At 41.1% G+C, this 72089-nt stretch overlaps 1 protein-coding gene across 1 annotated transcript; it reads right to left on the bottom strand.

Annotated features, from left to right (window-relative positions):
* Positions 1-16078: 16078 nt before the first annotated feature.
* ADAMTS5 (ADAM metallopeptidase with thrombospondin type 1 motif 5) lies at positions 16079-65650 on the bottom strand. Its single transcript, XM_068977678.1, has 8 exons — positions 64535-65650; positions 52370-52502; positions 39832-39999; positions 30000-30283; positions 27789-27972; positions 27034-27209; positions 24671-24846; positions 16079-16997 (listed from the first exon to the last, which is right to left on the bottom strand). The coding sequence occupies exons 1-8, from the start codon at positions 65648-65650 to the stop codon at positions 16430-16432; spliced, it is 2805 nt and encodes a 934-aa protein (XP_068833779.1). The 3' UTR covers positions 16079-16429.
* Between the last annotated feature and the right edge of the window lie 6439 nt (positions 65651-72089).

The following is a 72089-nucleotide window of genomic DNA, read 5'->3' as shown; positions in this document are numbered from 1 at the left end:
AGAGCTAGAACAAATAATTTCACAATTTGTATGGAAATACAAAAAACCTCGAATAGCCAAAGCAATCTTGAGAAAGAAGAATGGAACTGGAGGAATCAATCTGCCTGACTTCAGGCTCTACTACAAAGCCACAGTCATCAAGACAGTATGGTACTGGCACAAAGACAGAAATATAGATCAATGGAACAAAATAGAAATCCCAGAGATAAATCCATGCACCTATGGACATCTTATCTTCGACAAAGGAGGCAAGAATATACAATGGATTAAAGACAATCTCTAACAAGTGGAGCTGGGAAAACTGGTCAACCACTTGTAAAAGAATGAAACTAGAACACTGTTTAACACCATTCACAAAAATAAACTCAAAATGGATTAAGGATCTAAACATAAGACCAGAAACTATAAAACTCCTAGAGGAGAACATAGGCAAAACACTCTCTGACATAAATCACAGCAGGATCCTCTATGATCCACCCCCCAGAATACTGGAAATAAAAACAAAAATAAACAAATGGGACCTAATTAAATTTAAAAGCTTCTGCACAACAAAGGAAACTATAAACAAGGTGAAAAGACAGCCTTCTGAATGGGAGAAAACAATAGAAAATGAAGCAACTGACAAACAACTAATCTCAAAAATATATGAGCAACTTATGCAGCTCAATTCCAGAAAAATAAACGACCCAATCAATAAATGAACCAAAGAACTAAATAGATATTTCTCCAAAGAAGATATACGGATGGCTAACAAACACATGAAAAGATGCGCAACATCACTCATTATCAGAGAAATGCAAATCAAAACCACAATGAGGTACCATTTCACGCCAGTCAGAATGGCTGTGATCCAAAAGTCTACAAGCAATAAATGCTGGAGAGGGTGTGGAGAAAAGGGAACCCTCTTACACTGTTGGTGGGAATGCAAACTAGTACAGCCACTATGGAGAACAGTGTGGAGAGTCCTTAAAAAATTGCAAATAGAACTGCCTTATGACCCAGCAATCCCACTGCTGGGCATACACACTGAGGAAACCAGAATTGAAAGAGACACGTGTACCCCAATGTTCATTGCAGCACTGTTTATAATAGCCAGGACATGGAAGCAACCTAGATGTCCATCAGCAGATGAATAGATAAGAAAGCTGTGGTACATATACACAATGGAGTATTACTCAGCCATTAAAAAGAATACCTTTGAATCCATTCTAACGAGATGGATGAAACTGGAGCCTATTATACAGAGTGAAGTAAGCCAGAAAGAAAAACACCAATACAGTATACTAACACATATATATGGAATTTAGAAAGATGGTAATGATAACCCTGTATGCGAGACAGCAAAAGAGACACAGATGTAAAGAACAGACTTTTGGACTCTGTGGGAGAGGGAGAGGGTGAGATGATTTGGGAGAATGGCATTGAAACATGTATACCATCATGTAAGAAACGAATCACTAGTCTAGGTTAGATACAGGATACAGGATGCTTGGGGCTGGTGCACTGGGATGACCCAGAGTGATGATATGGGGAGGGTGATGGGAGGGCGGTTCAGGGTTGGGAACTCATGTACACCTGTGGTGGATTCAAGTCAATGTATGAACCAATACAGTATTGTAAAGTAAAAAAATAAAATTAAAAAAAATAAAGTTTTACACTTGCAAAAAGTTGTTTATTAGAGGATTTCCATTTAGAACATTTATTTTTCTTTCTATTGCGTTATAATTTTTTGTTTAGCTTCGAAGTTCCATGAATTCTCTAGTAATTGTGTATAACATTTGTATTCACGTCCCCTTACAAGCAAACCACAGTTTTAATTAGGTTCTTAAAGTGATATTTGGCTTAAGAAGTTTAAACTTCTTATACAATATAGACTTTTTAAAAGATGAGAAATTAAAAGAAAATTTCTCTGAGAGAATTATTTCTAAGAAAATGAAAACAACCAGAAAGGGCCTATTTTGGAGAGATCTCTGTCTTCCTATGACTCTGAAGTAGTACCAGAAGAAGAAAAAACAGACAGAAAAAGAGAAAGAGAAGGAAAAAAAATAGCATCTTCTATGACAGTTCTGGATTTCATGTCAAACTCTGTCTCTTGAGATCATATACTGGTGTATTGCCAGTGTCAAAATCCAAAGAAGTTTCAGGACTCTAGTGGATTATAAAAACAAAAACAGTGGGCTCCAGAAATACTCCACAAGTACTGAAACAGTTTTATTATTTCACTAGGAGAAAAATGCAACAGACAAGTTGTCCTTTCTACAAATCCCTGCCCATTTTCAGAAGTAGATGACTTTAAAAGTCTGTGTTGATAGATTTATATTAATTCAACCATAGTCTCTGACTTCCCTGGTGGCTCAGAAGGTAAAGAATCCCTCTGCAATGTGGGAGACCCCAGTTCGATCCCCCAGTTGGGAAGATCCTCTGGAGAGTGGCATGGCAATCCACTCCAGTATTCTTGCCTGGAAATTTCCATGGACAGAGGAACTTGGTGGGCTACCATCCAGGGGATGGCAAAGAGTCAGACACAACTGAGTGATTAACACACACTAACTTCTTGCAGGACCAATGACATGAGAACTAATAAAATTAGGAGGGAGGACTATCACTGTAAAGGAACTAAAACTTGATGTTGTCTGTACTAAATAGAGACAAATTAAGGTGCTATTCACATTTCCTAAACAGCCCATTTTCTAAGTCTTCATCCTTGTAATTAGAGGGGCTTTCCTAGTGGCTCAAATGGTAAAGAATCTGTCTGCCATGCAGGAGACCTGGCATCACTCCCTGATATGGGAAGATTCCCTGGAGAAGTGAATAGCTTATTCACTCCAGTATTCCTGCCTGGAGAGTTTCATGGACTGAGGAGCCTGCAGGCTCTGGTCCATGGGGTCACTTTACTTGCTTATGAAATGAACTGCAGATGATTGAACAATTTTATTGTATACATCTGGCTTAATATATTTTAGAAAATAAATATTTGTTTATTATTTGCTTAATTCCACATGTACAGCTGATACTCTAAACTTTCTTTGCAATATTAAGTTTAAGACCTGCTTAAGTCAGACACTCCTGGTCCACAGAGCTTCAACAACTTTTCAGACACATTGAAATGTTTTTTCAGGGAAAAGCATGCATAGTGGGAAAACTACAATAACAAAACCGAAACAGAGCAAAACAATAAAAATCAATTCATGTTTCCCACCCAACCAGAAAGATTCCCTAGACTCTGGGCTGGTATACCAAGTTAATTACAAGACTGTGTGACTTCTTGTCTGTAGCCCACTGGTTTTGTACTCACACGAATATGAAGGGTAATGATTTCCACTCAATTGTTAACTATTATGTCTTTGTAATTCTAAGCATTGTTTTTTTCTTAAATGGAAGCCTCCATTTATTTGTGTGGAAATGACATGGTTGCAAAGAAAAGTTAACTTTAAAAGGTTGATAACTACGAGGAATAGCGTATCGTATAATCTTTCAACGTTAGAAGAATCAAGGAAAGATCTACGAATGTTGTTGATTCCTGTATTGTGAAATTTTTAATTAGTTGTGCTAAAAAAGAGTGTTCTGGGACTTCAGAGTCTTGGCCTCAAGAACCAGGTAGGTTCTACTTGGTTCTCTAGAAACATCTACTTTTGGCCTTCTGAGCCACCTTGTAAGAAGACTGACCACAACCTGCTGAAAAGATCCTTCCTCAGGGGAAGCCCTGAGACTACATGAAAACGGAGGGCTCCAGCTGAACCCGACCTTCTTGTTGTCCTTGTCAAGATGCCAGACTTGTGAGTGAACCTGTCTTGGACCCTCCAGTCCAGCTACAGATGAATCTCATCGAATAACTCCAGTTGTTATGTGAGGCAGGCATATCACTTAACTGAGGCCTGACTCACCGTATCATGAGGTTCAATACACTGTAGTCTTAAACCACAAAAATGTGGGGATGGTTCGTTAGTAGCAATTTATACTCAGAACATCCTTATTAAAACTTTGACTTATTTGATTAAAACTTTTATTCACTGATTTATTGCCAACAAAAGATTTACTAGCTGCATTTTGGAGAACAAGGTTCCAGGCAATAGATTTCTCTATTTCATGAATTCCTATCCCTTCTGCCCCTGTTTTCAACCTGTTTTCACTTGTTCTAATCTGTAGCTACAGATTCTCACTTCCCGTCAAGTTTTTAGCTCATCCTGTATTTGAGTCAAGGTGTATATATGGACCACTTTTCCAGCAGCCCAAGTGACTCCATGTCAAAGAGCTTAGATAAGGGTCTCATCTTAAGCCTTTGTACCTGCTTCAGCAAGTCAGAGTCTGTGTTTTTCTGTGTTCCCCCTTCTTATACTATAGTCCCAAGAACTAGTTCCTAACCTTGTTCATTGTTCATTCTGCTTAATGGTCTAAACCGTTTCAGTTCAGTTCAGTTCAGTCGCTCACTCGTGTCCAGCTCTTTGTGACCCCAAGAACTGCAGCACGCCAGGCCTCCCTGTCCATCACCAACTCCTGATTTCCACCCAGCCTTGTCCATTGGTTTGGTGATGCCATCCAACTATCTCATCCTCTGTCGTTCCATTCTCCTCCTGCTTTCAATCTTTCCCAGAATCAGGATCTTTTCAAATGGGTCAACTCTTCATATCAGGTGGCCAAAGTATTGGAGTTTCAGCTTCAGCATCAGTCCTACCAATGAACACCCAGTACTGATCTCCTTTATGATGGACTGTTTGGATCCCCCTGCAGTCCAAGGGCCTCTCAAGCGTCTTCTCCAACACCACAGTTCCAAAGCATCAATTCGTCAATGCTCAGCTTTCTTTTTAGTTCAACTCCCACATCCGTACATGATCACTGGAAAAACCATAGCCTTGACTAGATGGACCTTTGTTGACAAAGTAATGTCTCTGCTTTTTAATATGCTATCTAGGTTGGTCATAACTTTCCTTCCAAGGAGAAAGCATCTTTTAATTTCATGGCTGAAATCACCATCTGCTGTGATTTTGGAGCCAAAGAAAATAAAAGTCTGTCACTGTTTCCCTGTTTCCCCACCTATTTGCCATGAAGTGATGGGACCAGATGCCATGATCTTCGTTTTCTGAATGTTGAGCTTTAAGCCAACTTTTTCACTCTCCTCTTTCACTTTCATCAAGAGGCTCTTTAATTCTTCTTCACTTTCTGCCATAAAGGTGGTGTCATCTGCATATCTGAGGTTATTGATATTTCTCCCAGCAATCTTCACTCCAGCTTGTGTTTCCTCCAGCCCAGTGTTTCTCATGATGTACTCTGCATAGAAGTTAAATAAGCAGGGTGACAATATACAGCCTTGACAAACTCCTTTTCCTATGTGGAACCAGTCTGTTATTCCATGTCCAGTTCTAACTGTTGCTTCTTGACCTACATACAGGTTTCTCAAGAGGCATGTCACGTGGTCTGGGATTCCTATCTTTTCCAGAATTTTCCACAGTTTATTGTGATCCACATAGTCAAAGGCTTCGGCATAGTCAATAAAGCAGAAACAGATGTTTTTCTGGAACTCTCTTGCTTTTTCCATGATCCAGTAGATGTTGTCAAATTAATCTCTGTTTCCTCTGCCTTTTCTAAAACCAACTTGAACATCTGGAAGTTCATGGTTGACATATTGCTGAAGCCTAGCTTGGAGAATTTTGAGCATTACTTTACTAGCGTGTGAGATGAGGGCAATTGTGCAGTAGTTTGAGCATTCTTCGGCATTGCCTTTCTTTGGGATATGAATGAACACTGACCTTTTCCAGTCCTGTGGCCATGGCTGAGTTTTCCAAATTTGCTGGCATATTGTGTGCAACACTTTCACAGCATTGTCTTCCATGATTTGAAATAGTTCAATGGAATTCCATCACCTCCACTAGCTTTGTTTGTAGTGATGCTTCCTAAGGCCCACTTGACTTCACATTCCAGGATGAGTGGCTGTAGGTGAGTGATCACACCATCATGATTATCTGGGTTGTGAAGATCATTTTGTACAGTTCTGTGTATTCTTGCTACCTCTTCTTAATAGCTTCTACTCTTGTTAGGTCCATACCATTTCTGTCCTTTATTTGGCCCATCTTTGCATGAAATTTTCCCTTGGTATCTCCAATTATCTTGAAGAGACCTCTAGTCTTTCCCATTCTATTTTCCTCTATTTCTTTGCATTGATCACGGAGGAAGGCTTTCTTATCTCTCCTTGGTTTTCTTTGGAGCTCTGCATTCAAAAAGGTATATCTTTCCTTTTCTCTTTTGCTTTCACTTCCTTTCTTTTCACAGCTATTTGTAAGGCCTCCTCAGACAGCCATTTTGCTTTTTTGCATTTCTTTTTCTTGGGGATGGTCTTGATTCTTGTCTCTTGTACAATGTCATGAACCTCCATCCATAGTTCATCAGGCACTCTGTCTGTCAGATCTAGTCCCTTAAATCTATTTCTCACTTCCACTGTATACTCATAAGGGATTTGATTTAGGTCATACTTGAATGGTGTAGTGGTTGTCTCCACTTTCTTCAATTTCAGTCTGAATTTGGCAATAAAGAGTTCATGATCAGAGCCACAGTCGGCTCCTGGTCTTGTTTTTGCTGACTGTATAGAGCTTCTTCATCTTTGGCTGCAAAGAATATAATCAATCTGATTTCAGTGTTGACCATCTGGTGATGTCCATGTGTAGAGTTTTCTCATGTGTTGTTGGAAGAGGGTATTTGCTATGACCAGTGCATTTTCTTGGCAAAACTCTATTAGTCTTTGCCCTGCTTCATTCTGTACTCCAAGGCCGAATTTGCCTGTTAATCCAGGAGTTTCTTGACTTCCTACTTTTGCATTCCAGTCACGTATAATGAAAGGGACATCTTTTTTGGGTGTTAGTTCTAGAAGGTCTTGTAGGTCTTCATAGAACTGTCTAAGCTGGTCTAAACCGATAGATTTTCCAATACTCCACACTATATTTCTATAAGTGCCATATCAAATTGCTATACACTTGGCAGCCTAAAACACCACCAGTTTATTATCTCACAGTTCTATGGTGAGATAATGATAGATGTTTAGACTTAGAGCTGGACTGTAAACAAGGCTGAGAGCTGAAAAATTGATACTATTGAACTGTGATGCTGGGGAAGACTCTTGAGAGTCCTTTGGACAGCAAGGCAACCAAACTAGTCAATCCTAAAGGATATCAACCCTGAATGTTCATCTGAAGGACTGATGCTGGAGCTGAAGTTCCAATACTTTAGCCACCTGATGCCAAGAGGCAACTTATTGAAAAGACCCTGATGCTGAGAAGGATTGAGGGCAAGACGAGAAGCGAGCGACAGAGAATGAGAGGGTTTGATGCCATGCATCACCAACTCAATGGACATGAGTTTGAGCAAACTCAGGGAGATAGTGAAGGACAAGGAAGCCTGGTGTGGTGCAGTCCATGGGATCACAAAGAGCCAGACATAACTTACCGACTGAAAAACATGAGGCTCAGCTTGGCTCAGTTGGATCTCTGGTTTCAGTGTAACCAGGCTGAAATCAAGGTGTCAACAGAGTTGCCTTCCTTTCTGGAGGCTCTGAGGATGACTCTGATTCTGAACTTTATGCCGTTGCCAGTGTCTTGTAGGTGTAGAGCTGAGGTCCCTGTTTTCTTTCTGGCTGTCACCTGGGGGGTCGTTCTCAGCTTGTAGACTCTTTCTACATTCCTTGGCCTCTGACTCCCTCTCTCCATCTTCAGAGTCAGCAGTCATGCATGGAATCCTTCTCATTCTTGGAATTTCTTTGACTTGCCCTTCTGCCTTTCTTTCCTGCCTTTAAGAGTTCATATGATTGCTTTGAACCCTCACCCCACCCCCAGTTAACCCAAGATAACCTTCTTCTCTTGAGTTAGAGAGGGTAGTAGCATTAATTACATCTGCAAAATGCCTTTACAGCAGTATCTGGATTAGTGTTTGATTGAATGATCAAGGGATGGGAATTATGGAGGGACATCTTCAGACTTCTTTTACAACATGTCATCCTAGGAACTAAAGATCTGTCTTGGAGCTAAGGAGCTACCATCCATCCGCGTTGGTTTCCTTACATCCTTGTCCTTTTGTCTAAAATGTCAGAACTCCCTGTTTAAAATATTTTCATTACCTGTTTTTCCCCACTTGCTAAGATATCTTTCACCATTTTCTGAATCCTTTTAGTGACGATTATCTACTTGGTTGCTATCCATTTCTTCCTTCTTTTCTTCATTTGGCAAGTACTTATTGAGTATTTATTTTTGCCAGGTAATTTCAGGGTAGCTGAGGAAATGGCAGTGAAGAAACAAACAAAAAGGCTGTGCTCTCAAGATATGTTTTGAGTTGGCCAAAAAGATCTTGCAGAAAAACCTGAAAGAACTTTTTGGCCAGCCAAATGTATAAAGAAAGACCCCAGAGAATCTAGGAATTAAAGATGGTTTGGACTTTTCACATGCCTATAGTTCCATTTTGAACCATCTTCTTTGTTCATTTTACTCCTAATCTAAAAAGTACCCTCCAGACCACTTTTACACTTTCTACTTTGCCTGTACCAGCTCAATATTAACGTGAAGGAGTTTGTAAGATTAAATACCAAGGTGCTTTTTCCCCTTCCAGCCATTTACTGGTTTTCTAAATCAAATTCTCTCTCCTTAAACAACAGTTCTTTGTACACTCTAAGGTCTTGTCTCTATTCTCACTGTTTGCCCAATTCTCCACAGTTTCCATGCCATTTTAATTGGAATTTTAGGATCGCTCTTGTTTTTACTCAAAGGCCCACACATTAGGTCATTTATATTCTTCCCTTCACCCCCCCAATTTAACGCATTCTTCCATGCACCCTGCAACCCCTCCCTCAGACTCCTAGTACTTTAAGAAGCCAATAACTGATGACAAATATCTAAGGTTATTATACTAGTGCTTGGTCCTTGGCGGCAGCTAGACGACCACAACAATTGTTATGATTTGAGGGCCATCTGCAGTGTTGGTATCTTAAGACCAATGTCCTAAGGCTCATGGGGTGGAAAATCTGGGAGACAGTTTGTGAGATATTTACTATTGGGCCTGACACAAAGAGGTGTTCAATAATCTTAAATTACAATATACCAGACTTTTAAATGTTTAAGTGTTTTAAATTATTTCTTTCAACACTATACATCCTACCAAGAAGAAAATTTAAAGTACAATTCTGAAATACTATTTGATAAGAGAGAGAAATTCAGTGTTTGCAATGTACACTAACTAGTAATGATTTCAGTTTTAGAAGGAATTCATGTCCTTCAGAATCTTAATGCTATAAATTTGATACCAAATAAATAGCCTTTTGTTGCTGCTGCCAAGTCATTTCAGTCGTGTCCGACTCTGTGCGACCCCATAGACGGCAGCCCACCACGCTCCCCCGTCCCTGGGATTCTCCAGGCAAGAACACTGGAGTGGGTTGCCATTTCCTTCTCCAATGCATGAAAGTGAAAAGTGAAAGTGGTGCATGGGGATGACCCACTGAGATGTTATGGGGAGGGAGGTGGGAGGGGGGTTCATGTTTGGGAACACATGTAAGAATTAAAGATTTTAAAATTTAAAAAAAAAATTAAAAAAAAAAGTGAAAGTGAAGTCGCTCAGTTGTGTCTGACTATTAGCGATCCCATGTTAATGCCTTTTAAATTTCCATGCATCCATTATTATTTTGGCTCTTTAATTTTATAGCTAGAACACATTTATCTTTGTAAAAGTAAGGCTGAAGTAGGTAGGTTATGTTGCTTGTGGTTCCAATTTAACATCAGAAGTTTGATACCAGACAGATGTAGGGGCTGATGCTCTAGTAAGAAGAACTTGAAGCAAAAGTTCATTATAGTTTAAGATAGACAAAGTATTAAAGGCCTGTGCCAAAGTGAATGGGAGATGGTAGAAATTATAGAGAACCTGGGGCTTCATTAAGACCTAGCTTGGTCCTATTCCTGTTATGAGAAAATTAAGCATAAATAGACAGTAGTTTCTACCTCTAAAACATATTATATGCCATACATACTTTAACCTATTTTACAGTTTACATTTATTATGCCCACTGAAACCACAAAACCAATGTTTACTTTTACAGTTTAAAGTCACACATAAGGAAATGCTTTACAAAACAGGATATTGTTCCTTAATGAAAACTATTACAGTAAAGGTCCCAAACATCTTATTTCAAGTGGTTTACCTGAATAACAGAGCTGTTGTGGAAGGTAGGCTACAAAACACAGTAATGCTTCCAATAGTCGTTTCAGGTTTGAAATATGCCAAAGCTGAAGAGACATTGTAAACAAGACCCGTCTTAGTTTTCCAAGATCTTTTTTTTTTTTTTTTTTTGATTTTCCAACAGCATTGCATTCACTGAAACAATGCCATCACTTCTGGAAAATCGAGAGTAAAAAGCAGCTTACATTTTGCTGCTTGTATACAGCATGTAAATCTTCAATATTTTACTCTGCCTTGAAAGCATCTTTCAAGACTTAAAAATATCAGTTCTACACCTATTTTGGTTTATTACCTGACTTGACTCACAGACATTAATATAGAAATCGAATATCTGTGGCTACTGCCCATATCAAATCCAACATATTCCTGCAATCTGTTTAGTTATTCGCAGTCTGTTTACAAAGCACATGCATGATTTCCTCTGATGAACAATCTTATTAAAATGTAAGCAGCATCTGTCAACTCCTACATTTATGTTACGCTGGAGTGTGTAATGCAAAAATACCATCCAGAGACAATATAAATTTCTTAATCCAAAGTCTAGTTTCACAAAGTCACACAGTATGACACTCTACCTTAGATATGCTCAGCATGGGGTGAAATGTTTCTAATATGTTGTGAATTGTTACAGAAAAGATGGAGATAGAGTAGCCAAGTGTACAGACATAAAATACTGCAAAACTTGAAGTCCAGCCAAACATACACAAACGTTTTTTTTGTGTATAAGAAACTTGAAACAAGTTTGTTTGAAAGGAATGCTGATGGCTTAGTACATGATGGAATGTGACTCATCTAAAACTGGGCTATGGTGACCTGATGCTTTTCAAGTGTGGATGTCACCTTAAATATCCTCAATGTACATGGAGCTTCTGTCACTAAACCCTGCCATTCTGAATGACCATTAAGTACAATTTCCCAAACTTTGATTATCAAGTTGTGCCCAGCCTTGACAAAAAGACTTAAAGAGCTCTTTCTTTCTTGTAAACCAAGAAATCATGTAGAATAAAATAGTAACTCAGAAATACTGCATTTGGCAGTTGGGTCACTGAAAGTGCTAGCACCTTGACAAAGATTGCAATTGTTCACTGGATGAGCCAAAGGAAAAGTAAAAAAAAAAAAAAAAAAAAATCCCTGTTTTATTTATAAATCACAGTTGTCCTCACAGTGTTAGACTTGGATCATTCTGCTGTGGCAGTGCCTTATAGGAAGATGTGTGTGGGTGTGCTCAGTCATGTCAGACTCTGGCAACCCCATGGACTGCAGCCCACTAGGCTGCTTTGCCCATGGGATTTTCCAGGCAAGAATACTGGAGTGGGTTGCCATTTTCCTACTCCAGGCGATCTTCCCAACCCAAGGATCGAACCCGCAATAGGATGATGGGCCATTATTTATTTTTTTCACTTGACCTATGGCAGTGCACGTGGACCAGTTGGTGGAGATGTGAGATATGCACCACAGACAGCAAACTTACTTTTAGTGTGAGAACATTAAGAGAGTGTAAGTTAATATATATATATATATTTCAGTCCTATTCCATTTTAAAACCAACATTTTCTAACAAGACATTCCTGTATCTTTTCTACAAAATCTGCATTGACAACTATGATATCATGGCGATAGGATACCCAGATGGAATACTTTCCTGATCTGAACACAATGTATATTTTCACTTTCTGAATCACTGATACATGGGTTGGTGTTTCAATATGTTTGCATATATTAATTGAATAGAACATTCAGTATGCAGTATAGATTGATGTGTTTAAGAGCTGTAACTTAAAAAGTCATTTCTGTAGTTCATGCTAGTGAAAGTGAAAGTGAAACTCACTCAGTCGTGTCCGACTCTTTGTGACTCCATGGATTATTCAGTCTATGGAATTCTCCAGTCCAGAATACTGGACTAGGTATTTCCCTTCTCCAGGGGATCTTCCTATCCTTGGGATCAAAACCCAGATCTCCAGCATTGCAGGCAGATTCTTTACCAGCTGAGCTACAAAGAAAGCCCTGTAGTTCATGCTAACAGGGAGCTATTAGAAAGATTGTATTTTTCAGTGGGCTAGTTGATTTACCCACTTAGTTGGTCTACCTGTTTGATAACCTAAAACTACAGGTTGTTGTCAAATTAGAAAAATAATAGATAAAACATAAAAGTTCCTTTTCTGTGTGTCTATATGATAGATCACCTTGACCCTGCACTTGAATGGCCATTTCTGTTGTCAAGGTCATTCATGTAGAATAAAATAGTAACTCAGAGGTTACTTTGTAACTTTGAAATGTTAAAAAATATATATAAGGTGTTTCTATGACTTCAAGTGTGACTATTAATAGATTAATAATAGTCACTGATCATGCAGATAAGATTTCATACTCAGCCATAAACTATTAGCAAAATCCAGCGGTTGTTAAGTTCGATCTTATTTCACAGTGAACTCTAAGTTATAGCACAAGTCCTGAACTTCTTTGGATCTGGCTGCTGTCCTCTCCTAAACCATTAAAATGACCTTGTTAATAAAGGAGCCAAGGGGAGAAACATCAGAACCAAAGACTGATCTGATCAACTGTGTGTCCAAAGGTGCTTTCCCAAATCCTATTATCCCTCCAAAAGATTAACTTGTAATAGTAAAACATCATATCATATCAATGGAGATCCAGAAACAGTTGTGACTACAGAAACAGTTATGCAGAAAAGTTATGACTATGAACATCTAAATCATTTAAATCTGATTTGTTTACTCTCATTTATAAATTCCTAAAGATGCTGAAAGGAAATGATATTAATGTTAAGAAGGGTTTCTAAAGCAGCAGAAGGCATTATTTTGCTTTATTATCATTGATATTATTTGGAGGTTGTGATATATCAACTGCTCCTTGTCCAAGTTTGTCACTGAAAGTGTATGGACCTGATTCTGAATTGTCTTAGATTCTACTTGAAGCTTCCATGCTACCTATATACTCTAGTTTTAAACTTAGACATTAGTTCCTTGAATAAATGTGTTCCTTAGCTGAGGTTTGGGAAGATTAGGAACCCAAAGACCTGTTAACATAACTACAAGTGATGAACACTACTAGCCACGGAAGATTAAACTTAAAATGTCCTTAGAAAGGAAAGGGACAGTATCAGAATAAGAATACATGAGGAATATACACATATATACCTGTTTCACACAGAAAGCTTTCAGTTAAAAAAAAAATACAAAAGCAACCAGTGCCATATATCATGTAAACTCACAAAGTGTACTTTATACACAAACATGAAGCATAAATTAAAAAGTAGGACAACAGCAGAACATCTTAAATATAGAAGAATTTGCACATATTTTTGTTAAATAAGAATAAATAATTTTATCACACAAATTCACATACCAGTTGCAAAAACAATAAATTACTCTTTTTTTCAGTGCTGCAACGTTTTTTGTCTGTGATTAACCCCTTCATTCTTAATGTGCTAAAACTGTTTCCACAGGAAGGCAGAGGAAATTGAATTGGTTGAACAAATTAAAACAACGTCCTTAAACCTCTAAACAACAAGGTAGGGCTTCATTTGACATTTTCTGTTCCAGAAGAAATAAATGTTTTATTGTTCAGGGCTCCCTTTTAGCTACTGAAACAATCTGGAGTGTTTAGTTTTGTGAGTGTGATTAGATTCTTACTAACCTGAGCATTTTCAGACAAACTCTTTTAAACTCTTTTTTCTTAGGAAGTGGCTTCTAGCATCCTGAATTTTATACTCTTAATTCAAGATGCAACTACGGAAAAAATAAAGGCATAACACAACTTGGAACTGAACTAAATTACTTTGCATATAGTGAGGATTTTCCCTTTGCTCATCATTCTCTGTGTCTACCCAACACTCCATTTCTCTAAATTTCAGTTTCCAGTTTATATTTTCTCAGGAGTTTAGACATACATTCCTTAGTCAATCTACTGATGCCCATGCAAGGAAAAAAAAAAAAAAAACTAAAAAAGCCCCTTAGATAGAAGCATGGAATAGTGGTTTATTTATTTTAAAGTCTCTAGGATTGCTCCTACGAGAAGTGTAAAACTTCGGTATTTGGGGAAAATTGGAATCATTGATAAATCATATTTTAAAATCTATGAATACAGTATGGAGAAGCAGAATAGGAGACAATCACGTTTGCTCTTCAATTATTTTTTAATGTTACTGCCAATACAACCACAAAAGATTAAAAAATTGCCATAGCTGAATTACTTGATTCAAGTTATTTTGAATATTGGAAAAAGTAAAGCTGGTCTGTTAATTCTCTCGGCATAGTCAAATGTTCAGTGTTATTTTTATTTTTTTCTACTGATGTGAACAGCTTTGCTCTCAGTGCCTCATATCTGGTACCTTCATCAAATGGAGGTTACCAGTCTTGTACAGGCCTCCATTATCTCACTGTTTCTTGATTATGAAAAAGGACCATGTCTATGTCTAAAGCAAAGTCAGCCTACAAAAACCCAAAAGATGATTAACACTTTTGATTTCTTGAGAAAATACTTGAAAACACAGAGACATTCATTTTCTTGGTCTACTGAAATGATGGTGCTATAGTAAGATCAATTACATAATTCTTTTATATTAAAAATATGACAAAAATAAACTCTCATGAGCTTAAGAAAACTCAAATAGTAGTTCCCTAATATCCTTATAAGCAAATCTCTAATAATAGGGCACATTTGGAAGGATTATTAGAAAATTTCATAAAAGCAAATTGTTTGTGCTATTTCACAAAGAAAAACCAAATAAAATAAAATATTTCAGTTTTTCTGAACCATGGCATAGAGGGATGTGGTTTATTGCCTATGAAGTTTCTATGCAGGTGACTGGAAAAATTTTTCATGTCTAACTATTCCAACTCACAATCTACCTAAACAGGCTATGGAAATAAGAGCAAACTTTGCAAAGGCCATCACATTTCATCACTCACTGGTACAACCAAATGCTTTCTAACTGGGAACAATCTTAACAGTATCAGTATACTTGGATTTAAAAAATAATGCAAAGAATTATTGCCCATGGTGTGGAAACAGTCTTGTTAATATTAACCTTTTTTTGTTTTTTTTTGCACTAGCCACATTAATGATAACCACTTCTACATGTGGCTGACTATGAAGTCAACAAGTCCAAAACATCATAGGTTCAGAACCCTTGAACAAAGCAAACAAATGAGCGAAAACAAAACGTACTATAAAGGCTTGCTGGTAAGAGGTATACCAGTGTTGTACGTGATTGAAAACTTTGCTGAGTGTTCTGTATGGATACGACATATTGTGAGATATCAGATAGGAGCCACAGAGAGAGAAAGCAGTTGTGAAAATATAACTTGAAAATATGGTGAAGCAGGTATTTTCTGTTTGTTTTTACTTTTAAATTCTAACAGGAGGAAATTAATTTTCAGACCTTTGAATACTGATGCACACAACAAACACTTCTTCTACCTCTTCATGATACATTAATTTGTCTGGCTGCCTGAAAAAATACAGGCAGTTAGTGATTTAAATAAATGGACCCCTGCGTATATTTAAATGACTAGATACACTGAGACCTTTTTTTCTTTTTAGAATTTCTCAGAAGATGCTTGCTGTCAAAATGGTTTTTGACAAAAATTATATCTCCCGTAGTCTGAACGTATAACTAACTCTTTTTAAAACAGCAGCAAGTTCTTAATTTCCAGTAAAACATCCACAGCTCTTTCTGGAAACTGGAAAGAGTGGAAATAGCTGCAGACCTACTTTGGTCAAATACTTTTTTTTTATAGAAATATATATATATATATTTTAATAGAACCAAGTGATATAAAGTGACATATCAAGGAAGAATGTATTTACAAACAATAAAAATAAGCTGCTGTGTAAATAATATGCATGAAAATGATTATGATGCCTTTGAAGACATTCTATAAGAGGTAGGTGACGAGGGAGAGACTGCTCTGCCATCTTCGAATGTCCCCTGATTCTACATTCATCCGTGTTTCTGCAATCTCCTCGGCCCAGGGGATGTTCAAGAACTCGCAAGTGTTTCCACGTTCCAAGGTCACCACTGTCCCACGAAGCAGTGCACACCTTCATTTTGGTCGCTGAGGGCAGATTCTGCCCATAATTGGATTCCTCGTTGACAATGACACCGCAGGGTGCGACTTTCTGCGCTTTAGGTGGACCCTGTGTTCGCCACGCCAGCATCCACGAGCCATCCTTTCAGTCGTCCCGGCAGACGGTCGTAACCACAGGGCTAACACTTCTTCAGCAAACACTGCTTAAAGGCGGAAGGCCTCTGCGAGAGGAGACATCCCTTCGCCAGCTTCCGATTCCCGTCCTGGCACTGCACCGTCCTGGTGTGCCAGCCCGTGTCACAGGTTCGTGAACAGGCAAGCCAGGGGCCTGTCACCCACTGCAGCTGCGGGGTGGGCGAGCCCACTTTATTGCTGCCCTGGCTGGTGACAGAGTTTGCTTTTGGAGCGGACTTGTTGGGAACGAAGAAGCTGTAGCGGACATCAAGGGCTTTCGTGGGGTCTGTGGCAAGAATCTGCACAATGAGAATTTCCTTGGTGGCCGAGTAGCCCATCCCGTGCAAGAAGTCGTCCCTATGGCTCCAACCGCTGTAGTTCATAACGGTCCCGTTGATGTCGATGATGGTTTCCGAAGTGGAGATCATGTACTTGCCGTTGATCAGGTACTCACCGTTTTTCTTCTTCAGGGCTAAGTAGGCAGTGAATCTGGTCTGGTCTTTAGCCTTGAACTGGCGGACTTTTATGTGAGTCGCCCCTTCGGGGATCCTCACGACATCAGTGTAACCCTTACTGGAAGCAGGGATTTCGGGCACGGGAGAGAGAAGGAAAGGGGCCGGGCCGGGGGCGGGTGGGGGGGGGGAGGAGGGGGAGGGGGCAGGAGGGGGAGGCGGGGGGGGGTATGGGGAGGGGGGAGGAAGGAAAAAAAAAATAAGTAAGAGACTTAACAAATAGATGCACAAACAGAATTTCTCTAAAAGTGTGGAAGACCCGGGTTTCATCCCTGGGTGGGTATCGAAGGGAATGGAGAGAAGGGAACGGATACACACTCCAATATTCTTGCCTGGAGAATTCCATGGACAGAGGAGCCTGGTGGGTTACAGTCCATGGTGTGACAAAGAGTCAGACACTAACTGAATGATTAACACTTGCACATCACCTTATCTTAGTGCAGTTTTAGTGTATTAAAATTTAAAATTTTCAATTTATTAAAGCTTAAAATTGGTTTCAAACGTTGGTTTTCTTGTAACAAGATAAAATTATACTTAGACTATTATATGGTATACATTTCTTTAAACAACAGGATTTTTTTTTATTTTTAAAATTTTCTCATTATTTTTGGCCACACCATGAGTCATGAGGGATTGTAGTTCCCTGATCAGGGATTGAACCTATGCCCCCTGCAGTGACAGCGCAGTCTTAACCACTAAACCACGAAGGGATGTCCTGTATACATTTTTATTATGATGTTCGAAATTTACAAAGCTATTCTATGTTCTTTTTGACACAAAATGGGATACAGGTAAACAGAAACCAACAAAAATCTACCCTCAATTAATCTCACAGAAATCTTTCAATTAACATTCCTCAAGCTTGTATACACATTAAGATCGCAGGGGGAATCTTTGAAAAAGTTCAAAGCCTGCAAATATGAATCCAGGGCAGTTAAATCCTCATCTTTGGGTCAGAAGGAGCAGTACTTTTGGAGTTTCCCCCACTGTTTTAATGTGCATTCTAGTTGAGAAACCATGGGCTTAATTATTTGTTAGACCAGAGGCAGCATAGGGGCTCTGATTCTGTTTCTACCTAACACTCTGGATTTGCTGTGGCAGGACAGAAAATAAAACATAAAATTCTGTAACTGAGTAACCACAGCTTACTGGTATCAAAAGGGGGGAAAGAAAGAAACATTAATGCCTTAGCAAATTTCCCAGAATTACTAGGGTTTGCAAAACTTTATGGTGGACTGACTGAGGCTTTTATGATGAGCAATAAATGAGATAGATTTCTAATGATCCATCTTCTGCTCAGGAAAGTGGGCAAAGGTATAAGTATCTCTGATACCCATAAGTTTGCAGAAAAGGCTAGGATGAAAGTTAGCTGAGCACCAAGGCATTACACCAGTGCAGAGGAGGCATCTTTTGCCAAAATCTTTGTCTCTCTAAGTAATTATACTAGTGTCTCCATATGTTTTAGGTTCCTAGCTATTTAAATATAAACAAATACTTTGCGTGTGCAGTTTGACTAATGTGTATGAAATTTACTTATTTACTTTCAAATTCTTACTCAAGTTTAGAGGATATGGGGCAACTGATCCATATATGGAAAATGCAAGTGTGTTTCCCACTCAAGCATTTCCTCTGAGTTGGAGAGAAGGCTTAGTCCCAGGGAAGGCCCCTTTGTACTGGGCATCTGATCTATAGTGATGGCCAGGCAGGTGGCAGAACTTCTTACTGTCTTGAAGAGAGGAGATGCAATGCTGATGATATGGCTTACCTATTCAATTTGGTTTATTAACTTTATTTACGTAGTACATTTTGGATTAGATTCTGTTACAGGATCCTTTTTTTTTTTTTAAGTGTCTAATAGTAAGAGATGAGATGTTTCTACAATGGCTTTAAACAAAGCCAGGAGAAAAATATTCCATCTTACCTAAAAAGCCTTGATGAGGGTGAAAGAGGAGAGTGAAAAAGCTGGCTTAAAACTCAACATTAAAAAAATGAAGATCATGGCATCTGGTCTCATAATTTCATGGAAAATAGAAGGGGAAAAAGTGGAAGCAGTGACAGAATTTATTTGGGGGGCACCAAAATCACTGTCGACAGTGACTGCAGCCATGAAATTAAAAGATGTTTGCTCCTTGGAAGAAAAGCTATGACAAACCTAGACAGTATATTAAAAAGCAGAGACATCAGTTTGCCGACAAAGGTCCATCTAGTCAAAGCTATGGTTTTTCCAGTAGTCATGTATGGATGTGAGGGTTGGACCATAAAGAAGGCTGAACGCCAAAGAACTGATGCTTTCAAACTGCAGTGCTGAAGAAGACTGTTGAGTCCCTTGGACTGAAAGCAGATCTAACCAGTCATTCTGAAAGGAAATCAATCCTTAATGTTCATTGGAAGGACAAATGGTGAAGCTGAAGCTCCAATACTTTGGCCGCCTGATGAGAAGAGCTGACTCATTGGAAAAGACTCTGATGCTGAGAAAGACTGAAGGCAAAAGGAGAAGGGGGCGGCAGAGGATGAGATGGTTAGAATCACCAACTCAGTGGGCATGAATCTGAGCAAACTTCGGGAGATAACGAAGGAAAGGGGAGCCTGGTGTGCTACAGTCCATGGGGTCGCAAACAGTTGGACATGACTTAGTGACTGAACAACAACAACAACAAAATCATATATTACCATGTGTAAAATAGCTAGTCAATGGGAATTTGCTGTATGACTCAGGGAACTCCAACTGGGGCTCTGTAACAACCTAGACGGGTGGGATGGTGAGGAAGGTTCAAGAGGGAGGGGACATATGTCTACTCATGGCTGATTCATGTTGATATTTGGCAGAAACCAACATAATACTATAAAGCAAGTATCCTTCAATTAAAAACAAATAAATTTTAAAAAAGGGAAAGCAGAAAAATTCAATGTGTAAATGAATCACACTGCTAAATCTAAACAAAACTCAAATACATGTTTGGAAAAAAAAAAAAGCCTATCATTGGGGAAGATGTATTAAAGTAATTTGCCCAAGTTCTCTAGAGTTAACCAGTGGCAGTGCTAGGACATTGGACTCCCAATTTCTGCGCCTTTCACCACGTCTCTGTGCATGGAACCCTTAGCTCAATCAGCTGAACTTACTAACAGTTAAATGAAAATATGTTCTGGTGATGTTCAGAGTTTAAGTGATACCAAACAGAGTGTCAAGAAAGTAAAGAATGTCAGTTGAGAGAAACAGACAGCACAGACTTTTTTTTTAATCCTTGTTCTTGGAGTCTGACTCATACTCATGAGAATCACTGGGAACTCAGCCTCGTGCAGGTCTCCAGACTGAGTAGCTCAAGGCACTGGGCAGTATGAAGATTCGTGTGCTGATTTCTTGATGCTTCAGTAAAATAGGATTTCCTTTTATTCCTTATTTGTTTTCCTTCACCCTGATTGGTGTCATTTAAACTCTGGGCATGAACCAGTTTCCTTGGTCACCATGACTGAATGCAGCTGTTTTCATGTAAGTATGAAGTATGAAGTGTGGATGGCAGGGCAAGGAATCTTCTTTCTTCTTTATACAAATATCCCCTCTTTTTTGGATTTCCTTCCTATTTAGGACATGGGAGCAACCTAAATGTCCAGAGGAATGAATCAAGAAGATGTGGTAGCTATATATAAAGGAATATTACTCAGCCATATAAAGGGACAAAATTGTGCCCTCTGCAGAGACGTGGATGGACCTAGTGAGTCTATACAGAATGGAGTCAGAAAAACAAATATTATATTAACACATATATGTGGAATCTAGAAAAATGGTACAGATGAACCTATCTGCAAAGGGAATCTTCTTGTGTCCAGGGCTTTCTCCATAGTACTAGGAAGAGCACCTGCCATGAAGGAATACACGCATTCTTACATACTACACATGCTGTCATGGAAGTGACATTCTAGCAGGAGCAGGGGAGTTAGATCCCCAAACACAATTATGTGACTATATCTGATGATAAGAGCTGTGGAGAAGAGAGGAGAGTAAGAAGACAGCGGAACAAGGAGGAAGGGGGAGAGACTCTCCAATTCATTTAAGGAAGTCACTGCCTGGGGGCGATGGGGGTTACATTTAGCAGACATTTAAAGGAATTCTAGAGGAAGCATCGGTTATATTGTCAAAAGCTGTTCCAGGCAGAGGAAATAGTGCCCATGCTCCTGCCTGCCTTGTTTGAAGAGCGTTGGGAAGTTGGAAAGTCCAGGATGTTAGAGCAGAACAAGAGAAGAGGCCAGGGAAGAAGAGACTCAGAGCAGGGCAAGGACCAAAGCTTGTGGCATCACCCAGGTTACAAAACAGCCTTGTACACTGACTCTAAGTGAGCTGGCAGCCACTGAAGAGTTGAGCCCAGGAAGGCCACCATCTGACTCAGGTAAGAAGAGACCATGAAGACCCATGGGCTGAGAAGCCACCCTTTGGAAGACTGCGGGATTGATACAGCCCAAGAGGATGACCACTGGATGGTGGTGCTTGTCCTTCTGGTGGTGAGGGGCAACCAACCAGATTCTGGGACACACCTTGGAAGTAGGACTAAGCAGATTTGCAGATGAATGGATGTGCAGTGTGACAGAACATCAGGTGTGAAAGACGGCTCAAAGTTTCAGACCTAGGCAGTTAGAAGGACTGAACTGTCCTTTAGAGACATGAAGAAAATTGAGAGGAGTGAATTAAAGTTAGGATCATGTTCCTGAAGATTTTTGAACTTAGTGAAATATTTTAATATGCATAATCTCATTTGATCCTCACAGAAACATTTATTTGCAAGATAATTACTATTATTTCCATTCTCCAATTAAAATAAATAGATTTATATTAAAAAATAAAAAAATAAAAAAATAAAACCATTCTACTTTCAAGGTTGTTCATAGGAAAGAAGGTGAGTGATTCCTCGAGACCAGGTGGCTAGGGAATTACTAAGTCAGAGCTGGATTGCGAATATTCCAGCTCCAAGATCAGTGTTCCTTTTTATCAGTCAACTATGTCAAGATAATTTATTCAGGATACTCAAACAGATCATTTGCATCACATATTCTAATCTTGGTCAAATCAGTTTGCAAGGATTTATGGTGCATCCTGCTTGTTGCTATCATGAATACCTTCATCTTTTCGTGTGACAGCAAATACGTATTTATTTGCTGTAAACACATAAAAAACCTAAAAGCTAAATCTAGCTTAGGCTTGCACAGAGTTGGACACGACTGAAGCGACTTAGCAGCAGCAGCAGCATTATAAGAGTCTTATAAGTTGATGTAGGAAGAATACATAGCATATAGTACATAAGCTATTAAAAAAAATTTTATTTCTCTGTTGGTTCTGAATTTTTTCCCTTCCTTCTTTTTTTTCTCTCTCTCTTTCTCTCTCTTTCCTTTTTTTTTTTTTTTTTTTAACAAATAGCCTGTGCATCCTATTTTTATGATCTAAACTATAGCCTCTACTTTGGCATTCCTCAGTCATGTAAAACTGTGTAAATCTTAAACCTTAGAGTCCCAAATCCATCATTTATAAAGCAAACATTAGATTGGATCTTTTCTAAGGTGCCTGCACCTTTGAAATATACTGAAATGCAGAATATAATTGGACTTGCAGGCTTTCTGACCCAGATGGTCCAACACCATTAGATGAATAATTATAATATCACTAGCAAACAAGATTAGGAATGAATATTTTAATACGGAATAAATTTTCAAGCCATACATTTTTTTTATCATATCAAGGATTACTTTTAGTTTTTTTCCATTACCATGGCATGCAATTTGTTTTAAGAAATGCTTCTTGTTGACTTGGCTTGTATATTCCTCTCCAGTTACAGACAGCACAGCACATACATCAAGAATGCAGATGTACCTGATCAATGTATGTGTGTGAGTGTGTGTGCACACTCAGTCATGTCTGATTCTTTGTGACTTCATGGATTGTAGCTTACCATGGAGCGGTAATCCTACTCTATCCATGGAACTTTTCAGGCAAGAATATTGGAGTGTGTTGCCATTTCCTGCTCCAAGGGATCTTTCTGACCCGGGGATCAAACCCGTGTCTCTGGCATCTCCTGCATTGGCAGGCGGATTCTTTACCACTGTGGCAGCTGGGAAGCCCCATCTGACCAATACCACATAGCGTAAGGATAGTCTTGGTGAAGAGGAAAAACAATTCTGCATTCCTGCAGACTCTTTAGCTGACTCAGTCATCCTAGCTGAGAGTATAATATTTCATGCCAGAAACTGGTTACTTTCTAAACTTACATTTTTTAAAGCAAGAGTGTAATCAAGGACCATGAGAGGGAGCAGGAAACAGATATTATGCTTCATAGAGTAGATAGAAACCAGGGTAGTGCACTCAAAAACAGGCTTGCCCTCTACCCCACTGCAGATCACTTACATTTTGGTTTGAGAAATGTTTTCTCAAGAAAAATACAGGCCAAAGAGAATTTATTTGTTTAAAAAAAAAAAAAAAGTAGTTAAGATGGAAACCAGTCATCTCTTCCTAAATTGTGTTTCAGGAATAACAGATCTGCAAGGTACAGCTCAAGTGGAATGTCACAGATTTTTTCTTTGCCTTTTTCACACTCTACAAAACCTGGAGCCACAGCCATTGTGATTCCATCTGCTTTGAGAGGTGCCACAAGTTTCCAGTCGGGATCCATTTCACGTCCTTGCCTTCCCTTCTCGTGTTCATAAAGCATTAATAAGGGGAGGCTGGCCAAACCTCCTCTGAGATGGGCCTGGGACCTGGGACGCTTTGCTGCAGCACTGCAATGCTTGCACCCGGACATACCTCTCCTCCAGCAACAAAACTCACAGAAACTGTATGGGGTTAAAAATTAACTGCATGTGTGACCGACTGTGTGTAGCTGGGGCAAATTCTGGGCCCCCCAAATACGAAGAGATCAAAAAACCCAACTGCCACTTTTGAAGAGCATGGAGCAAAAAGCAGGGTACTGTGCCCGCCCCCCTTCACTCGACACCACCAGAAAGTGAAAGCATTAGTTGCTCAGTGGCGTCCAACTCTCTGCAACTCTATGGACTATAGCCCACCAGCCTCCTCTGTCCATGGAATTCTCCAGGCAAGAACACTGGAGTGGGTAACCATTCCCTCTTCTCTAGGGCATCTTCCCGACCCAGGGATAGAACCTGTGGTCTCCCAAATTGCAAGCAGATTCTTTACCCTCTGAGTCATACCACCAGAAGGGTGGGCAAAATACCTAGGTCCCCCTTTCTACCCTCATCCGGTATAAAGAATGAGCTCTCCCTCCTCAGGGGAGCGAGCAAGCAAGGGAACATGTTGCTTGTTGTTTTGCTTCCCCTTGTATGGGCCCCAGTAAAGCTTTTCCTGAATTTCTTGTATGCCCTGTAGTCAATTTCTGCTGCTTGGAGGAGGCCAAGAACCCTGGTGGGTAACATGCCCACAGATAGCTTAGGATGTAATGAGTCCTCGTTTATCAATTTTGTAAGAGTCTAAAGTCATGTGATGCGAAGAACTGACTCATTTGAAAAGATCCTGACGCTGGGAAAGATCGAAGGCAGGAGGAGAAGGGGACGACAGAGGGTGAGATGGTTGGATGGCATCACCGACTCAATGGACATGAGTTTGAGTAAACTCCGGGAGTTGGTGATGGACAGGGAGGCCTGGTGTGTTGCAGTCCATGGGGTTGCAAAGAGTCAGACACGACAGAGTGACTGAACTGAAAGTCTTGTTCAGGTCAGTTAAGGGTGGTTCTCTCACATTACCTTTTTTTATTGAAGGTTCCAACCACCTTTGTGCAACTGGAGTTGTCTCCTCCACAGACGCCACACTTGTCATACTGCAGCTTCGAGCCAATGATGCCATCACAGCCTGTCCGCACACACTTCCCCCGGACACACACAGAATTGCTGTATGGCCTGCATTCTGTTCCATCAGTCACCTGAATAAGAGAAACACCTTAGCGGTGGGAAATACTGGCTCTGCATACGTGATTTCTTTGATAAAATCAAGTTTTAATTTGGGACTTTTAAGTTTGATTGGAATAGATTTTATATCAGAAACTAAACAACCAAAAAAAGAAAAATAAACAACGCCCCCCCTCCCTGCCCTACCCCCCACAAAAAAGCCATAGTTTCCAGGAGTACTGAGTAGAAAATCTTTGCCGTATTGGTAGGAAGAAGAACTGGGATAAATCAGGGTTATGCCCTTTCTTTTTTCTTTCTCTCTAGAGCTTAATCTGAATGTGTTAGGAGACCCAAGGTTCTCATCTTCATTTCTGGGTCTGCGATAAGTCCCCATGGTATAGTCTTGTCTTTCTATTGATAGAATATTTCAGGCAGTATGTGGGACTGTTTCACCCAGTGTGTGTCACTTGTGTGGAGAGAGGGAGAGCAGGATTTGGGCAGGCTCAAGAATGTGGGCATCCTTTTTGGTTGCATACTTGTTGTTACTGTCATAAAACTGAAAATCTACGCTGGACACGCACAGCCTTGTCATGTTGGAAAGCCTTCCCTATTGTGTGAAATGGTGAGATGCTGAAATAGAGATGTGACCATGTATGCTCAGTTGCTTCAGTCATGTCCAGCTCTTTGCAAACCCATGGTCCGTGGCCCAGCAGGCTCCTCTGTCCATGGGACGGTCCTGGCAAGAATACTGGAGTGGGTTGCCATGCCCTCCTCTGGGGATCGAACCCGAGTCTCCTGTGTCGCCTGCGTTCACCACTGAGCCACCAGGGAAGCCCCAAATAGAGACAAATTTGTGTAAAGAAAAAATGAGTCTGGGGAAGTCTGAGAAAAGTACTTACTGGAAGAGACTGCATATTTTTGAAAAAAAGAATTAGCATATATTGAAAAAGGTAGTTATAAAATAGTATATATATATGATCTTTTAGTGGTTTGTGCATGTAAGTAATACACATAGTTATACAAATAAATGTACACATTTTGTATTTGTGTATAAACAAAACTCTTGTCATATATGTCTGTGAGTATATGAATATGTGGATGTGTGTTAATTGGGGTGCGATATTCCTGAACAGGTTAACAACTCTCTGGATGATTATATTTCCAGATGATGGTTTTTGCTTTTATTTTTTATATAATATTTTTAAAAGAAAATGTATTATTTTGCAATAAAAGATGAAATGTTTTAAAATGTACATAACTGGGACATTAACTTATTTTTCAATAATATGTCATAAATATCTGAAGATCTGTTACAGAGGTGGTTTTAAATATCACATCTATTTACAAATTAGATAAACAGTATTTTAAGCCATTGCATAATGTTGATTGTGAGAACTGAAACTTCAGTAATTTAGAAAATGCTCTTCTTTGGAAAATAAAGGATAATTTCACATGCATTTATTATGATGTGTATATCTAGAGGGACATTGATTCATATTAAAAGTGCAGAACATTTTAAAGTCTCGGTCAGGGATAATGATGTTGACATCCTGCTTCATGAATCACCAATGGAATCCTTCAATAAAACATAGAAAAATAGAAAACTTTCTTGTTTTATAGTCCCCTTTACAAATATAATTTGTGCTAAAAATATGAAAAAAGTATTCTTTTGAGAAGCAGTCATTCCATCTAGTAGGGAATACAAACTTTAAGTATCCTTTATATTTATCTTTGCTTCTCTACCACTGAGCCAGTGGTAGAGAATCTGCCTGCCAGTGCAGGAGATGCAAGTTTGAACCCTTGGTAGGGAAGATCCTCTGGAGAAGGACATGGCAACTCACTCTAGTATTCTTGGGAATCCCATGGACAGAGGAGCCTGATGGGCTACAGTCCATGGGGTTGCAAAGAGTCAGACATGACAAATTATAAATGTACCTAAGGAATACTATTTTGAAGTTAAGGTCACAACTCATCTTCTTGACAGAGTTACACTTTTTCAAAAAATAGCTTTTAAAACATTTACTTGTTCTGTTTACAAAATCCTTTTGATTCATTGTAGCAATTTTGAAAATACAGAAATTACAGAGGTGAAAATAAAACCTTCCAAAATCTAGCCACCCTTCAAATAATGACTGTTTACATTTGGTATGTGCAGCCTCCATTCTACCAAATAATTTCCGCCAAGGGCACCCACTGTTTCTGGACAGTCTGTGAGCAGTTACCTTTGGAGAAAACACCACGTAGTAGCCAGTGCCCTTAGCTCTGCAGGTCAGTTTGCACACGTCTCCGGGCAAGACACCGGCATATTTGGGAACCCATTCCACAAATGTTTTGACTCCTTTTGCATCAGACTGATATCCATTTTTGGCCTCACACTGCTCATGACGAAAAGATTTACCTAAAAATAAAAAAAAGCACACTATTACTCTGTTCTGAAACTCAGATACGTTCTTATTCATGTAAATACTCTCAAGGACAAGATGCTAACTCTTTTTTTTCTACAGTTTCTTGTCACACCAGTGTTGAAGGATTTTTATCCACAGAGTTGAAAATAGCAATTATTTTTTCCTACTCCTAGAATACTCAACTGTTTATGATAATAATTTAAAAACCACTCATGTATTTGTTCCTGATTCGCACACTCATGGAACAGTGTGGAAGAAGATTAACAGAATATTTCTTCAGCCTCTCCTGTTGACGACTGCTAGAATAAAATCATTGTTGTCTAGTTGCTAAGTCCTGCCTGGCTCTTTTGCAACCCCATGAACTGTAGCCCACCAGGCTCCTCTGTCCAGAGGATTTCCCCAGCAAGAATGCTGGAGCCATTCCCTCCTCCAGGGGATCTTTCTGACCCGGGAATTGAACCCATGTCTCCTGGATAGGCAGGCAGACTCTTTACCACTGAGCCACCAAAGAAGCCCCAGAATACAAACTACGCTTGACATATGGTCGTTGCTGACACTTGGGAGCAGCGTACCATTAGCTGGGCAGGGCGTGACGCTGCACGAGCGGTAGATAGCCCTCTTCCCTGTGCAGTAGCGGCCGTTGTTCCTGGGTGCCGGGTTATTGCAGTGGCGGTAGGCAAACTGCACTCCGCCCCCACAAGAGCGAGAACACTGGCCCCAGGACCCCCAGGACCCCCAGTTGCCATGGCTTGATGTCTAAAATAGAAAACAGGAGATATTTTACTCAGAAGGGTGGACAATTTTCAAAATGTACATTTAGAAATCACTTGTATGCAATGAGTCGGTGGAAATGTCATCGCAGGTAAAACATGATCATCTCTGAGCTTAACATGGTCACAGATGTTGAACACTCTGAAGTTGCAACGTGATTCCAATTCTAAACAATCCACCTTTTCTGCCCCCTGCCCCCCAGCACTAGAGGATCTGAATGGGTGTGTGCGTGGTCACTCATTCTTGTTCAACTCTTTGTGACCCCATGGACTGTAGCCCACCACAGGCTCCTCTGTCCATGGGATTATTCAGGCAAGAATACTGGGGTAGGTTGCCATTTCCTCCTCCAGGGCATCTTCCTGACTCAGGGATCAAACCTGTGTCTTCTGCATCTCCTGCACTGGTAGGGGCATTCTTTACCACTGAGCCACCTGAGAAGCCCAGAGGGTTTGAGGACCTTCTGTGTATTTCTGTCAGTCACCACCGAATCATGGTTCACTTTGTGTCCACTCTGACTTTGCATCTTTAAAGAACTGTGTGATGCTAAAGAAGCTGCATGATCCCAGGTTGATTACTCTTCCATCGTTTCTCCCTCTTGAGCGCTCAAGTTCTGCAGTCCCTTTGCAGACATCACACAGCCCATCTGTCACATGTAAACGTATCTGACCCGAGCTTGGCTTCATAACACCCAGTAGAAAGGAAACAGGACAGATACTAACAGCACCCAATCACATGGACCAACACCACAGGGAATGAAGAGCCCTGTTATGATATCCCAGGTTGATTCCTCTGGAAACGCTGCAGCAGGAAGCCGAGACGAGAAGGAAAATATTAGTAACTCTTTTGTCAGGGACATTCTTGAAGAACCTCCTCTGGTTGCATGGTTCATGGTGTCTATGTCAGGGTATCTGAGACTGGTAGCTTGGGTGGTAAGCCTTGAAAGGAACAAGCAATGAGCGCATGGCAAAGGTCTTCCAGGGACTCTGAAAATGTTGCAAGTGCTGCTGCTGCTGCTAAGTCGCTTCAGTCGTGTCTGACTCTGTGAGACCCCATAGACAGCAGCCCACTAGGCTCCTCTGTCCCTGGGATTCTCCAGGCAAGAATGCTGGAGTGGGTTGCCATTTCCTTCTCCAATGCATGAAAGTAAAAAGTGAAAGTAAAGTCGCTCAGTCGTGCCCGACTCTTAGCGACCCCATGGACTGCAGCCTACCAGGCTCCTCTGTCCCTAGGATTCTTCAGGCAAGAGTACTGGAGTGGGTTGCCATTGCCTTCTCTGGTTGCAGGTGAGAAGGAACCAGTGCTTTGCTTGACAATGAAGGTGGTGGGAGCTGACCTGAAGCTGGACTGGGTGTACAGAGAGGGAGGTCCAGTGCCTTCCAGCAGCAGGTGTGGCTACTTTAGTTCCTGACGTTAGATGACTTGCCATTGCCTCAGATGGTTAAAGAATCCGTCTGCAAGGTGGGAGGCCCAGGTTTGATCCCTGGGTTGGGAAGATCGCCTGAGGAACGAGAATGGAGAATCCCAGGGACAGAGGAGCTTAGCGGGTTGTAGTCCATGGGTTTGCAGGACTGAGCGACTAAGCACGCAGCAGGCACACCATGAGGGGGAACAGGACCGTTTTGGAGCTGACCAAGTATGCCTGAGGATCATCTGTCAGCTCTCCTGTGAGTCCCTTCCTGAATTTAAACAAATGTATTCCAATAACTTGAAAAGCAGTTTGAAAGCAAACTCCCAAGTGGTGACTCAGGGGCCCTACTTGTGGTCACAATGAGACAGAATCTGGGCTCTCTACTTATTTATTACTGGGTATAACCCGAGACTGGCATTTTCTCCAGTAATTGACAGCTGAGGATGATTCCTGCAGGTAAAAGAGGAAGTGGTAAAAAGATCCCTCAAGGAAAAATATTTTAACTAGGAAACAGAGCCTTCTGGGGACAGTCCCCTCCACATGTCACAGGAATGTACTTCAGCCCTTGAGGCTCCGGGGCTTGCGTGACAAGAAAAGCACTTACCGAGTAATATTTTTTCTTGGTTTTGTCCACACACTTGCCCTGCAGGCAGATCCTCCCTTTCCCACATGGCGTTCCTTCCACGGCCGGCAGCTTCTTGGTCAGACACACCATTTGGCCCTGACGCACCACGGCACACCAGAGGCGGGCACACACGTCCATGCCAGGACACACAGAGTACTCTGGTCCGAAGGTCAGGTTGCACTGCTGGCTGGCATCGTAGGTCTGGCCCGGGAGCTCCTCAGGCCCCGGAATCTGTTTGCGTGGTAGGTCCAGCAAACAGTTACCTACAAGAACAACCAAGATTGGCCACTGTTCTGCATTTCTGTTTCCAACTTGGATCTAAAGAAGCAAGACTCCGGCTGGTGTGGAGACACATTGCATCCACAGATCCCCGGCGAGGGGACTCTCTGGACGAGGCTGAGCACCTCCATGAACTCGCCAACACCCACCAGGATTTCTGATGGATGATGTGCCCTGGGGTATCCATAATGATGGTATCATAATGATGGCAGTGAATTTTATTTGATTAAATGAAATTTTGCAATAATTAGCTGTGAAAATAACCATCGTGCTAAGGGACTAAAAGAAACTGGGATGGACCTAGCAGAAATCAGAAAGTGGGTATAATAACAATGTGTGTGCCGTGTGCTAAGTCACTTCAATCATGTCTCACTCTTTGCAACCCCATAAACTCTTGCGCCCTTTCTATGCCTCTTTGTCCACTACCAACCCCAGTTCTTATCTCTTTTTCTTGCACTCATCCCCCATCCATGTTACCTTTCCATTAATTCCATAAATAAAGAACACTGGTCATTGCTGCACTCAGTAAGCATCTGCTTAGCATGTATCGTGTTCTACCAAACATACCAGATATTTGGAAATACAGAAAAATGACCCAGATCCACCCCTCAAGGGCTCCTGATAAACTGAAGGAAGCAAAGTAAGTCAAGTCTTTCTCTTAGACTGAAAGAATTTTAATGAGGAGCTTTCAGGCACCACGCATTGGAACAGTGGGAAAAGAAAGGAAAATATCTCTGATAACTTGGGACTGAGCCCATTTTGTCACTCGTCACCTCCTTTTCTCCCCTTTGTGTTGGTTGTTGAGTGCAGTTGGTATTTGTTGGGTCTTTGGAGTACACAGTGATGGGGGGATCAGACAGGGAGTGGGGACTCAGTAGAAGCTGACACACAGACGGTGCAAACTCAGAAGCTAAAATACACCTCGCCTTCCCCAGAAAGCTTCCCTAAGAAATTCCTTCTGAGTGAGTTAACTCTGTTAATTTCCTCAGTTTGTATAGGAGCTTACATATTGTCTATCAGTTTCAGTATTTTTCTATTTACTTGATTTTAGGATTTACACACTGACTGCTACTGAACGAACTTCCAACAAATTGCAACGAATGAACTTCTTGGCCAACACAACAGAATCTGCTATGTAGAATTCTCCTAAAGATTGAATAAACTGATACATTTAAAGAACTGAAAAGAGTGTCGTGCTAAGTCATTTCAGTCGTGTCCGACTCTTCGCGACCCCATGGACTGCAGCTTACCAGGCTCCTCCATCCATGGGTTTTTCCAGGCAAGAGTACTGGAGTGGGGTGCCATGGCCTTCTCTGACACACTGATTATTTACACACTAAAAATGATGAATATTTGTTATACACTGACACTCTTTTTGGATTTCCCTGGTGGTTCAAAAGGTTAAAGAATTCACCTGCAATGCAGGAGACCCAGGTTTGGTCCCTGGGTTGGGAAGATCCCCTGCAGATGGGAATGGCAACCCACTCCAGTATTCTTGCCTGTACAATTCTATGGACAGAGGAGCCTGGTGGGCTAGAGTCCACAGGGTCACAAAGAGTCAGACAGGAATGAAGTGACTTAGCTGGACATTCTTTTCAGTTGTTTAAATGTATCAGTTTATTCAATCTTTACGAGAATTCTACGTAGCAGATTCTGTTGTGTTGGCCAAGAAGTTCATTCGTTTTTTTCCACAGATGTTATGGAAAAACTGAAACAGAATTTTTGGTCAACTCAAGTATTATTTTCTTTATTTTGCAGATAAGGAAACCGAGGAACTTGAAGACCTAAGAATCAGTTACCTAAGATTTCATAGCTATTAAGGCTTTGTGCTCAGACCCTGCTTTTCTCATCATATACAAACCTGACTCTGCTTACCATGTGGACAGGCTGCTTATTTTATTGCTAAAGGGCAGACATGTGTACGAATCCTTTAAACAGTAACACCAGGCCTAATGGTAGAAACACCCGGTCTAAAGTCTAATTCTGGCAAAACACTAAATGGCTGAGTGTTCTTGGCCAAATTAGTTCACCGTCCCTAATTTATTTTCAAGATCTATGAAATGTTGATTTTCTCACTGTGACACTGGAGGGGCAAAATTAGCTCACAGAGCTATTAAGGGGTGATCAGAAAAACATAAAACAATCATACTGGTACTATGCCCAACATATTTAACATTTCAGATTTATTTCGAGTTATTCTTTTTATCCAACAAAAGAAAACCATGTTTAAATCCTATTTTCCACTGAGAAATGGAATATTCAGCACATTTTAAGTACACTACAAATGTTTTTACAACTACACTCAAGTTTCTTCAAAGCGAATACCTTGAAATTTGTCAATCTGTGATGGAGGCATTATATGAAAATGAATAAAGAGCAAAGTTCCTATTTAACTTCTAAGCCAGAACTTTTGAAGAGGTAAAGCTTTTTTAAGGCAGGCCAGAAAAAGCATTAAAACCTCCTATCCAGCCAAATAGAACTTTGGGAGGAAAACATCAAGTTAAAAGAAAAACATCAACAGCAAGTCAATAGAAGGAATGATAGTAAAACCTCACTAAGCTTTGTTTAGAAGATAAAGTGAGATGAGGCCCTTTGGACTCGAGGAAAAGCATTTTCTTCCTTGCTACATAAAAAAGAGCCTTGTGTAAAGCAGAGAATGCTTAGTGGATTGATGATGGTAGAAGACCGTCAACAGATTTCTGAGGCATCAAGAATGCTTTCCAGATCTTCAAAAGTACTGTTTGACGAATCTTTTTTTTTCACTGAAAATCACAGACTGTAACACTGGGTAACTAAGTATCAGCTGGGAAGTATTTAACATGCATGGGTACCTGTGGCATGGGTCGACAGTGCTTTTCCCCAAGTCAAAACAACGCATCACCTCCCCAGGGATACATCACTGACACCCTTTCAACCTCCCTGGCAGATGACTCGTGAAAAGAAATGGACAAGGCAATTGGAAATTGACTTACAACAAAGGAGGCTTGAAGATGTGGTACGTCTTTGTTTAAGCTCATGTATGCCTCCTGCTCAGCCGTGTCTGACTGCTTGCCACCCTTTGAACTGTAGCTGGCCAGGCTCCTCTGTCTGCGGGAGTTTTCAGGCAAGAATACTGGAGTGGGTTGCCAATTCCTTCTCCAGGAGAATCTTGCTGACCCAGGGATCGAACCCGTGTCTCCTGTGTCTCCCGCATGGCAGGTGGATTCTTTACCCACTGAGCCATAACATATTTGCTTGACTATTAAAAAAAAAACAGACATATTTAGCTCTGTGGTTTTCCCTTAGAGGTCATTTGGAGATGAGCTGTTCTTGCTTAAAAAAAAAAAGCTTTATTCAGATATGCCTTTTACTTATGACTTTAATGTTCTCAGCATCAGGATTTGTTGCTGCATTAGCTTCTGATAACACTGAAATCTACAGCCGATCGATTTCATCTATATGTTGACATGTCGTTTGGCGGTAAAATAGGTATAGACAGCACTACCAAATGGCAGACTGGTGCCAGGGAAGAAGAATAAAAAATCAAAATACAGTTTGATTCTGAAGCTCATGATATGAAATATTTAAGATCTGAGTAACAGTGGATTGGATATACATCTTTCATCTAAAAAAAATGTGTACAGTTTGAGGAGGGGTTAGCAAGGAAATTGACCAGTCTTTAATACCGTTTATATTGACCTCTAAAAGTGTTCGGTCTATTGCTGACTTTTCTTAATCTCTATTACTTTTATTCTCAACCAAATCTTTACGTATTTTAAGATTTATCTTAGCCTGAAATCCTATCTGGACTTCGCTGCCAACATTTTGTCTATTTTGCTCCATAAAATTGCCAAGTTCTTTTTCCCTTTTCTTTCCCCATCTCTTTTTCTTCCTTCTTTCCTTTTGTCTTAACATTCTGTGTAAAGCCAATGAAAATGTGTGCATATTGCAAATTTGTTTTCACTATCCATGTTAAATTAAATGCTTTAAGTAAGGTGAAAAGTTTAAAAAATAAGACTTAGTGATTTGCAATGAACAAATAAAGGGAATAATGTGGTCATATCCCATGGCCAAAAAGTACACTTTTGGGTGATGGAAGGTATGCCAGGTCTCCAGGAAATGGAGCAGAAAAATCTTTCTTTTTAATATCTGACTGGTATCACTATCTTTCATATTAATGATTAATGAAAATTATCAGATGAAGGTTGGTTGTTCTTTTTCTCCCCACCCTCCCCCATTTCTAGCACTGTAGTTATTTCTGTCTTCTCTTCCTTTTCAATACACACAATGAAATTAAGAATTGACCCAAACAGAGAATTCCCTAGTGGCCCAGTGGTTAGGATTTCATGCTTCCACTGGCAGGGGCCTGGATTGGAGCCCTGGTCAGTGAACCAAGATCCTGCAAACCAAGTAGAGCATGCGTGCGCACACACACACACACACACACACACACACACACACACACACACAGGCCCAAGTATTCTTGGCCTAGGAGAAATAAATTAATATTCTTAATGAAACTCATTCAAAGAACCCTTATAACACTCATTTCTTTATCATCATTTCCCTGGTCTTGCAACTCTTCTTCAAGGTCTTTATTTGAATGTCTAACATTAAAAGAGACACTGATGCATCATGGGTTCAGTGATGAATAAACTAACTTGTTGCTTATTGTTTAGTCCCTAAGTCATTTCTGACCCTTTTGTGACCCTGTGAACTGTAGCCTGCCAGGCTCCTCTGTCTATAGGATTTCCCAGGCAAGAGTATTGGAGGGGGTTGCCATTTCCTTCTCCAGGGAATCTTCCTGACCCAGGGATCAAACCTACATCTCTTGCATTGGCAGGAGGATTCTTTACCACTGAGTCAGTGACTCAGTAGTCAGTTGCTCAGCCTATAGCCCTCTAGGCTCCTCTGTCCATGGGATTCTCCAGGCAAGAATACTGGAGTGGATTGCCATTCCCTTCTCTAGCAGACCTTCCCGACCCAGGGATCAAACCCAGGTCTCCTGCATTGCAGGCAGATTCTTTACCATCTAAGCTAAAGGGAAATCACTAGGGAAGCCCTTAAACTAACTTGGGCAATGACAAAGGCACAGTCATTACTGTGCCAGAGTAATTCAAAGTGATTCACGAGATCTGTTTGTGAAACTGAGAAGCATTAGCACACTGTTTAGCAGATGTTAGGCCAGGGAAATTTCGATTAAAAATTCTCTGTATTTGAGGATGAAGATTAGCTTTATAAACAGGTCACTGTGGACTTAAAATTCATGTCTTACTTGCAGACTCTGTTAAAGAACATATTTACTTTGAAAAATCAAGAGGCTACCCTAGTGGGCTTTGATTTTCATATGACCTAAAAAACCAAATGTTAAGATCGTATTACGATCTCTACTGTCTATACTTACAAAGGGTTGAGAGAATGGCTTTTTAATACCACTTTTTCTCCAAAGTTGTGTGTTCAGTAAGAGGCTGCAAATTAGTTCTTTAAATATGAATTTTTCAGAGATGTCTATAGCTTTTCCTTAGCAGCCTGTGTCTTGGGTGTGCTTGAGTTGTATCTGCTTTGGCAGTGGCCCTTTCTCATCACCTGGCACTGGGGACTCAGTGATCCAGAGGACACGGCTATTATTTTTGGCTTCAAGATTATTAAGCATTTGAGAAAGGAAATTTAATAACTTGCTTTTGCTAAGCAATTTCTCTGCCAGTGCTTACCTTTATTTTTGAGGATCATACTCCTAAGCCAATTTGCCTAGAGCTAGGTTGTATAAACACTGCAGAAAGTTACAAGTATCTTGGCCAGGCTGGGGTTGTGGGTCCCCCATAAGACATGACTTCTTCCTTTCTGAATCGGAAATTTGCAGGCCCAGTTATTTTAGAGTGTGCAAACTGAATTGTCAGTCATAACCTAATTGCTGTGCATTTCTTGTTGGAACTACATCAGAAAGCACTCAATATTAATAAATTTAAATTTGGCAGTGGTAGAGTGCTACACATGTCTAGCTACTTATGGCTAATAATTTTAAAAACAAATGATACAAATTAAATTGTACCCTAAGAACTCATTTCTCCAGCATTGCTGGAGGTGGGAAGGAGACAGGTAAGCAATTATATAAATGGATTTTCTAGGTACTCTGCATGTGTGTGTGCTAAGTCGCTTAGTTGTGTTTGACTCTTTGTGACCCCATGGACTGTAGCCCACAAGGCTCCTCTGTCCATAGGATTCTCGAGGCAAGAATACTGGAGTGGGTTGCCATTTCCTCCTCCAGGGGATCTTCCCAACCCAGGAATCGAACCCGGGTCTCCTGCATTTCAGGCAGATTCTTTACCAACTGGGCTATGAGGGAAGCCCTAAATTGTTAGTGGCCTAGAAAATCAGAACAGAAAAACAGAAACATTTCATTCCTACTGCATGTGAACGAATGGGCTCTGCATGCAAATAGTAGATGGAAAAGGAAGGTTTGATGATATGGTTTCATGACATCGGCTTAGTCTTCTAACAAAGATGTGTGTTTGTTTGCTTTTGTTTGTCTTTCCACTGCCTTAGGCTTTGACAGTCCCCTTGATTCTCTCCTAAGCTCTGAAGTTGAAATGTCAGAACGGCCACCATCTCAAAATCCCGCTGACTAATTCCTGTCACCACACTCTCAGTTGAACTGACCTAAGTCAGTTTTTGGTTGCACTCTAAAAGTTATTAAGGTATTTAAAGTGACGCTTAAATGACAGTGCTACATAGAGTATTGTAGCTTCGATTCTGTATCTGTTTTTCAATGAATGCTTCCCTGGTGGCTCAGCGGTAAAGAATCCGCATGTGACACAGGAGACTCGGGTTTGACCCCTGGATTGGGAAGATCCCCTGGAGAAGGGAATTACTATCCATTTCAGTATTGTTGCTGGGATAATCCCATGGACAGAGGAACCTGGTGGGCTACAGTCCACGGGGTTGCAAACAGTCGGACATGACTGAGCATGCATAGGTTAGGTTTGAAATAAATATAATTGATCTTGTCACTGTGTCACAGCTACAGTGTCTTTCTTAGACCCTCATCATAAAATCAGTTTTCTTTTGGTGGGCAAAGCGGGGTTGAAGGGTTAGCTAAAACACAAAACTGCTTACTCAACATTCAAAGGTGAAAGAGTCTAGGTTTTGATGAAACGAATGAATGAATGACTATATTATGAGAATTTCCTGTCCAACAAATATTGCTAATGAAATTTATTTATTTACTTAACATATAGATGGGAAAGTTAGATAAGATTTTCTCAGTGCAAATGAATGAGATCTAATTCTAGTAAAAGTACGGTTTGGTGGTTATCTACCAGGATATCCTTTGGAGCAGATGCAGAAAGATGTATAAAATGTGTTGTAAAAATTTTAAAAATCTGAGTGTAGACTCTTTTAAATACAGAAATGAGATTTAGAAAGTGAAAACAATACTGGAAGCATCTTTACTGCATGGAAAGTAAAATCATGAATTCCATAAACATGAAATAAATGAATCATTCCAGAAATATGGCAATAAGGAACAAGATTTTGCACAGCATTGTAATTAGCTGACCTAATACTTATACAGGAAAAAAAAAAAAAAAAAAAAACAGTTGGTCCCATTTTAGCCATAAGTATTTGCTGCCTTAGCAACTAAATCTGTTCATTTAGTGATTCAAAGTTTAGCTCAACCTTTTGGAATGTGTAATGTGGGATTCTAAAATAAAATTTTAATGTTATTCCATATTCACAAAAGCTGGAAAAAAAAACCAGTAAAAGTAACAATAAGAGTAAAAACTAAGATTCCACCTAAGAAGAAATGTTATTAGATATGGACTTGATCAATGTAGGTAGGCCGATAATTAGGTAAGCATTCATCTCAGGACTCTCTGTTTTTACTCAGCATTTTAAACTGAGCTAACTAAATTACCACTTTATTATTAGTCTAGGATAAACCTAACACATCGATTCTTGAAATTGTTTCTAAATCTTTGAGATATTAGGCCATCTTTTCAACTAACAAAGAACATTTGTTTTGTGTTAAGAGAAATTTTAAAGCAAGCTGGGTAGGTACTGTTTTCAGGAACAGGAAATTTAAATAGTCGAAAGGAGCTAAAGCATTATCAATTCACTATTAACACAGCAAAAATGAGTTTGTGAACATTTTGGCGACAAGACAACAAAAGGCTATGTAGTAGAATTTCCTTTTGTCTGAAAAGAACTGAATTTACTAGTTGTCTTGTAATTATGTAGCCAAAGCTCAAGATGGCAAACTCACTAAGAAATTACAAAAATATCAAGCTATAATTGCTGTGGAACTAGGGGGAAACAGTTACCCCAGATTCTCTTTATCCAGCTTTGAACCATATTCTGAGATAAATTTGCGAACAATTATCATGATCAAGAACTTCTAAAAAAAAAAAAAAAGAACTTCTGTCCCATTTACTTCAACCATCAGTTTTAGAAAGAAAAAGGAATGGGAATGTGTCCATTCAGGTGGCACAGAGGGTAAAGAATCTGCCTGCAACTCAGGAGATGCAGGAGAGGTGGGTTCAGTCCCTGGGTTGTGAAGATCCCCTGGAGAAGGAAATAGCAACCTACTCCAATATTCTTGCCTGGAGAACCCCATGGACAGAGAAGCCTGGTGGGTTACAGTCCAAAGGGTCGCAAAAATGTCCATAGTGTCAAAGAGTAGGAACGGACTGAAGTGACTGAGCACGCACACACATAATATAAGAAACTTGAACTCTGTGGTCTCTGAAAATCTCTTCCAAATTTATCTCATCTATTCACCTGTTTCCAGTATTTTAAGGTAACAGGGATGCTAGGAAATTAGCAATAGCTTGTTTCAAAGATTACTTCAGGGTCAGAATTTATTACTTCTAAAAACTGTGACTTCCTTGGTATTTTGATAGAATTTACAGCACTAATCCTAGATTTAATAGGCCTTAATAAAGTATGCTGTGCTCTTGAACTCCATTTAGAGGATAAAGCCAAAGATTTTCTTTTGAAGTTCTTAAACTGTTTTCTCACAGTTCAGATTGATTTTCTATTTCTGTTTCTGAAGCTTTTACTCCACTTTCAGGAAAACGGGTTGCCAGGGTGAAGCCAAGTCTTGTAGTGAATGTAGACCTATAGAGGTTCCTTTCTTGGTTTTATGCTGCCAGAAAGAGAATCTGACAGAATTGTCACTTACATTCTAACCATTCCTTTATAATAAGCATGTAACAAATAATTCTGAGAGTCCTATTAATAACAGGGAAATGAGATAGATGCCAACATTCTCACAGGAGGCTGGTGTGGTGAAAAAGGGAATAAAAGCCAGGCTTTCAGGGCACTAGCGAGGCCTTCTGTGTGGTCTCCCACATTGCTTCTCTTTGAACTTGGCAATTCAAAAGCAAAAAATACCATGGCTATAATGCCACCAGGGATGTTGGCATTCCATACCAGTAGACAGACCCCCTTGTTCCTTTTCCTGACACTGTCTCAGCAACCATTGTCTTGGAGGGCAAGGTGAACACCAGGAGGATACAATGAGGTGTTGTTTCTGAGCCTGTGGAACTGTACCTACCGTGGCCATCATCCAGAAATTCTGTGATGGTGGCTGAGGTGCATTTGGACCAGGGTTTGGATGCGTCAATGCTGGTTAGGATGGAAGACATTAAGCGCTTATCTTCCGTGGAGCCGAAATTTTCTTCACAGAATTTGGAATCGTCATGGGAGAGGCCAAGCAGATGTCCTAAAAGACAGGATAGATGAAATGCAAATAATGAGTGATTTTTGCACATCTACTTTTCTGTGGCAATTAAACTAGCACTTGACTCTTCTCTTCCCAATTGTACATGAGTTCATTTTAACTGCTTTTTCACACAGAGACTGGACTCCCCCTAGGGAAATTAAAGCTGCATGTCATCAGAGCGGTCACTTTTGGTGAATATCCTGGGGAAAACTGAAAAATTACACAAGACGAGATGTTCCCATAATCCATCTGGATCACACATGCTCAAGAATATGTAGAAACAGACCTTATTCAGAATCTAGAATTTGCAAGGCAACTGTGGGATTATGTCATAGTCCTCACAACATATTATTTTGAATGCTTGTTAATTTTCCATCTTCTGTGCTCAACTATAAGCCCCATGAGATCAGAGAGCATTCCCTACCCACCCCCCCCCCCCCACTCTCCACCAGCCACTGCTGGAAAATCTATATTTAACTCAATGTTCTGCAAGTTACAAACACTTAATACATGGTATTTGAAGGTCAGGAACTTTCATTTTCTTGGCCACATAAATAGGTAGCCAAATAAGAGATGACTAGAAGAGAAAAGAAAGAAGTGAACTTAGTAACTTCCTGGTTTCATGCAAATGTTAGCTTGCTTCACTCTTTCATTTCTTTCAGTTATTCAGTGAGTTGTGAATGTTCGCTAGTTCCGCAAGGAAATGGTATATCTTGAGGATATACCCATTTGCATTTAAGAAATGTCTAAAGCACCAATATGACTCTCACCAAGTGTTAGCCCTTGGAGAGAAAACAAATGCTAAGAAGGGAAGTGACTGTCTAAAACCACTCAGGTGGTGTTTGTGCTTAAGTTTACCAAACACACTCTCTGTGACCGCACACTGGTGCTCCCGTTCTACCATCCTAGGTATTATTCCACAGAGTACGTAAGCCCATTCTTACAATGTGACTAGATTTTTGTATTACACAGGATTAATTTTTCACATAGTCTAAACGTATAATACATTCTACAATACATTTAAAATACTGTGGGTTTTTTTAGTTTTTGTTTTTTTAATTGGGGGATAATTGCTTTACAATCTGTTGGTTTCCGCCATACAGCAATGTGAATCAGCTATAAGTACACATATATCCACTCCCTCTTGAGCCTCCCTCCCACCCTCCTGTCTCACTCCTCTAGGTCATCACAGAGCACCAGCCTGAGTTCCCTGTAGTTATACAACAACTTCCCACTAGCTATCTAGTTTACACATGGTGGTGCATATACTTCAGTGGTAAAATTCAGATTGGAGAGATTCTAAATAGTAAACAAGACATTCTAGTAGTGTTTTTTGCAAAGCTTTTTAAAACCCTACACAAACCACCAAAAAAAAAAAAAGAAGAGAAAAAGAAAAAAAGTGGAAAATACCATAGAAAAGTGATTACTGCATTCTCCTTGGGTTCCTGAATACCAAAGGCAGGAACTTTGGCCATTCTGCCAAGAAAAAGTCCAGTGTGCAGCAGTAAAACCCAACAGAGATGAAATTTTTTACGCCAAATTCCAACTACTTGGGGCCAACTTGTTAAATCACTAACACCTCATAATAAAATTGTCCACTGAGCAGCTGGTTGCTGTTGTGGTTGAAATTAAGTGGCCAGGGCTCAGTGACCTTCTAAGCTTTGCATTTTGATGCTATTTATACAGTTATTTACTTCAATAGCATTTACTCAGCTAGTTAGTTCTCTGCGGGAAACCCTCTTACCACCACTCACGTTCTATTTGGTCAGCAGCATAAACTCACAGTGTAGTTCATAAAATATCTTCCAAATAATATGCAAAAGAAGATTGGCAGGAGCTCATCCAAGTTTTGGGTGGTATGTTGAGTTTCACTGCACCCACAGAAAAATAGTACCTTTCATTCACATCCTATTCAAAACTGCTAAAAGTTACTTAGTACATCAAATACTTGTTGAGAATGTAGAAAAGTTTATCAGTGAACATTGTGGGATTAGTGTGGAGGTTTCACACTTGAGTTTTTCCCCCCGGCATAGTAGAGAAAGTGGCCCAAGGGAAACTCTGTATTATGAATCTAGGTTTTATACTTCAAAAAATGTGATTTTTTCACTCTATTTCATAAGACATTTATATTTATTTAATGGAGAAATGGTGGCTTAGACAGTAAAGAATTTGCCCGCAGTGCAGGAGACCCGGATCGGATCCCTGGGTTGGGAAGATCCCCCGGAGAAGGGAATGGCTACCTCACTCCTGTATTTTTGCCTGGAAGTTTCATGAACAGATGAGCCTGGTGGACTACAGTCCATTAGGTCACAAAGAGTTAGACACGACTAAGTGACTAGCACTTTCAATGGAATAATAGTCTTTTCCTCCAAATACTATTCATATCTATGGGTATTATTGCCTCAAGAGATACTCACTTCATCTGGATGCTATACTTTAGATATTTCATTTAAATACAAGCCACATGGTAGACACCAAATTCACTTTGAAGGGCTGAGGAAACTACCTCTATTTTTTTCTTTTATACATAATGGTGATGCATATGTGCTAAATATCAATTATGAAAGCAAAGCAATTTATTTTAAGAAGCTCTGGTCTTTTTAAATAAATCTTTTGGCAGACTCTTTGGCCTCTGAATTGCTAATTTATCCATGTGATAACTTGTTGCTGAAGACACAGGTATACGGTCATTAGAAAAGACAGCTACTCTGGACATGAACAAATCGGAGGTCCACTTTGGCAAGAGCTGAATGGAGAAGTGAATTTTATAAGATCTCCCAGAGTCAGTCAGAAAGGGACTGCTTGCGGGTCAACTGAGAGAGACAGATTCCTTGGAGCGAGGATGAATGTTCTGTTCTCTGTGAAGAAAGCCTGTCAGCTGGCTAGGAGAGGAATGCTCTCCCCAGGACAAGGAGAATCACGGGCGATGTGAAGACTGTTTCAGCACCCAGAGAAACAGGCAGCCAGTGCCACAGGAGCTGGATCCAGAGCACAGCGAGAGAGACCCACGTGACTTCCCTTCAGAAGCTGGAGAGGGATTGAAATGGAAGAACAATGTGCGGGATGTCTGGACAGTCTTCAGGAGAGATGTGACAGGCATACTAAAGTCTGCGGACAGCCAAAGAAATGGCATTCTCAAATGTGATTCCCCTCATCATTAAGCTAGGACACCTAACGTCAGCCTGAAATCACCCTGTGTCTTTGAGCCCTAGAGTGCCAAGATACAAATAAAAGCATAAGTTATTTTCAAGGGACGCTCACATTAGAAACCACATGCTTTTTAACAGAGAAAAGCCTGGAACCTAGGAAATTTCGAATGTTCTGTCGCAACCGACAACAACACATTTTAAGTAGATGTTGTGAAGGGCTTGACCAGAATTTATCATGATGTCACCGATGGCCTTTTCCAGCGAGAATCTGTTCCTAAATCATCCAATGAGATGTGCAAAATGACAGGCATGGATTAGAGATTAATCGCTTCTCCCACAAGCAGCCTTGAGCAGGATTAGTGAAGCTGAGATTTAAACACATGTGCCCCAGAGGATAAAACAGTGTCAGAGAAAATGTTGACATCTCCTAAAATAATGTACTGTTTTCATCAAAAGGATTTTTTATGATGAGTTTTTTGAGCAATGCAAACCAGAGTTAGATGAAGGGTGGGCTTCCAGGTGGAGCTGGTGGTAAAGAACCTGCTGGTCAATGCAGGAAATAGAAGAGACGCACGTTCAATCCCTGCATCAGGAAGATCCTCTGGAATAGGAAACGGCAACCCACTCCAGTAATCTTGCTTGGGAAAATCCATGGATGGAGGAGCCTGGCAGGCTACAGTCCATAGAGTCTCACAGAGTTGGACACAACTGAAGTGACTTAGCACAAGATCGAGGAGGAGTCCGGGAGATAGGATCCAGAAAGTCACAGAGAAAGGCAGTTCTTTCCCTTAGAAAGACATAGATACTTCTTTCTCTAGGCCAAGTATGGGAAAAGAGTGAATTCAAGATTCAAGGCAGTTTTGAAAGGTAAGGGAAGAGATTTGAGGAAGTTCTACCAAGCTCCTTTACTAAAACAGGATGTGAAAAATCCTAGTGAGGGGGCAAGGCTGATATGGATTAAGGACCACAATTCAAGATCTGGGTTTAAAGGAGAGGTTCCAAAGTCTTGCTTCAGGGAAGCATTAGCATTTGCATATGGAACCATTTGTAATCAGTAGACGTGCAAAAGATTGAAGAGCGGTTTGTTTGCCTTAACTAAGTTAAGCACCCTATTTACAATGCTATCTTTCTTTGTGAATCTTTAATTCTTGAGTGATGTAATTGGGAGCCACTTCTCACGTAAAATCCCGACACAGTTACAGACCAAACACTTAGGCAGTGGGTGAGTTTGTTAATGGCATTCATACACTAAATTTCTTAAAAAAGTATTACAGAAGTCAGAGTGAAATTTACAGTGATGTGGGGGTCCAATTCATTATTTTCCCAAGTGATGCAGCCCTTACAACTGTATCTTGATGTTTGAAATCATTAGTAAAAATCCAGGTGTAAATTATAAGGGCTTCTGTAGAAAATACCCACCTATTCTTAACAGATATTAAACCATGTCATAAACATGACAGTCCTGCTAATGAGTGCCCATCATACAAAGTAACCTCAGGGAAGAGTTTATTTGAATTATGTAGAGGAAATGAGTTTCGGGTAAATTATGTCAAAGCAACGTCTGTAGGGTAAGAGTCTGAGTTATAAGTGTTAGTTCAGAAACAGCAAACTATTAGTCACCTGGCAATTTTTTTTGGACAACAATCATCTTTTAAAATTGGTACATAGGCAGAATTTCATTAAATCAATTTCATCTTGGATATTTACAATGTAGATTTTAAATAGCATCTTGCCTCCTTAAATTCACGCATGAATTCGGTGTCAGAAAATCCAAAATAAGGGACACCCTGGTGAAGACACATTACAGGAAAATGCTGGTTTAGCTTCTTATTCAACTCAGGTATTACTGTACAACCAGGGCTGATTTATAGTATTAACCTCAGGAAGGAAATCGGGTTGTTTGGTCTGTAAATTAAACAGAACTTCAAGCTCTTGTGTCCTGACCCCAAACCGGCCAATAGGCAAGGGGCCACAGCATCACATCCTAAAAAAATGTCACAAAAAAGCTCTGTCATGTGTTTACTTAAGAAAGCCTTGCTCATGAAGCATCTGTTTCTTAATGAGGTCATGTTTTTATTTTTACCTAATTTTCCAGCTGGAATTATTAAGGTTCAGGAAGGTCTTGGCAGGGGTTGGAAAGGGAGTCAAAAACTCACAGGGCATCAGGACCTAGAATCCTGGTGAAGGAAACCAGGAGCCCCAGTAATTGGATCCTACACATCTATTCAAATGCAAATCCTTAAGAGAAGTGATAAAACTCTTAAACTCCCATTTAAAAACATTTGTGTTAGTTACCCAGACCTGTCTAACTCTTTGTGATCCCATGGATTGTAGCCTGCCAAGGTTCTCTGTCCATGGAATTCTCCAGGCAAGAATACTGGACTGGGTAGCTATTCCCTTCTCCAGGGGGTCTTCCTGACTCAGGGATTGAACCTGGGTCTCCGGCATTGGCAGGCAGATTCTTTACCATCTAAGCCACTAGGGAAGCCCTAAACACAAATGCTAAATGTTATATCAGTGATGTAATTTAGAAGGAAGAAAATAAATTTTTTTCACCTTATAAATAGCTGTGTCAATATCCTTCTGATTCAAATTCAAGACTATCTTTCAAAAGGGACCCTAACAAGCCATTCTAGCATAGCGTCTAAATTTTGGGCTCTGGAGCCAGATAAACTGGATTTAACTTTTCCCCAAGCAGTATACCTAGTTGTTGACCTTAGATCAGTTTAGAGACTTCTCTGTGTGTCAGCATCCTCCTTTCTTGGGTGACTCATTAATAGTACTCACCTCATGGGATTTTGTGAGGCTTTAAGGATATAAAAGTTGCAAAGTGCTTAGAAAATGTGCCTGAGAAATATAAAGGCCCAGTGATTGTTACTGAACTTTATTGTTCTCACTGATATCTTGGGTTTGTTACAATTTTAACTTATGAGTAGTTTAATCTTATGTAGTTTTTGATAAATTCTGATTACCAGATGATAGATTACTAGTGTCTGATTAGTAGACACTAGATTATTAATGTCTGATAATCAGACACTCAATTTGGGAGACAAGGGGAAATTTTCTAATCCTAAGAAGGAAAAAAAAAAATTACACATTGTGTGTGATATATTTATTTTATATTACCTTCAACTTGTTGGCTTTCCATACCCATGGCAGACAACCCATAGGCTTTCCCTAGAGAAATATGAATTGGGATTTGATTTCAAAACAAAACAACTGATACTAAAACTACATCTTTCAATGCTGCTTCTGGACATGGAGCAAAGACCTATTCCCACCTTTCATCTAGGGGCCAAGAAAGACACAGTATGGCACTGCTCCAAACCGGACAGAAAAAAAAAAGCTCAGTTCATGTTGATTAAAGCTATGGGTTTTGAGGGTAAATACCAAGTTTAATCCTGGCTTCCTTTCACCTCACATCTCACAGCCGGTCCTGACATCTGATTCTGTGTACTTGGCTTTGGTCTGTGGTGTTTCCAGGGCCTCTGCAGCCTTTCAAAACATGGCCTCATTTAATCTAATCGATGGCGGGGGCAGAGTCACACGCAGATCAGCAGAACCAGAGCACTCGCTCAGACCTCAGCAAAACACAGGCAGCCATACTGTTGTGTTTCCACCGCTTCCTAAGTTTCCAGCTGACTATCTGGCCCTGACTCTTTTTGGGCCTGATTTTAGCTTAGGAAGCATTTTTGGAGTCTTTCATGATGGAGAGATTCACTTAGCACATTTTATAATTAACCACTCTAAGGCAGAGCTTCAGCCTGTTTGCAAACTACAGATTTCATGAGTCTAAATAAAATCAGATGGCTCCCCTAGCACATTAGAGGCTGGCCCAACATCAATAAAATTATTATGTTGGAGAACCATGTGTGCAGCAGGTGAAATCATTATTACAAGCCCATAATAAAAGTTTGACAAGTTAAAAACATAAACTCTAAATGTAAACTTACATTCACTTGAAACTTGCTACAGCTCACATTTGGATTGTAAAACACTATAGTCACATTCTTACCTCCACTCATAGTCCAGGGATGGGAACCATGCTCTTGATAGTTTAAAAAACTTTCTCAAAGATCCTAACACTTTACTCGATGTTGACCTTGCTATAAGATGGCAAGAAGGCAGGCAGTAAGGCAATTCTTTACTGCCTAGGCAGTGTCAAGATGCATCAAAATCTATTTTCCAGGAAGCTGTATTGACGCCAGTGGACTGTGTCTCCAAAATCTAGCTTTCTGTTAGGAAGGAACTGGAAAGCAGGAAAAGAGAAGTATTCCCATTCACACGTGGCACAAGAAGCCTCACTTCTCAGGACTGTTCATTTAAGTCACTTCATTATGACTTTAACAACATGGACAGAAAAAGTACAAGATAAAGACTTAAGGCTTGCCTCTGTCTTACATGATAATTTTCAATGTAGGGACATGTTTCAGTGGACTGAGTGAAAGAGCAAGTAAAAGTGAGTAAAAAAACAACAACAACAACAAAAACCTTTGGGGGACTTTGCTGATTACCCAGTGGTTAAAGAATCCACATTACAATGCAAGGGATGTGGGTTGGATCCCTGGTCTGGGAAACTGTGATCCTACATGTCTGCAGAGCTACTGAGCCTGCACACTTCATAGCCTGTGGACCCTGATGAAAGATCCTGCACCAAGAAACTAAGACCCAAGTAAATAAATTATTAAAAAAGAACAAAAAATGTTATGTTCAACTCTCAAGACTGTGTTTTAAACCCTTATTGTATAGAAATAGGAAGTGACTAGAGAATACCATGAGAAGCTAAACCAGTTAATAAAAGTGAACTTACATGCAGAGTATATCATGTGAAATGCCAGGCTGGATGAAGCACAAGCTGGAATCAAGATTGCTGGGAGAAACATCAATAACCTCAGGTATGCAGATGACACCACTCTTATAGCAGAAAGTAAAGAGGAACTAAAAAGCCTCTTGATGAAAGAGGAGAGTGAAAAAGCTGGCTTAAAACTCAACATTCAAAAAACTAAGATAGTGGCATCCAGTCCCATCACTTCTTGGCAAATAGATGGGAAAACAGTGGAAACTGTGACAGACTATTTTCTTGGGCTCCAAAATCATTGCAGATGGTGACTGAAGTCATGAAATTAAATGACACTTGCTCCTTGGAAGAAAAACTATGACCAACCTAGAGAGCATATTAAAAACCAGAGACATTACTTTGCCAACAAAGGTCCATCTAGTCAAAGCTATGGTTTTTCCAGTAGTCATGTGGGGATGTGAGAGTTGGACCACAAAGAAAGCTGAGTGCTGACGAATTGATGCTTTTGAACTGTGGTGCTGGAGAAGACTCTTGCAAGTCCCTTGGCCTGCAAGGAGATCAAGCCAGTGAATTCTAAAGGAAATTGGTCCTGATTATTCACTGGAAGGACTGATGCTGAAGCTACAGCTCCAATACTTTGGCCGCCTGATGTAAAGAACTAACTGATTCATTGGAAAAGACCCTGATGCTGGGCAAGATTGACGGGAGGAGGAGAAGGGGATGACAGAAGATGAGATGGTTGTATGGCATCACCGACGTGATGAACATCAATTTGAGCAAGCTCTGGAAGTTGGTGATGGACAGGGAGGCCTGGCATGCTGCAGTCTATGGGGTCACAAAGAAGTGGACACAACTGAGTGACTGAACTGAACTGATTCTTAATTATACCTTTCATTGCTGATAGATGAAATAAAGTAGAAAAATCATGGGAATATCCTGGAAATTTTCTCCACAGCTTATGTATTGTGCACAGAAACATATTTACCATACACACGAAGCAAACTGTTCATTTTGGAATAGACTCAAGCAAATTCAAAACACTGGCAGAACTGAGGTTTCACAGCAGCTCTTTATCACCATGTGTAGCCTGGATATAACCTCCAGACCTGGAAAGTAGTAAATGCCTAGTAAAAAGGGAGGACATTACATAGAGGAACAGAGTAGAATTAGAATCCAGAGCACAGTAAACTCAGGCTGATGGCTAAAAACAACAACCTAAAAATAAAGCGCTGGAAAGAGAACAGGGAACTCCATGACCCAAGAGCACACTGGCTGCAAAGGCAAAGCTCTGTAATTGTATACAGATGATTAGGAAACATTTTGTAAGGTTATCTTTGCTACAATTTTTAAGGCTCATACTTTATAACACGTGTTCGCAATATTTAGGTGAAAAGTGAAATTAAAGAATAATAAAGCAATTAGAAAACAAAATGAATGAAAGCCAGATTCCTTATGAAAGGGAAATTAAACCCATATTCCCCTATCCTCAGACCTTACATTTCTCAGATTAGGCCATATGTGACACATAAAGAGAAATGAAGTAGGCACTGTTTTATTGGAGAATAAATTACAGAGAATTCTAAAGAAGTACATAGAAATGGTCCAATCAAGAAATTAAAAGGAACATGGAGTGTAGTCAGACAGCAAAGATTTAGGTGTGATTTTTTTTGCAGAGAAACCCACATTTCTCCCACATTATTCTCTTGTAGAACCATGTCCCCTTAAGGAAAGAAATGTTCTTATTGTACGTAAACAGTTTTAATAAAACACCTGTTCTCATTAGCATCTGGCTTCCTACCTCTCTGCTGTATCTGCCCGTGTAATTCCTTGGTGTAGGAACTCAGGAGGGCTGAGAAAAGTGGTGCGAGAAGTTTCTTCATTCCAATTCAGTTGCTCTGAGGGTCCATGAAACTTCAAAGAAGCTGCATTTACTGCCACTGTGGTTCCCTTACAAAGAAACCTCCCAGATGCTGTCAGTGTGTGAAAATAGATCACTAGTTGGACCATAAAGAAGGCTGAGCGCCAAAGAATTGATGCTTTCGAACTGTGGTGCTGGAGAAGAATTTTGAGAGGCCCTTGGACAGCAAGGAGATCTAACCAGTCAATCTGAAAGGAAATCAACCCTGATTATTCATTGGAAGGACTGACGCTGAAGCTGAAATTCCAATACTTTGACCACCTGATGCAAAGAGCTGACTCATTGGAAAAGATCCCGATGCTGGGAAAGATTGGAGGCAAGAGGCGAAGGGGTGATAGAGGACGAGATGGCTGGATGGCAACACTGCCTCAGTGGACATGAGTTTGTGCAAACTCTGGAAGATACTAAAGGACATGGAAGCCTGGCGTGCTGCAGTTCATGGGGTCCAAAGAGTTGGACACAACTTAGCAACTGAACAACAACAACAAGAGGATTGAAGGAAGAAAGCCCATCCTTCATGGAATCTGAACTCTCTTTTTTAGAAGGTCAGTATTAGGGCTTATGGTGGTTGATGCCACAATTCCACTTTGTTGCTTATCCCTCATCATTCCTTAACCAGCATCTGCCTGCCAGGGCTTAGAACTTTCCTTATGGAACTTCTCCAATTCCGAATAATGGTGATTAAATACAGGTGTACTTTTAAAATCATCTCTGGGTAATTACAATGCTTTTGAGCATTTGAATTTATTCTTCCTAGCTTTGCTGAAAAATCAGAATATTGCCTTGAGTGGCTCTTGTGTTTCTCCCACTTACTCACTTGTGCACATAAATATATATGTAATAAATATTGATGAAAGACTGATGTTAGGCTGTATTTTTATCAATCAGTTTAATAGGCAAGAGTGAGACATAGGTGAAGGCACAATCCCAGTCCTGAAGTTCAAATGGCAGCTGTGTTTTAAAAATATTTGCAGCCATATGAGGTCTTCCAGCGACTTAGCAGCAGCAACAGCAGTGCAGTCACCAGAGAGCCGTCTCATTCATTATTGGTCTACCTTCTAGAGAAAAAACGGGGACTCGTTGTCTGAATCTCTTGCCTGAGATAAAACTGAGAACATGAAGATGGAGCTGGGAGTCCATCTCGAAGCTAAAGAGGCTCAATTCACAAAGTGTTAAATTGGATTGTGATCAGTGATGCTATTGGACAGTTAATTACATTAAGATGTTATTATTTTTTTTTTTATTTTGCTTAGGTGGTAAGAAGAGTGTCAGTTAAGAAAATTAAGATCATGATTAATACATATTAATTGGAATTTAACTACTGATTTTTATTTTACTGCTCTAATAAATGGACTTATGCAACTGCACTTTTGATGTGAAGTTAAGTCCCCAAAGAAAACATAGTGGCCAAAAATCAGCACATTGTGAAATGTTCTTTGCCTACTAAAGTGCAAGAAAAGTTTTAATTTCTACTTTAAAATTACTGTGTTAGCTTAAGAAAACTTCATCTGTTTAATAAAATACAGCAAAAGGTACAATAATTTGCACCATACTTTGTCCCTAAAAAGACAATGCTAAAAGGTGATACATTTAAAAAGTAAATCAATTAGTTAATTAAAAAGCAAACAGAAGTGTATATGAATACAAATAACAGCTGGTATCTATAATTTACCCAACTTGGTCCCTGAACTAATTCAATGAAACAGGCACTATTATTTCTATATTTCAGATATGAAAACTGAAGCTCAGAGTTTAAATCATCAGACCAACAGGACACAGGCAGAAAGTACTTTGGCAAGAACTGAGCCCAGAGGTATCTAATTCTAAAATCTAATCCTGAATAGTGAATTAACTTCTCATATGTCTAGTAGCCTCGGTCAGTGATTACAAAACACATATTCCTAATTGCTGGGATATTTGTCACATTTAGTCTAACATTTCCAGTTTCAGGATTGAAATGAATTTCTTAATGTCACCAGGTAAGGAACACTTTACAATCAACCCTGGTGACAGGTTTTGTTTCATTTGCTTTCCTTCTTAAAAACAAGACTGGAATGGTGACCATAAGCTATTGATTACCTTTGCCAGGAGTCGATGTATCACTGACAGTGGAATAAAACCTGATGAATTTCTGTGTAAGTTGATTTGCCTTGGATGAGTCCACAGAGTAATTTCTAAGACAAACATCTCTGCATTCCATTGTCAACTGTGACAGATTTTATCTCATCAGGTCCTGGGTGGACACTTTACAAGACAGTGGCAGTAGTAACTTTCTCTTAAACTTTTAAATGGCACCAACAGAAAGGAAGTCTCCACCACGTGTGCCTAACTTTGGTTTCCGTCCCTCTCAGGAGTTAACCCTAAAAGGGCAAATATAAACAAATATAATCCCCAAGGGTTATCCGAACCAGGAGAAATCTGGAATTAATTGCCAAGTATGCCGGTTCCTGTTGCAGCTGTTACAAGTGTTTGATTTGGCCAGGGAAGAGAAAAGACGCTGCATACCAATTTCGTGAGCCACGGTGAAGGCTGCATGGAGGCCATCGTCTTCAATCACCGCACAGCTGCGCTCAGGAGAGCATATGGTCCCAACGTCTGCCATTCCCAGGGTGTCACATGAATGATGCCCACATAAATCCTGCCCAGGAGAAAGAAAGAAATCATTAAAGTCAATTTACATCCAGAAGGAGCCACCTTGTAGAACCACTTGCTCACTCCAAATGTCAACACTGGGATTTGTTTATGGTATCACCTGCTCAGCTCTGGAAATGGTCCAAAGACAAACTAATGGCATTGACTCTGCTAAGCTTCTCCGGGCCCCAGAAACACAGAAAGATGATGGGACTCAATTACATTTTAAAAGATGTCCAGGACTGTGGCTTGTCCGGTACAAAAGTAGCCACAGTCTTAACAAAGCTGTATCATGTTTTAAATGTAGGCACGTATGTTATGAATCATTTTCACATAGGGTCATGCTTAAGAAAGTCTTAATATTCTGACCTAAATTCATGTTAAATGTATCAGAAGTCAAACGTAATAATTTATTTTCCATCACAGGGGCAAAACTGCAATTCTGCCACCTATTTATGGAAGAATATAAATTTCTCAGTCATTTGGATAGGAAACTAAGTTTTAATGTATGAGGGTAATTCCTAAAAGATCATCTCAATTTCCAAATCCAGTGGTAATTTCATAGATTGTTTCAGAAATGTATACAATCTTTCCCATAGCGTTTAATGTAGTGTTTTTCAATCCGATCAATCCTCAGAAAATATAGGTAACATATTGTGGGTGCTCAGTCACTCAGTCATGCCTGCCTCTTTGTGGCCCCATGGACTGTAGCCCACCAGGCTCCCCTGTCCATGGAATTTTCCAGACAAGAATACTGGAGTGGGTTACCATTTCCTCCTCCAGGGGATCTTCCCAACCGAGGGATTGAACCCAAGTCTTTTGAGTCTCCTGAATTGGCAGGCAGAATTTTACCACTAGTGCCACCTGGGAAGCCCCTGTAATATATTGTATTTATACAAATGAATGTATGCATTTGTCTGGTGAGAAGTTGTATAGCTTATAGGAGTTTCTCAGAGGAGAACACGATCACATCTCACTAATGGTTGTGAAAGTCGCTCAGTCATGTCCGACTCTTTGCGACCCCATGGACTGTCTCCAGGCCAGAATACTGGAATGGGTAGCCCTTCCTTTCTCCAGAGGATCTTCCCAACCCAGGTCTCCCACAATGCAGGATTCTTTACCAGCTGAGCCACAAGGGAAGCCCATTACTAATGGTTAAGATGGTCAAATTAGATGAAAGAGACACCAACAAGACAATTTTAAATTATGAAGCATAAAGAGAAAATAGAAGCCAAAATGTATGATATAGATTTGTAATGATAAACTTTCCACTAAATGTTATTTGAATATTAATGGACATTAGCTTTTCTTGTATTTGACTCCTGTTTTCAATGAAAATGAATTGAGAGTGTGTATATTTCTATCAAAGAAGCCATAAGTGAATAACAGCAGAAGAGTTTTATAAAATACTGATTACTATGAAAGATGACTTTTTACTAATTGAAATTGTTCTTTCTATTGCAGTTATTATCTTTGTGTCTTGAACTACCACAATGTCTGACTTTCAACGGGAACTCAACAAACATTTGCTTAATTGAAGGTGAATTCTGACATATAGTCAGATGCAATGTAGACCTCACACACCTTTATTTTTTGTTCATTTATATTTTGATGACATAAGCTAATATTTTTATTCTACCAGGATGAAGAGAAAAGATGTTTATCTTATGTGGGTTTTTGCCTTACTGAACATTGTCACACATGTTTAATATGCTGTATGCTAACAAGACTGCAACAGACTCCAGGAAGCCAACAGGAGATGTTACTACTATATAACCAATGCCGCCTAGTTAATGTCTACATACTCTTCCAACTCTTCTCTATTTTGCTGCATGGAACTCCAGCCAAGGTGAATAATATTTAAAAGATATACGCTACAATTTCCCTAGTACTTTTTCAGATCCTTATTATGTTCCACATGAGATCCCAGCTGTGATGAACTGTACTGTGGCCGCCATGTCATTACAACTTCAGACAGTGGAAATCTCAGCCAAGTAGCTTTGGTGAATCGAGTCACCAAACCAACAATAGCCTCCCAAAGTCTGCTGGGTATCCTCATATGCCATCCTGTGGGATGTCAAATTACTACTGTTGAGAACAAATTAGTAGTTTTTAAAATTGAAATTAGAACACACGTTTGCATAACAATCGGTCTTTAAGATAATTGTATAGTAGAATGCATGTTTTAATCCATTTTTTTCCTCTGGTCATTTTAGTAGCTTTAAGACCAAAGACCCGGGTCATGGTTTAAGGGAATTGGTGGACACTGTAGGTTATTTCTGCACATGCAAATTTTTTTAAACCAGGATTTATGTTTACCTTCAAAGTTTGGGGTTATTATCTTCAAATGACAAAATCTAACAAATGTTTCCCCTTCTTACACTTTATTTCATTAATAAGCTTGGATGAAGAGTCACAGCTAATGGAAATGACCTCTTGTTCTACACAGAGTTTATTGTGGATTCTTCATCTCTCTCTGTTTACTGATAATCAATTGCTCATTAGAGCCCATCAACCCCCCTTGTCATCCTTGAATTGCATTAAATGCATTTGGCCCTTTGCCATGGAAATTTGTACATGTGACAAAATTATGAACAAAGCAGTTTTTTTTTTTTAATCACATTGATTAAACCCCTTGACTGCATAGCCACAGTCTTTATTTCTGTAACTGTAATTATGTGAACTGTCAACCTTTCCATTTTACTTACACAGTTTCAAATCATGGCAGCCCAGTAATGGTGTCTTCCTCAAGACTGACAATGAATGCCTGTACTTCTCTGTGATCCAACGTTCACTCCAATCCACTAAAACTGAACTTGTGCATCAAATTATTAAGAATATAACACATCAAACTCATCTCTATTTTCTGATGATAATTTATAACAACATTTACAGGTCCAAAGCTTATTTGATGTTTATAGGTGTTTTTGTTTTTTTAATTCAGAGCAGGATTAAGTATTCTAGTGAGACAATAGCATATCTACCTATCTACCTGTCTGTTCATCCATTCATCTATCTTTCAAAACTGGAGGTAGGAGGTACTAAAGGAATGAAAATCACAAAAGGTATCCACATAAGAGTCAAATGAATTAGAGTGCTGACAAGGATTTTTCTGCTTAGTCAGTGTAAATCTGAAGGTAAGTTATATCTGTTATGTTAAACATGGCTCTTTTTAAACAGTATTGATTTCATGATATTGATGTGTATAGACAATGATGCAACGGAAAATTTAATACAATGTAAGGGTTGCAAGAGCATGCAGAGATTTAACCAGTGGGCTTCTGGGGTGTCCCTGACTGGGGGACAGGACTGGGACACTGTACCTAAAATAGAGCTGAAATGGTCAGCAAGACCAGGGAAAGCTTGACAGAGAGGTCACTGACATGGTGACTAGGGGTGGCCATTTACAATATCATGAATATGGCAGTATCTGTGATTCATCATGGAGTTTAGAAGGACTCACAGTGTCCCAGACCTATTCGTGCAGATGGAGCGGGGAGCAGGGAGTCAGCAAAGATGCTACCTTGAAATGCAGATGCCTAGAGGCTAATACAACCTGGAAAATCAAAGTGATTGGTACTGGGTGGGGAAAAGGAACTAAGTAGACATGAATGTGCAAACTGGAAGTAACAGCAAGCGATGTAGGGGAGACTGGTCTCTCAGGCAGCACAAACGAGTTAAGGGAAGGAAGGCAACACGGAGGCAGATAAGAGCAGATTTAATCACATCTGCAGAACAGCAGCCAGAATGAAGGCAGAGTGCTTTGTAAGGGGGAATCTGGAGTTAACTAACTCAGTTAACTTCAGTTCAGTTCAGTTCAGTCACTCTGTCATGTCTGACTCTTTGCGACCCCATGGACTGCAGCACACCAGGCCTCCCTGTCCATCACCAACTCCCAGAGTTTACAAAAACTCATGTCTATCGAGTTGGTGATGCCATCCAACCATCTCATCCTCTATCACCCTCTTCTCCTCCTGCCCTCAATCTTTCCCAGCATCACGGTCTTTTCCAAATGAGTCAGTTCTTCACATCAGGTGGCCAAAGTATTGAAGTTTCAGCTTCAGCATCAGTCCTTCCAATGAATATTCAGGACTGAGTTCCTTTAGGATGGACTGGTGGATCTCCTTGCAGTCCAAGGGACTCTCAAGAGTCTTCTCCAACACCACAGTTCAAAAGCATCAATTCTTCAGCACTCAGCTTTCTTTATAGTCCAACTCTCACATCCATACAGGACTACTGGAAAGACCGGCAGAGTAACGTCTCTGCTTTGTAATGCGCTGTCTGGGTTTCTCATGGCTTTTCAGCTAGACCCCTACCTATTGTTGATCGGCTGGTCGTTGCTGTTGAAGTGCTCGACAGTTGTGGCAAAGAGATGCTCAGCTTTGCTTCTCCCACTGTTTGTAAAAGTACTTTCTATTAAATATTTATACAGATATTACCTCTGATAAGGAAAAGCTTGGGCTTCCCTGGGGGCCCCGTGGTAAAGAATCTGCCTGCCAATGCAGGAGATGAAGGTTCGATCCCTGGGTCAGGAAGATCCTCTGGAGGAGGGAATGGCAGCCCACTCCAGTATTCTTGCCTGGAGAATGCCATAGACAGAGAAGCCTGACCGGGCTATAGTCCATGGGGTTGCAAAGAGTTGGACACAACTGAGCCACTGAGCACACACATGAGGACAAGCCTGGAGCTCAAGGGAAGGGCAGAGAAGAGGGTTTATGTAGCCTTGTGTGTCTGCCTATCTGCCGCCCAGTTCTTAATGAAGGAGAATTATTGATAGGAGAAAAGGGTGTGGTACATATTATGGCCATCAGTATAACTCAGATACATGCTTATTCATCATAATTCATATTTTTCCTGTGGGATCCTTTTCTTTTGAGATGTTTTTGATGTGGAGCCTTTTTAAAGTCTTTATTGAATTTGTTATAATACTCCTTTTGTTTTATGTTTTGGTATTTTGGCCTCTACGAATGTGAAATCTTAGTTCCCTGGCCAGGGATCGAACCGACACCCCCTGCCTTGGAGGGTGAGGTCTTAACCACTAGACCGCCGGGGAAGTTCCCCTGGATCTGACTCTTGAGGTGTCCCCTCTCTGGCTATCTAAATGGCATCCCCCAATAACAGAGGGTCTTATGTGGACCTCAGCATAGACTACATTATTTGGGTCTGTTAAGCCGAACAAGACGATGTCCCATGTTATGCAATCTCCGTCTGTGCTTCTGGACATAGCCAGGTGACACAAAACACAGCGAGCCCTGCTGGATTAGGGACCAAGGGACCTGGGTACACTTATTCCTAAAACAATTACTGTGTGGTCACAACCTGCCAGACACTGTACGGAGTGCTGACAGTATAGCGATTAAATAAAGCAAGATCTGATCTCAACGGTTAAGAAACGTGACACGATTTAGACATGTCAAGAGGGGGGCAGACTGAACAGACTATTGAGGGATTTCAGAAGAGGAATGACACACTCTCCTTGGGGAAATCAATGAAGGTGTCTCTAAGGAGGTCACTGGATCTTGAGGGATGAAAAGATGTCTGACAATGTTAAAAAAAAAAAGTGAAAGTGTTAGTCTCTTGGTCATGTCTGACTCTTTGTGACCCCATGGACTATAGCTCACCAGGCTACTCTGTTCTGGAATTTTCCTGGCAAGAATATTGGACTGGGTTACTATTTCCTCCTCCAGGGGATCTTTCCAAGCAAGGGATCAACTCATGTCTCCTGCAGTCCCTGTATTGGGAGGTGTATCCTTTACCACTGAGCCACCTGGGAAGCATAATCTTTGTCTCTATGGTATGTCTAGTGAGATTCAATAATCTACAGGCGCAGTGCAATACATACGAAACACTGAGAAAGATATTCCAGAAAAGAAGCTGAAAGTGATGGATAAGACACCTGGGGACCTCATTAACTTGCCTGTCTCTCACTGCCACATCAGATTGGTCATAGTGAGTCCCAAATGTCTCAGGTAGCTGTCCTCTCTTTCTCACTCCTTTCATTGTTCCTTCCTATCACTTAAGGCTTTTAAAGGGTCTTTTGTCTCCTGTGAGATCCCTACCTATAGGCTACAGTAAGTTACCTTTTAGCATCCTGATGTCGTGCTGGGTGCTAAGTAGCTTCAGTCCTGTCCAACTCTCTGTGATCCTATGGACTGTAGCCAGCCAAGCCCCTCTGTCCATAGGATTTTTCAGGCAAGAATACTGGAGTGGGTTGCTACTCCCTCCTCCAAGGCATCTTCCTGACTCAGGGATCAAACCTGAGTCTCTTGTGTCTCCTGTGTCTCTTGAATTGGCAGGCGGGTTCTTTACCATGAGCGCCACCTGGGAAGCCCCTGTCCTTTCTTTCATACCTAAACCTTATATTTCCCGGGATTGCCATGCTGCCTGTGGGCAACTCCAAGAATTAATCTGGTGTTTCTTCAATGCCTATATCCTCCTTATGGATCTGGTTAATTCTTCTCTTTCTTACAAACTGAACTCAGATGGGTTAGGCTACCTTCTAATGTACTCCCATGACATTTAATGACCACATTTATTAAAACATCATCACACTGTATAACAATCATCTACTTCCTTTTCTGTTTCCTACATTAGGATTCTTAGGAAAAGGGCCACTTTTCAAACCTCTGAATCCCTCTTTGCCTATTGGAAATATATTGAATGTTTGCATAAATTCATTGCAATATTTTTATGTTAGAGACCACTTAATAGGACAACTTCCCTCTCAGCCATTTGTCAGCTGTTACTGGGAGAAGTTTATCTCTGTTTCTCTTTCTATGTATGTCCTTATCTGTCAAATGATAATAGGATCAGATGCATGCAGATTGTTGAAAGAATTAACTTTTAAATGATTTATGACTATGAATAGCATCTTATGAAATGCTCAACAAAAGCTGGTTGAATCCAAATAAAATCTATCCATCCTTTGAGGACCAATTCAATTCTTCATTTACAATAAAGCCTGTATAAAGATCCCTTCTCTTTCCTCTCTCGGCTTTTGTTTATAGCTCAGGTGCAGCAATTATTAGAGCTTTCCTAATATTAGAGTGATATATGCATACATGTGAGCTTCCCAGGAAGCACCAGGGGTAAAGGACAAGCTTGCCAATGTAGGAGAGGTGCATTTGATCCCTGGATTGAAAAGATCCCCTGGAGGAGGGTGAGGCAACTCACTCCAGCATTCTTGCTCGGAGAGTCCCATGGACAGGCTATAATCCACTGCATCAACTGAAACAACTTTGCTTGCAGGCACAGCACATACATATGCACGTAAGCCACAAAGGTCCATATAGTCATAGCAATGTTTTTTCCAGTACTCGTGTACAGATGTGGGATTTGGACCATGAAGAAGGCTGAGCACTGGAAGAATTGATGCTTTCGAATTATGGTGCTGGAGAAGACTCTTGAGAGTCCCTTGGACTACAAGGAGATCCAACCAGTTCATCCTAAAGGAAATCAGTCCTGAATATTCATTGAAAGGACTGATTCTGAAGCTGAAGCTCCAATACTTCGACCACCTAATGCGAAGAGCTGACTCATTGGAAAAGACCCTGATGTTGGGAAAGATTGAAGGCAGGAGGAAAAGAGGGCAGCAGAGGATGAGATGGTTAGACAGCATCACTGACTCAGTGGATATGAATCTGAGAAAACTCAAATGGTGGATGATGGGAGATGGTGGAGGACAGGGGAGCCTGGCATGCTGCAGTCCATGGGGTCACAGAGAGTTGGACATGACTTAGCAACTAAATGACAACAATAGGCATATATCTGCTTCCTCTCCCTTGGTGACAAGCCAGAGTGGGCAGGGATGAGATATTTTCTTACTCCTTTCAACTCCCTATATATGTGTCTCACAAATAGGAGGTGCTCAGATGCATGAGCTGAATCTAAGAGAGACGACAGTGAAATATATCCTCTGTGTCATGGTTTATTGTCTCTGATCTAATGGCTTTTGATTTTGTGGAATATTCTTCACAACTACTTAATTTGCACATAATTTATTTACAACATTATGTTAGTTTCAGGTGTGAAAACTAATGATTCAATAGACACATATATTGCAAACTTATCGCCATAGTAAGTCTACTTAACACCCATCACAAAGTTTTTCCCTTGTGATGTAGAACTTTTAAGACCTACTCTCAGCAATTTTCAATTCATAATTTATTATTTAAATGTAAACTTGAGCGGCTGAAGCTGCTCCCTGTCTTCCCATTTCTGAGTTATTTAGCTTTTTACCAGTTAGAATTGACCTATTGGCTATGATTCTTTGAGAATGCTTCCCTTGTCAGTTTAAATGGGATTTGAACTCAAATGTGCGACAGAATCAGTTAATCTAGCCTACAAGCAAATAAGAAAAAGCTCATCCTTCTCCCTCTTCCAAGCTCCCAATCTTCTTTTAGGGCCCCCTATTATGATAACCTTGCAAGAAGCTAGCTAGTAATTCTGAGTGGAGTCCCCGTTACAATGTATGAGTCCCCCTTATAATGCCTCACAGCATTATAAGGCAGAATGTAGACTGGCAATTTGGGATTGACATGTACATACTGCTATGTTTGAAACAGATAACCAACAAGGACCCACTGTGTAGCACAGGGAACTCTGTTCAACACCATGTAATAGACTGAATGGGAAAAAAATTTGAAAAAGAATAGATAGATGTATTTGCATAATTGAATCACTTTGCTGTATACCTGAAACTAACACCAATATAAAAAATACTTAAAAAATAAGACCAATTATAGGAGCAAGGTGTTAACTGACAGACAATTACCTGTTAACTGGCACACTGATGATTCATGAAAATGAATGAACTGTTTCTATTGCATAGTCTGATAGTTGGTTCAGTTTCAATCCAACTCTTCCAATCCATGAAAAAGTCAGGCTTTCACTGATGTGGTGCAGAGGGCAGAAAATATTAAACAAACAATTTCTCACTTTGTTCTCAAGCAGGCAGGTGTTTAATCTCTAAAAAAAAATTGCATGGCCCCCAAAGTGGGTTTAGGAGTTTGTCTTTAAAGAAACTATCTTAAAAAAAAAAAAAAAAAGAGGAAGCCAAGAACCAGAAAAGGATTCTGGAAGGCAAAAATAAATCCTAGGGTGATTGGATTTCTACTGTTTGATGGAAGAAGTGGTGTGAATTCCAGCATAAGTGCCACTCCAGGATGAAAACTGCTCCTCTTGCAAAAAAAAAAAAAAAAAAAAGTGACTGGTGCTAAGTTTCTCTAATTAAGACAGCACCAAGTGCTGGGGTACAGTCCTAACAGTGAAGTCTGTTAGTTTGATAAATGAATTACCAGCAGTATTCTGCTGACTCCTAGACACAGCATTTAAAGTGGTCTCGGCTAGTCAACAGGGGTGGAAAACATATCCTCACACATTTGCTTCATGCCTGAAAAACAAGCAATTTAGGAGAAGACATCTGGACACAGAATTTGAACAGTGCTCAGAGCCCATCAAAACATGGATTTCATGGCTTGGCGTCTGGCTGCTAAGCAACGTACTTCTTACATTCAAAACAGAGTTGTAAAAGTGGGATCCTGTTGCCAACTCTGGGTATTTCTCATTGAAAAAAAAAAAACAGCCATGAAAGTTTTTCTTTAGATCCCAGATATCTGATTGCCATGAAACTGAAGATCTCAGATCATTTCTCCTTTAGTTCCCCTTGGTTTCCATACTCTGAAGTATTAACCAGAGACTGACATTGTATTTTAAAGTACTCCCCAGTGAATGCTATGTGAGAATCTTGCAATATTCTTCTCAGCCCCTTAATTAATTGTGCTTTTTAAAATTAGATGCATATAATCATGATAATATGCTTTTCAAATATTTGGTTCTCATCAACTTATACGTATATACCAGAGAGCCAGCCACCAGCTAAATGAGATTTACTTTACTGCTTCTGCTTGGCAAGGAGGCCAGGGAGGGCCCATGTAAAATATTTTCCATGTGTAGACTAGCTTGAAAAATGAAAGTCCTTATAGTACTTATTAAAATGAAGATAGATGTTAATTTATTCCTTCCTTATCTATTAAAAGGTGCTGATATATTCCAAAGCTTGGAAAATAGGAATTGTTAACTACTCAAATCAAATCCAGAAAAGGCAACAGACAAATCATTTAGAATCACTGACTAGTTTTACTTTTTTTCTTTTTATTCTAAGACACAATTAGGAAAATTATAGGGCAGGAACTAGGGAGACATGGGGTCTTCTATTTATGTTTGTTTAAAAAAAATTATGGAATCTGCATTTGTATTAAAAATGAAAGTGCACCATGACTATGTTCAATGGGAACACTTTGGAGTATTATGCCTACAAAAGTATTTTTTCTTCTGTCTTTGGAGAACTTCCTTCCATAAACTCTCTGAAGCCTCCTTCTTGGCAGCCTCTAGTGATGTAGCAAAGCAAGAAATCCAGACACAGAAAGTTGCTTACCAAAAGAAAAAAAAAAAAAAAGACCTGGAAACCAAATAAGAAAGGGATAGTTTTACAGGAGAACTTCACTTCATATGGAAGGCTACAAAAGTGAATGTTCTTCCGTTTTAAGGATTAATGTTGTGCAGAAAAATTAAAGGATGTTGCCCAGGAGATCACTTAATGAAGAGAAAGATTTTCCATCTTGCAAAGCACCCTGTACTGGCGGCGTCTCCCTAACTGCTGCCCTCCAGCGTCTTTATTTACATGTGGTTTACATTTATGTCCACCCCATGAACCACAAGTGTTTCTTCACTCCAAATTTATCAACACTTTTCCTTCATACCAGGAGTGCCTTAGTAAAAATAGGAGAATAAGGTGGTGGAGCTGTGTGGTTCTGAAACATCCTGCAAGCCGTCATTGAATTTCCTGTCCTATTTCTGTTCGTTCCCTTTTGTACCATGATTTTGCATAATATTCCAAAGTTTCTAATCCTTCCTCTATCCTGGATGGATCTCAAGCACTTAAAGAATGTGCTATCAAGGTCCATTCTCACCAGACATCCGAGAGCATGACTCAAAACTGCCAATCAGAGGACAGCTGTGAAAACGGAGGCTCAGAGCTCCCAGCAAAACCAGCAGAAAACCAGCTCAGACTCTGTATACGAATGTCACACTTTTGTGGTGGTCTACATAGGTACTGGGTTACTCCCAGAACCTTTGTGTCTATAAAGATCATTTTTTTTCCCCTCCCATTACCTCTGTCCTTAAAAGAGGGAAATCCTGGAAAAACATTCCTTCATGTCTTGACTCTCTGCCCAGATCTTTCCGCTCTGGGACTTCAGAAACATTCATCCAAAACCCAAACATGCAAGTTGGATGTGACCCTTGACGGGCAGCTGTGGACAACCTAGCAGTGCTTGCTGTGCACCGAAGAACCAGGCAAAGGCGTTGCTAAGGAACCTCACAAGACTGGTTTCTATATCCTGCTGGCCCTCCCTGTCTCTTCCATCCAAGGAACCAAGCTTCCACCAAGGTGGATATGTAAGAATTCCATCAGAAAGCCAGATGAGAAAATGAATCCTTGCTTTGGAAAGTCTTCCTTTGACTTCTGTCCCGAAACAGGTTCAAGGAAGAGGGTCGGGCATTTACAGAGGAAGATGGTGGATAAGAGTGACTACAGTGAACCACCCATCACAGCCCTTTCCATCAGGTTAGCCAAAGTTCTACCTCTGGGTTCATTGGAAAGTAGATGACTCCTGATTCCAAAGACAGACTCAGCTTTCCCCTTCTCCCCAAGAAACCGTGCACATTTTCCCAAGCATGCTAGCCCAGCCCATTTTATCCTATTTGCACCTCTATGGTACCAGATCTCAGATTGGAGACATCCAACCTGATGGATTGATGTCTAAACCCGACTTGGCCATTTAAGGTTTGATTTGCTGCTGACTCTATACTCTGAAAACACGAGCACAGTGGGAGGCTGTCATGGGTTTCCTGCAAGGGCAGATCAGCAAACCCAGGGGGCCAGGCGGTTCGTGGGAGAAAGAAGGCTGTCAACAAGGCCGTCCATTTGACCTACCTCCTTACTGCAGGGCTTGAACCACTCACCCAGGCGGGACCTACCTCCCGAGTAAACAGGATGGCCGCGTCATAATGCTCCTCGTGATCATCCCCTAGCTGGTTGTGCTGGTGCTGCCACTTGCAGAAGTTCTTGAGCGTGGTGGCCGCGTTCTTGCTCACCTCCAGGCTCTTGTCCTTGTCGCCCAGCACCACCACCTTCACCACGACCAGGCGGATGTGGTTCTCGATGCTGGCGTGGCTGTACAGCTTGTTGGCGATGGAGGCCAGGGTCAGTAGGTAATGCTGGAGGCCCCGGCCGTACATCCGCGCCATGGATGCGTCAGCCACCAGGAGCAACTCCACCTGGCGGGCCCGGGAGATGGAGCGGCGCCGCCGCCGCCACCACGTCCGTGGTCCCTGACTCCCGTCGGACGAGGGAGCCGGCTGGCCCGGGAGCTGCTGCGGGGCCAGAGCCCAGCGTCCGTCCTGGCGGCGGGGCGCCGGGGGGCGCTCGCGGGCGCCTGGCGGGGACGCGTGGGTCTCGCAGCTGGTGCGAGGAGGCAGAGCCTCAAAGCTGAAACCCTCGCGGGTATAGACGTGCAGGATCCGCGGGGACCCGTCCCCGTAGACGCGCGCATCGTCCTCCGCCTCTGCCCAGGGACCGCGCAGCAGCGGCTGCAGGGTGTAGCGCGCGCGCTTGACCGCGAAGAAGCCGTCGAGGCCGCCGCAGAGGTCAAAGACCGCCAGCGAGCGCGGGCTGCCGTCCACCGTGCCCCGATAGAAGCAGTGGCCCCGGTGGCGCCGGGTCGCGTTCGGTCCGCCTCCTGCGGGCACCAAGCCAGCGGCGCCCACCGAATCGTCCCTCTCTAAGTCCAAGAGGAACCGCCGACCTCCCGCGTAGACGAGGTAGCCCACCTTGCCGCCGCCGGAGTAGAGCTGGTCGATGTTCTGCACGAGCCCGCGGCTCCCGCGCTGCGGCGCCAGGGGGTGCGGGTGGCCCGGAGGCTCGGCCGGCTCCTGCGCCTCCTCCCCCCGCCACCCGCGGGGCTGGGCGGCCGCAGCCACAGCAGCAGCCCGAGGCTGCCCAGCTTTATCCTGGGCAGGTGCCGCGGCGGGGCCGGCGGCCACCAGGGGCAGGCGGAGCGCGCACAGCATCAGGGACGCCCACCCGAGCAGCATAGTGCGCTGCCCGCGGGGAGGGGCTGCGCGCCAGGGGACACTTGGTGGGTTATTTGTTAATAGCTCAGGAAGTTACCGGGGCGGGAGGTGGGGATACACACACACTTGCTTGCAAGGTTGAGTCTAGTGTCGGAGGGAGGGGGAACCCGGTAGCAGCGCCAGCCTGTCCCGGCCGCGATGCCAGCGTGCGAACTTTTCTTTGTTGCTTTGGAAAATGTTTGGATTCGGGCTCCGGAAAGAAGAGGAAAGAAAAAAAAGAAAAAAAAAAAAAAAAGCCAGGTTGCGGATATTCAGCAAGTACTAGGAAAGGGGGCAAAACCCAAACACGGCCAGGATCGGGGCACCAAGAAAAGTCAGGAAGGTGCCGCGCACCATGCGGGCGACTGGTGCATGCTTTCCTCCAGGCTCCTTGCTTCTCCCGACCCGCCGGCCGCGGGGTTCCCAGGTCCCGAGCCGGCTTCCTTTCTTATTTGGGGGTCTCCTTGACTCTACTGGAACCGGCCGGAAGGGAAGAAGAAGAGGAAAAAAGGGCAGAAAAACTAAAACAAAAATGCCAGGGGCGGCCTGCGGCAAGCCAGCGAAGCGGCGCGTCTGGGTCCCTTCGGATGCAGTGTCTTCCTGCCCGCCGTCATCCCCAGTCTGCCGCTGCGAGCGCCGAGAGCAGCGCGAGCGCTGTGAAGATGCGAGGAGGTGGAACAATGAATTTATAGCGGCATGCCATCCTGCAATGGCAATTTCAACAATTCGTCACTGCAAGCTGCCTCTTAAAGGGAGAGCTCCCCCCACCACTCCCACCCTTCCTGGTCCGCGCCTAATCAGACGGGGGAGGGCGGGCCTGGGGTGGGGTGGGGGGGTTGATCGAGGAAAGGGCGACCGCGGAGGAGGAAGGCACCCGGCGAGGTGGAAGGAGGGAGGAGGGAGAGAGCAAGGGCGAAGGGGGAGAAAAAAGTATTTGAGGAAGCAAAACAGATTTCTTTGGCTTCATTTAAAGCCACAGCGGCTCGGGGTTTGTCTGATATTTCACAACCAATGGGGTTGGCTAACCTCGGCTTACCTCATCTCCAGAAAGGGTGTTTTTGGTGTGCTTTTCAAGTTACTGAGACGTTTCAAGTCTCTCCCTGCCTCCTTCTCGCCTGCTTTTCTTTCCCTCGGTAGGAAGTTCCTGCCGCAAGTTTTTTTCCCCCTCTCTTTGCAGGCCGGTGCGCGCCGGCCTCGCAGACCTTGCAGCAGCATCCACCAGCCAAGGGCTTTCGGCTTCCCGTGCACCCCCTCGCCCTGCGCTCCCGGTACCAATCTCCTCCCTCCACATTCCCCAGACTGTTCGCTGTCGCTTTCGGATGCCCGCTAGGCTAGGGTTTCGGGTGACTAACTTCTCCCAGCCTCCAGCAGAGGGGCCAGGCAGCTGGCGCGCCGCTGCGGTGTCCCCGGGCAGGGCCGCGGGAGGCCTGGGAACTCCTCGCCTTTGTGTGCGAGCCGCGCGCTCCCCCCTTACTCCAGCGCGCGTTTCATCCGCGCCCGCAATCTGTCCCTCAATCCCAGGTGACTGGAACTACCTTTGCTTTCTGACGGCCAGGTTGAAAGCGTTAATTCATTTCCTCCCCCATAAGATTAAAAAAATAATGTACCCACACTTCACTTCTTCCTTCAGCTAAAATGATACTTACATGATAAATACCCATGAGTGAAGTTACCTGAAAGTTGCTCAATTGTGTTCGACTCTTTGCGACCCCATGGACTTCTTCCATGGAATTCTCCAGGCCAGAATACTGGAATGGGTAGCCTTCCGTTTCTCCAGGGGACCTTCCCAGCCCTCGGATCGAACCCAGGTCTCCCATCTTGCAGGTGGATTCTTTACCAGCTGAGCCACCAGAGAGGCCCATGAATACCCATATTTATATTTATTTCTCTTAAAACAACCACTCACCACCCTTGGTCCTGCCATACTATCATTCTCAGAAATTCCTTGCAGGAGAAAAAGAAGACTGTTTTTTGGGAGGAAGGGTGCCAATTGGTGTTAGTATGTGAGCAGCATTGTGACTGCAACTTTATTTGTCCCTCCTCTTTCTTTCCTCAAATTATCAACTCTAGCAGAAAAAAAGAAAGAAAAAAAGAAAAAAAAGGAAAATCCAACGACTTTCTAACCACTCAGTTCAGTTCAGTTCAGTCGCTCAGTCATGTCTGACTCTTTGAGACCCCATGGACTGCAGCACGCCAGGCCTTCCTGGCCATAACCAGCTCCCAGAGTTTACTCAAACTCCCGTCCATTGTCGGTGATGCCATCCAACCATCTCATCCTCTGTCATCCCCTTCTCCTCCTGCCTTCAATCTTTCCCAGCATCAGAATCTTTCCAAATGAGTCAGTTCTTCACATCAGGTGGCCAAAGTATCAGAGTTCCAGCATCAGCATCAGTCCTACCAATGAACACCCAAGACTGATCTCCTTTAGGCTGGACTGGTTGGGTCTTCTTGCAATCCAAGGGACTCTCAAGAGTCTTCTCCAACACCACAGTTCAAAAACATCTATTCTTCGGCACTCAGCTTTATAGTCCAACTGTCACATCCATACATGACTACTGGAAAAATATTCTAACCACTATTGATAATGATTGAAAGGTCTACTGTAGGGACAAGAGCATGTTCCTTCCCCATTATTCCTAGGTGAATTAATGAATACATCAGTGAAAAATGAATCTGCTTTCTACCTTAAATTCACAGAGGATGCATGCCAAGGATAGCAGGGGCACCTCTGTGTAGGCCAAGCTGCTGATGGTTTCTTGGATCCCTGCCAAGAGATTTAATCACTTTTTCAGGGAATCAGGAGGGTTCTGAATTGGATTCAGGTCCTTGGAGGAGCAATGAACCTGAGAATGCCAGAATTGCCCAGAAATGATGCCCACTGCCCTGTGCCTGGAGCACCCTCTGGAGTCATCGGAGAGGAGGGATGAAACACGTTCTGAGAGTTAGCTCTCACTTTTAATTGTAATGATTATAATGATCCTTGGGATTTCCAGACCACTCAATAACCCTTAGTGGATTCTGAAATACCACAACATCTGGGAAGAAGTTACTATTGCTGAAAGTCATTGCCTTTAAAATTTTATTTTTAAAATTTTATATTGGAGTATAGTTGAATCCCAGCTGGGGCAGCACTAAAGAATCTGCCTGTTAATAGAGGAGACGAAAGAGATATAAGTTGGGAAGATCCCTTGGAGAAAGAAATGACAACCCACCTCAGTATTCTTGCCTGGAAAAAACCATGGAGAGAGAAGCCTGGCAGGCTACAGTCCATGGGTCGAAAAGAGTAGGACATGACTGAGCACACACATGCACACGTAGACATATACATAGTTGATTAAAAATGTTGTGTTAGTTTCAGGTGTACAGCAAAATGATTCAGTTATACTTACACATGTATTTATCCTTGTTCAAATTATTTTCCCATTTAGGTTATTACAGAGCATTGAGCAGAGAGCCTACAGAGTAGATTTTGTTGGTTATCTATTTTAAATGTAGCAATGTATACATGTCAGTCTCCCAGGCTAACCCTGCTCCAGCTGTTATCCCCTACTAAACATAAATTCATTCTCTAAGTCCGAGTCTGGTAAATAAGTTCTTGTGACAATTTTTTAAAGGCTCTTCATAAAAGCGATATCATATGATATTTGTCTTTATCTCTGACTTACTTCATTCAGTATGATAACCTCCAGGTTCATCCATGTGGCCTCAAATGGCATTATTTCATTCTTTTTATCCATTCATCTGTTGATGGACCATTAGGTTTCTTCCATGTCTTCAGTGTTTTAAATAGTGCTGTGAGGAACATTGGGGTGCATATGTCCTTTAGAACCTTGCTTTTCTCTGGATATATGCCCAGGAATGGGGTTACTTGATTATATGGTAGCTCTATTTTTAGATTCTTAGGGACTCTCCATACTATTCTCCACAATAGCTGTGAAATTCAAATAAAAACTATAATGAGATATCATCTCACACCAGTCAGAATAAGTGAATAAACCTTAGTCACTCATAATGTCCAACTCTTTGCCATCCCATACACTGTAGCTCACCAGGCTCCTCCGTCCATGGAATTCTCCAGGCAAGAATACTGGACTGGCTTGCCATTTCCTTCTCCAGAGGATCTTCCAAACCTAGGGACTGAACTCTGGTCTCCTGCATTGCAAGCAGATTATTTACCATCGGAGCCAAAAGAGAAGCCCCCTTACCACGCCCCCCCCACCCCCTGCCACTCCACTCAGAATGGCCATCATCAAAAGTGTACAAACACTAAATGCTGGAGAGGGTGTGGAGAAAGGGGAACCCTCCTATACTGTTGGTGGAAATTTATATCGGACCGTTGCTTTTTAATTCCACAATCCCTCAGGCTCTCACTCTAAGACCAATAATACTACCAGTTGAATATTTTGAGGAACTGCAGACTTTGAAGATCAGGAAATGAAGGGGACAACCTAGTTTTCCTGCAGTTTTCCTCTTTCTCCAATAGTCTTCAAGTTTGTGCTGGCCGTTCTCTCTTCAGTGGCCATTGTCTTGTGCCTTTAGATAACATTTGCTGCTATTACTATTGCTCTTACCAATTTCAGTAAAAAACAGTTCAATATATCTCACTAAGTACCATCTCTAAAACAACTTGGATTCAGTAATTTTAACCTTTTCATCATGGTTAATCTCAAAAGATCATTTTGATAGAGAAGCATTTTAGTGGTGTACTTTAATTGACTATAATCATTTGCATTCACAGATTTCTTATTTATCATTTAAGGAAATTCCAAATGAATTTTCTTCTTAGTGAATATTTTTCTCCTCTTTCCAAAACACTGCATTTCTCCTGTGAATCATGTCTCTGAATGTTAGGCCTTCAGTTTTAATTACATAATGATATTTGTACTCATGTTGTTGTTCAGCTGCTAAGTCATGTCTGATTCTTTGCAACCCCCTGGTTGTAGCAGGCCAGGCTTTCCTGTCCTTCACTATCTCTCAGCATTTGCTCAAACTCATGTCCATTGAGTCAGTGATGCAATCCAACCACCTCGTCATCTGTCAACCCTTTCTGTTTTTGCTTTCAGTCCTTCTCAGCATCAGTGTCTTTTCCAGTCAGTCGACTCTTCGTATCAGGTGGTCAAAGTATTGGAGCTTCATCTTCAGCAACAGTCCTTCCACTGAATATTCAGGGTTGATTTCCTTTAGGATTGACTGGTTTGGTAGATGATTTAAATGTTTAGAGATATGTTGAATAACAGAATAGAAACAGATAAAGCTCCAAACATAAATATCAAGTAATAAATATAAATATAACCACATATTTACAAGGGCAGAAACTAATACAGCTTATAAATACAATGAGTAAATTCTTACACATTCAGAAAACTTCTACTTAGATATATTTTTTTTCTGTGAAAGTGACTCCTCTCATAACAGTTTTAAAATGTTACTCTTGTGGATTAGGATGAAAATTATAGAAATGTTCCAGAAAAATTAATGTCTGTCCCTTCAAGGAAATAATTTGCACTGGATGGAAGTAGTCTGGGTTTTTATTTTCATTTTTTAAAGTAGAAAGAGAAAATATATGAGGCATCACATTTAGGGGGACTAATTGTTACTTTATTCTTTCATTATTCTAAGTAACAGTTTTATTTGTGCATATTTAATGAGAGGTATCCACTACATTTCTAGAATACATGAACACCCCTGATGTATAATTTCACATTTCCCCAAAGGAAAATAAATGTTCTACTCCAGAATGTTATCAGTTGGAAACTAGAGATTTTGTAAAAGTCAAGACCAAAATGAGCTGCCGGTAAGCCTAAAGTCCACTAGTGGCCAGCTCTCCTGAAGCTAAAATCCCTTCCCTCGTAATTTGATGCTCAATCCACGTCTCTTAAAATCCACCCAGTGTAACAAATACCTGCCAGGCACCCACTGGAGGTTCTCTGGAGACATATAAAGATGAATAAGCCATGATTAATATTCAGAGATGCTAACCATTCAGAGAAAGAGCTAACTATACCAAGGAATACTTGGGAGTGCAAACTGTAAAATGCAACCAGAGAGGGGGATAAAAAGCAAGAGAACAACTTCTGCAGGTGCTCTCAGCTGTGTATTTCCAGCACAGCTTCCTTGCAAAGGATGTGTATGTTCTTGTAAGTAATATTTTCTCAGATTTCCATTTGCTAAAGTGTTATTTCCTCCCCTTCCCCCATCTATGATTTTAATGCTAAGAGTGAGGAAATAACGGACAATAAAATATTCCCCTCCAGCCAAACACCTGCTCCTTACCTCCCAAGTTGGAGAATCTCAGTCTCTCAACTCTGTAATAGTTTTTCCCCTATTATGGTCCCTACCCTATAGGTCTTGCTGTATTTTGAGGTCCCCAAGTGTCATGTTCCCTAGTGGCCAGATGCTAGAAGCAGCAAGCAGACCAGCT

This window comes from Capricornis sumatraensis, chromosome 1 (genome assembly GCF_032405125.1).
Source record: "Capricornis sumatraensis isolate serow.1 chromosome 1, serow.2, whole genome shotgun sequence".
Classification (NCBI taxonomy): Eukaryota; Metazoa; Chordata; class Mammalia; order Artiodactyla; family Bovidae; genus Capricornis; species Capricornis sumatraensis.
Note: the sequence above shows the minus strand (reverse complement) of the source record. Positions and strands in the feature narration are given on the sequence as shown.

What these genes read in the sequence shown, in the direction of transcription:
- ADAMTS5 (XM_068977678.1), bottom strand. Translation starts at nt 65,650, where the DNA reads ATGCTGCTCGGGTGGGCGTCCCTGATGCTGTGCGCGCTCCGCCTGCCC. An exon ending in CACCGTGGCTCACGAAATTG is followed by an intron (nt 40,000 to 52,369) that starts GTATGCAGCGTC and finishes CCTGTCTTTTAG; the next exon opens with GACATCTGCTTGGCCTCTCC. An exon ending in CACGCCCTGCCCAGCTAATG is followed by an intron (nt 27,210 to 27,788) that starts GTACGCTGCTCC and finishes TTTTATTTTTAG; the next exon opens with GTAAATCTTTTCGTCATGAG.